A 72,089-nucleotide genomic window follows, 5' to 3' on the forward strand; every position below is an offset into this window, starting at 1 on the left:
GGAGAGGTAAAGAAGGGAAAGCCCCAATACAAGAGAGGGATGGACCCAGCTCAGGATTTGTTCAGTTGGTAGGCCTATCCAACCTATTGTCTCAACACCACTCTCCCATAATGTACAATGTTATTCTCACTCAATCAGCTAGGCCATCTAAGGTCGCTTCACTCTCTTTCTTCCCAAAACATCTCTGAACAAATGTACTGCTCTGATGCTATCAGTACTAGATAATATTGAGAATAGTATCATCACCTGCCTGCTGCCGTTAGGTCACGATCATAGATGTAATGACCAGGGATATAGGCTCCTCTAGTGGTGTATAACAGGTCTTGCAGCTATGCAATATGGTTGGCTTTCAATTCAGTTGAACCCGTGTGCCATCTCCTGGAAAGATGGGTGAAACTACATCTCCCTTCGTCATTTTAGAAAGCCAGAACAGTACCACATGTTTAAAAACTTTAAAAAGAGAAACACCTTTATTTAAGCTTGATGCCCTAGTTTTCCATTCACTACAGTATGTCTTACCAGGTCAAAAAAGGACTTCCATTTGCCTGTGATGGGGACTAGAATCATGACAATAACAAAGTTATTATTTTAAAAACAAAACCTAATTTTACCAAAAAAACATTTTTACTGTCTTTACCAAAAACAAGATCACTTCATTTAACTTAGGGGATCACAAATGCATGCAAAACTACCAGTAATAAAAAAGTTAATGGACTAATCATAACAGCTACACTAGACAGGCACTAGTGGCAGTTCTGCCTCTACTCCTAATTGAAATGACATTTTAAAATATATATTAAAATAAATTTAGCAGTAGAAAACTGACTACCATGAAACTCCTTTGACACAACAGTCTGACAGTGATGCAATAGTAACTACTGGTCCTCTATCAAACCCTGACGTCTATACAGATAACTGTTGTTTCTCCTATATTTCAGGCTTCCTCACTCCAGTGTTTATAGATACAGAATGTCATCACGATAGCCTTGTCCCAGATCTGTTGGTGCTGTATATCCCAGTCCCATGGTCCATGATATGACAATGACCGACTCAGTGGCCTTGTGATTAGAGTGTCCGCCCTGAGATTGGAAGGTTGATCCTCAGCTGAGTCATACCAAAGACTGTAAAAATGGGACCTGGTGCGTCCCCGCTTGGCACTCAGCATCAAGGAGATAGATTAGGGGTAAGGGCCTGCGATAGACTAGCGTCCTGTCCAGGAGGTGTACTTGTATATCAAGCTGCCTCACGCTACAGATGAGTAATGTACCCAGATGCACCTATGAGCTGTTCCAGCTTGCAGAAGTCAACGTTTGTGCAAGTCTACTTAATTACAGGAGTTGGCAAACCAGTACAAACTGATCTGGGACCAGGCTACCATAAGGGAGCTTGAGACACTCCAATAAAATTTTGAATGAAAAGTACCCCATGGAGTAGAGATATACTGAATTCCAAACCTACTGCCTAGCCATGCCTGTAGATCTGAACACAGACAGGTGGAAGCAATAGCTATTACCATACTGGTTATATTTATCTAATGCTCTCAGGAGTGCCTAGGCTGTAGGTGTTCTTTTGGATCAGAAATGGTCATCTTCACTGAAGATGCCAGAGGTGAACAAACACAACATGGTATGATATTATAGAGGAAGTATTAATTCACAAATGTTGTCAGAGAAGGTCAATGTTGAGAGGTCAACCATCCTGCTTCATCTGCTGCTTATGATGACCCCTTCTTTAAAAAAAAAAACACCAGACATATGAAATATGACAAGCTGGATCAACGTACTCAGGACATTTGATAACAAGGAATTAAAATAACACAAGAGTTAGGAAAGACAGACTCTCCAGAGTGAATGAATATAGAATAGGCCTACATACACAGTCCTGAACATTCACTGACAAGACTATAGGTCATTAACATAGAAATAGAATAATAGAATGGACATTAGTAATTATATTTCTATGGTCAGTATGCTCAAAACGGTAGCTATGAGAGGTTCTAGAGTTAAACAACATATGGACAGTGTAACAAATGACAAAGTTACATATATTTAGACAGCATTGAATCAAACCCATAACAAGGACTGGATGGATGTGTGGGGGGACACACAACAGAGAACAAGAAATGTGCCATGAACTCCCTAATGGTCTCTACATGAAGGTTGGATCAGATATCAGTTGGTCTATTAGTTGATGACCATTCCCTAACAAGGTAGGCCAGGAGCTAGCGAGCTACAAGCAGTAGCAACAGAACCAACTTTGAATGAATCTGATTAGTTCAAGACCACAAGGATGCATGTTCACCGTTGTCCTTAAAATAATTTAAATGTCCATAGTATGACCTGGTTGGCCAATGAACACTGAGGCTGCTTGTGGAAGAAGAGTGTCCTAGGTTACTGATCAGTATTCTGCCCTACCAAGCAAAAACGCAGTAACTGCTCATTTGGTCAAAAATGAGTTAATGTCATTTTTTGCTACATTAAATACATGCTTAATCGTGTGGACAAGTATCCTGCCTCTATTGTATTGTATTTTCGAGTAAATGGGGGTCATGTTAGTGGTAACTGCATAAAGTTACTGTGAAACCAAGATAAATAAAAGCCATAATTTATCAGTTCCACGCTATGAGCAGTTACTGACTTTATGCTTGGTAGGGCAGAATTGCCCAATGGTGAGCTTCCACAAACACTCAATGGTAAAAAAAATCTAAGCCAGGGGAGCATATTGGTTTGACCAAGCCAACCTTACATTGAGTGTCCATGGATCATTCACAGTCCAACAAATACTAGTCCAATTGAGGCTACAACATATCAGTTTGTGAATTCATTATTGCCATAGTAATATGACAGCTTGCCCAAACCCCTCCCACCCTAGGTCTTGTACCATGTAGGTAACAATACAAAAATTAGAATAAAACGAGTAGAAAATGATTCACTATCCCATCAACAGGATATGAGCTCAGTGTTGAGAACAACATAAGGTTTGGTGTCTTTGTCTTAGCCAGGTTTATCTGGGCTGAGGGACAACGCAGTACTGGTCTGCTCCAGTATGTGGCATCATTGAGCTGAGGACTGCTGACTGTGTGTTAGATGGGGGGGGGTTTCTCCGAGGGGTCAGAGGTTAGACAGCCAGACGGCTGTTCTGCTGCTGTAGGGGGCTCCAGGTGGCCGTGTGCCCAGGTGCATCCTGGGAGTAGGCTCCTCCTCTGCTCTCGCAGGAGAATGACTGGTTCTCCTCCTTGGGAAGGCTGGTCCTCGCTCCACACAGACGCCGGTGACGTAGCAGACGGTCCGTCCGTGAGAAGTTCTGAAACGAGGGTAGAGGGAGAGAAAACTCATAACCACAAATGACGGGAGTCTGTAATGTACTTACCTATTAACTCCAACCCTGAATCATGTTCAACAGGAAAACACTGTGGAGTGCTGCAGATAGAAATGTGATGAATAGAGCCGACATGATTCCTTATTCTACAAATCAAAACTATTTCTGTGTGTCAAGTGCCGAATACAAGAGTGTAAACTAAACAGTGAAATGCTTGCTTACGAGCCCTTCTCAACAATGGAGAGTTAAAAATGTTTAATGAAAAGAAAAATTGTAACAAGAGGAATGAAATACACAAGAATGGAGCCATTTACAGGGAGTACCAGATCAATGTGCAGGTGTACACGGTATCTGAGATACAGTAGATACAGTGCATTCGGAAAGTATTCAGACCCCTTGACCTTTTCCAAATTTTGTTACGTTACAGACTTATTGTAAAAATAGGTTAAATACATTTTTTCCTCATTAATCTACACACAATACCCCATAATAACAAAGCAGAAAAAGGTTTTTGCAAATTTATAAAATAAAAAAAACAGGAATACCTTATTTACATAAGTATTCAGACTCTTTGCTACGAGACTCAAAATCGAGCTCAGGTGCATCCCGTTTCCATTGATCATCCTTGAGATGTTTCTACAAATTGATTGGTGTCCACCTGTGGAAATTCAATTAATTGGACATGATTTGGAAAGGCACACACATGTCTATATAAGGTCCCACAGTTGACAGTGCATGTCAGAGCAAAAACAAAGCCATGATGTCAAAGAAATTGTCCGTAGAGCTCAGAGACAGGATTGTGTCGAGGCACAGATCTGGGGAAGGGTACCAAAACATTTCTGCAGCATTGAAGGTCCCCAAGAACACAGTGGCCTCCATCACCCTTAAAAGGAAGAAGTTTGAAACCACCAAGAATCTTCTTAGAGCTGGCCGCCCAGCCAAACTGGTCAGGGAGGTGACCAAGAACCCAATGATCACTCTGACAGAGCCCCAGAATTCCTCTGTGAAGATGGGAGAACCTTCCAGAAGGACAACCATCTCTGCAGCACTCCACCAATCAGGCCACTCCTCAGAAGCCACTCCTCAGTAAAAAGGCACATGACAGCCTGCTTGATGTTTGCCAAAAGGCACCTAAAGGACTCAGACCATGAGAAACAAGATGATCTGGTCTGGTGAAACCAAGATTGAACTCTTTGGCCTGAAAGCAAAGCATCATGTCTAGAGGAAACCAAGCACCAATCTTACGGTGAAGCAGGGTGGTGGCAGCATCATGCATTGGGGATGTTTTTCAGCGACAGGGACTGGGAGACTATTCAGGATCAAGGCAAAGATGAACAGAGCAAAGTACAGAGAGATCCTTGATGAAAACCTGCTCCAGAGTGCTCAGATCCTCACTGGGGCAAAGGTTCACCTTCCAACAGGACAACGACCCTAAGCACACAACCAAGACAACACAGGAGTGGCTTCGGGACAAGTCTCTGAGTGTCCCAGCCAGAGCCCGGACTTGAACATCTCTGGAGAGACCTGAAAATAGCTATGCAGCGACACTCCCCATCCAACCTGACAGCTTGAGAGAATCTGTAGAGAATGGAGAAATTCCCCAAATACAAGTGTGCCAAGCTTGTAGCATCATACCCAAGACGACTTGACGCTGTAATCACTGCCAAAGGTGCTTTACTGAGTAAAAGGTCTGAATACTTAAGTAAACGTGATATTTACGTTTTTAATTTTGAATAAATTAGCAACAATTTCTAAATACCTGGTTTTTCTTTGTCATTATGGGGTATTGTGTGTAGATTGAGGGGAAAAACAAATGAATCCATTTTAAATAAAGGTAAAACTTTTTTTTTTAAATGCACATGAAGGCAGGGTAAGTGACTAGGTACCAGGATAGATAATATTAAGAGTAAAAAAAATAACCGAGTGGTAGCAGCAAAATAAAAGTATAAGTGTATGTGTGAATGTGTGTGGGTTTTGTGTGAGTGTGTGTAGAGTCAGTGCAATATAGTCCGGGTAAACATTAATAAACTATTTAGCAGTCTTATGGCTTGAGGGTAGAAGTTGTCTCGGAGCCTGTTGGTCCGAGAGCCGATGCTCTGGTAGGGAGCTAGGCCCCACCTTCTGTAGCGCTTTGCGGTCGAGAGTGGTGCATTTGCCATACCAAGCGGTGATGCAGCCAGTCAAGATGCTCTTGATGGTGCAGCTGTAAAGCTTTGAGGATCCGAGGGCCCATGCCAAATCTTTTCAGCCTCCTGAGGGGCACGAGGCGCTGTCGTGTCCTCTTCACAATGGTGCGGGTGTGTGTGGACCATGTTAAGTCCATAGTGATGTGGACACCAAAGAAAATAAAGTTCTTGACCCACTCCACTAGAGTCCTATCAATGTGGACGGAGGCGTGCTCTCCCCTCTTTAGTCCACGATCAGCTCCTTGGTCTTACTGACATTGAGGTAAAGGTTGTTGTCATGGTGCCACACTGCCAACTCTCTGACCTCCTCCTTCTGTGATCAGGCCTACCACCGTCAGCAAACTTGATGATGGTGTTGGAGTCATGAGCGGCCACGCAATCGTGGGTGAACAAGGAGTACAGGAGGGGACTAAGCACACACCCTAGAGGGGCCCCTATGTTGAGGGTCAGCATGGCAGATGTATTGTTGCCTACCCTCACCATCTGGAGGCAGCCCGTCAGGAAGTCTAAGACCCAGTTACAGATGGAGATGTTCAATCCCAGCTGGGAGACGGCAGTGTGAAGTGCAGTTGAGATTGCTTCATCAGATCTATTTAGCATCATCTGTGTTTCTGTTGGGGAGGTAAGCAAATTGGAGTGGCTTCAGGGTGTCTGGAACGATGGTGCTTATGTGTCATGACCAGCCTTTCAAAGCACTTCATATTTACAGATGTGAGTGCTACGGGGAAGTACTCATTTAGACAGGTTACCTTGGAGTTTTTGTGAACATGGTCAATGGTGGTCAACTTAAAACATATTGGGATTACACTTCAGAAAGGTATGTTGGTTCTACATAACATATTTCTATTTGAACATTCCAAAACATTGTATCCTGTTATGCTGATACCAGGTATGTGTGTTAGGAATGGGGTAGTGTGTGCCCCAGGTGTGTGTGTGTGTGTGTGTGTGTGTGTGTGTGTGTGTGTGTGTGTGTGTGTATTAGGAATGGGGTAGTGTGTGTGTACCAGGTGTGTGTGTGCACAGTGTGCAGTGCAGATCTCTCTTACTTGATTGCAGCGATCACACTGGTAGGGCTTCTCTCCACTGTGAACTCTCTTGTGTCTGTCCAGATGATATCGCTGAATAAACCGCATGTCACACACGTCACACGCAAACGGCTTCTCCCCTAAACAACACAAAAACACTGTTCAAAACATAATGGTATGGATGACTTTGATGGATTTTTTTACTTAACAAAAATAGGTTTTTGGTTGTGAGTGAGAGTCGTGCATAATTTCTCTACTATGTGATTTTTTTCTGATGAATGTTATAACTGTTGCCACATTTGCTGAGTATTCCTGAGCAAGGAAGTGGAAAGGGAAAGTGATTTCAACCTGTATGAGTGAGGATGTGCCTCTTCAGGTGGTAGCTACTTCGGAATGCTCCATAGCAGTGCTCACAAATGAAGTTCTTCTGTACTAGTGAATCATGATCATCATCACCGTTAATATCCATCTCCACCTGCTGAGAAACCCAATGAGTGTTCAGAAGAGTACAACTTCTCATATTACACACACACTTCTGTCCTATAAGTGTATCCAACATTGTATATTCCATTTCCCCATCGCACACACTACTTACCTCCACTTTCTCTCTCAGTTTGTTGGGTGTTCCTGATTTTCTGTGCTTCTTCTTTGTCGATTGCATATTCTGGCTGGCCTGCATATCTTTCTCATCCAGCAGCCTGGGTGTGTGAAATGAGTGTCCATCTTTTCTGATTAACTATCGAGGAGAAAGAGGGGGGAAATAAATAAATTTTAAAAATGGGCGGGGGGGGGTGTTGTTGGTAATTCAAGTTTATAAAATACTTACCAAAATAGAGCTATGGCTTAGATATTAATTATATGTTTTAGATTGCTGATATATTTACAATAATTACATAAACATAATTTCTGATTAATTTGCCAAATGTAAACAACAACAGTGTTGTTCTCCATGCCAATGAACACAGAAGAACTTTTGTGTAGACTACGTCCTATGGGCCTATAACATTAGTGTGTCTCTGTTTCTCACCAGGGGTGGGCAGCTGACTCCCGAGGGCAGGACCATGTGGCTGTGGTGGGCCTGGTGGTTGTTGTGGTGGCCGTGGTGAGCCTCGTGAGACTGGTGCTGGTGGCTTTCAGGGTTGTTGTTGTCTCTCTGACCCTGGCCGTGCTGTGAGGTCAACTTCTTCTGACTGCCGGACATGTTGTTGGCCTGCATCAGGGCGATGCTGGACAGCACCGTCTCACAGCCCAGCAACCCAGCCTACAGGAACAACACAAACAGCAGTTCAGTTGGAGCGTAGAATGGTGGCCTAGGAGGGTCATCAACCCAGCCTGCAGGAACAACACAAACAGCAGGTCAGTTGGAGTGTAGTATGGTGGCCTAGGAGGGTCATCAACCCAGCCTGCAGGAACAACATAGGACAAAACACACAGAATCTCAGAGTCAGCATCAAGGTCCATGCCAGGGCTAGGGGCGCAGTCCCACGCATAAAGGCCCAACACACAAGGCAAAAATCCTGAGGGGACTGTAGATGGTCATTCACTGACTGTTCTCTCTTCTTTCTTTGCCTGGTGTATCAGGCTTCTAAGGGAAAACTGTGAGGAAGAGGGAACAGAGACTAAATAAATAGAAACAAAACAATGATGAAAGGAGAATTCAACTGACCCATTTCATGTGGTCTCGAACGGAGTTGTTGGGATGGTGTGTCATCGCCGGTGCGTGGTTTGAATGCGTGTGTGTGTTTGGGGGTAAAAGGGTGCGTCAAGGGGGGGTCACTCAGGATGAGGGGTGTGAGAAGAGGCCACACTCACCCAAATAATCAGGGGCCAAGGCCTGGAAATAGAGGGTTATTGTGAGGCCAAAATGATTGTATTTTGTTTATTTTTATTTGGACTATGACTACTGGTATTCATATTCAGGCCTATATATACTAGTTACAGTACAAGTTGGATTAATCATCAAGGGTGCTTTAATACAGTTGGCTTTATCAACTCAACAAAGGAAGTTTATATCAGGCTTGGAGAAAGCAGCCACGAAAGTTTGGTGTATGCCACCTCTTCCCATGGAAAACATAAAACACTGTTGCAATGGAGACAGAAATAAAGCGAGACAAGGACAAACACAGTTTTTAAAATGATCTTGTAGTTCATGAGGATGATCTGAGAAGGGGTGATGATTCATGTATGTGCAAGTTACTCAAGAGAACATTCAATATTGACCAAAGTATTATGCTAACAATATATCACATTTTTGGAGTCAAGTACAAAAACAAACAAGAAAGCCTAATTTAGCCTAGCCACACAGTTGATCATCTTCTATGTAAGTACTCTGGTCTTCATGCAAAGGGCCAGCTAAAGCTGCCTGGAAGTGAGGGTCTACCTAGCTTGCTAGCTTGTTAACGCTGCCTGGAAGTGAAGGTCTACCTAGCTAGCTTGTTAAAGCTGCCTGGAAGTGACGGTCTACCAAGCTAGTTAGCTTGTTAAAGCTGCCTGGAAGTGAGGGTTTACCTAGCTTGTTAATGCTGCCTGGAAGTGAGGGTCTACCTAGCTAGCTAGCTTGTTAATGCTGCCTGGAAGTGAAGGTCTACCTAGCTAGCTTGTTAAAACTGCCTGGAAGTGACGGTCTACCTAGCTAGCTTGTTAAAGCTGCCTGGAAGTGACGGTCTACCTAGCTAGCTTGTTAAAGCTGCCTGGAAGTGACGGTCTACCAAGCTAGTTAGTTTGTTAAAACTGCCTGGAAGTGAGGGTCTACCTAGCTTGTTAAAGCTGCCTGGAAGTGAGGGTCTACCGAGCTTGTTAAAGCTGCCTGGAAGTGAGGGTCTACCTAGCTTGTTAAAGCACAATGATAATGCAGTATGGGTCAAATGCATTGGATAGATAACCTGTTTTGATATTGCAAAACATTAAGGCCTGTAAAAGAAGCAGTAGTATTCCGTGCTCTAATTAGCTACAATGTCTGAATACTGAGAGAGAAAATATTTGCCAGCTCAACGTTAGCTAGTTACCTAATAAGCTAGCTAGCCATCTATCTAGCTAGCGAACTAGACATCACAGTCTGCCTGAGTTTTCGAGGCCAAATACCAAGACATGGGTAAGATGAGTGAAAATATTGTTCCCGCTAAATAGTTTGTGAATAATCGATCATGAAGTAACGTTTGAGTAAAGCAAGGGTCTGCTTAGGTGAAGCTAGTCAAGAAGAAGACTCACTGGTTGAGTCCCCACCCACACAGATAACACAACAACAGGCAGGGCGTGCGGGTTGAGCAAACTACACATTGTTAAAACTCTAATTTGCCTTACAATTCTGGGAAATAACTTAATCATATGCATTGTTAACTCTATGGTGGCTTTGTTGGGAAGTGCATTTTAGAATTGGTTTACCTTAAGATTTTGTTGAGTTTTGCAGATTAATATTTCTTGTCGGAGTTCCAATTTTTCTCAGTTTACAAACACAGGAAACGCTACCGGAAGTGTTCACCCGTAGAGCGCGTCCACGTGATTTGAGAACAACGACGCATAATGTTGGCCATGTTGGTAAGGGAAAGATAATGGGTAGTTTCACATATGGAACAATGACTCAGATATTTCCCCGGATGTATAAATATGAAGCATCCTTTTTTACACTACACCAAATATGGTGATGGAAAGGAAGCCCAGTGGCCAGCAGTGGGAGAAGATAGAGCAAGATGGATTTTGGCCGACGTTCTGCTAATTTTCTCATCGATTAAGCATTTGATTTCAATACAGTTTTCTATTTCCAAACTAAAATATGTTACGAATAGAGTGCACTAAGTTTGGTAGACTTTACTCTTTGCCAAAGTGTAAAACAATGGTGTTCTTAGGAAGGAGTGCAAAGACGAATTGAGATATTGCACAAGCGCACTTTACGGAATAGGCGTTCCCTAACATAAATATGCAAATAATGCTAGAACGCGCCAATAGGATCTCGCAAGCTTGTTCTAGATTCTGCCCACCTCCTTGCTTGTTCTGCCTACTATGATTAATTTTCTTCCCATTGGCAACGATAGACTCTAGTCTATCTGAAGTTAGTTATAAAAAATCTTTGGTAATTCTCCCATGAGTTTGATGTGTTCAGACCATTCAAATTTTTTTCAGTTCTAGACATTATTATGACCCAGTTCTCCCCAATTAAGATGCCACATAAAAACATTACTGTCATCACAGTAAACTACTTCATACACCAACCTTTGACAATCGTTTTGATAATCTGGACTGTTCTCCTTTCCCAGCAAGCTGAACCAGAAACATACAGTCACAAACTCAGGCTGTTCAATGGGAGAGCAGAAGACCTTGGTGAGATGAAAATGGGAAAATAAAAATCTTCTGTAGTGTGTACATTACTATCAATAAAATCTCACCTTCTCTATCAATTGAAATCACTCATGTTTCTTCATCTCCTCTACCAGAAACATGTGGGACAGACAGGGACAAATGATTAATTCCATTCCATTTAAAAATGTCTTTCATTGACATAGGTTTTATTAAAATCTTCAAATTAGAGATCTGAGATAAGGAGTCACCTTATTTAGAATTATTTACTGTATATTTACACTAGATAACAGACATATGGTGCTGTTTTAAAGCCTCAACGCCTCCATCTTGGCATTATTGTAAAAATATATATATTTTGGAAGCTATAGAAATGCATTTATTAACGTCTACATTGGTTTTGCCACATTTATTATATTACAGACACCTTAATGTATTATTTAAAATTGTATTATGTGAGCTAAACATAAAAATGAACATTTTACATTTTTTAGAATGTTACTGTCCCCATTGCAACAAAAAATACTTAAATACATGTAATGTTGTATTTCATTGAAATACTAAATAATTTCATTCATTCCTATGGAGGACTGCTCCTTCTGGAGAGTGCCAAAATGGGACAGTGGCTTCAAAGCCTCTAATTGGCAAATACATAGCATCAGCAATCCAGGGTTTATATTCATCATTGGGTTGTACCCAATACCCATGAATACACCAATAGGCTATCTGATTGTACAGTGTATGGACGAAAGCCCAGTCTACACGCTCTGCCAAGCCATGTGAGCCCACAGCTTTCCACATCAACCACAGCTTCAGATAGTCGATCACTGTATTAACTTGTCCCATGTATCCAGACTCATGTCATATACCTTATCCTGCTGGAACAGGCATGTTGCGTTCGTGCTGGAGCAAGGCTTCAACAGGTTCTGTGGAAAAGGGGAAGACATGAAGAGATTCTGAGGTTTCGCTCAAGGATGACGACAAATAACTGCATTTTTTTATTCGAAGAATGACCACAGAAGGGACAGTGGAAATATGTAAAAAGGATCATTGGTGTGAAGTACTACTTAGGTCGTGGGGTTCCTGTACTTTGCTATTTATATTCTTGACAACTTATACGTTTACTTCACTACAGTCCTAAAGAAATAAATGCACTTTTTACTCCATACATTTCCCCTGACACCCAAAGGTTCTTGTTATATTTTGTATACTTAGCAGGACAGGAAAATGGTCCAATTCACGCACAAGTATCAAGAGAATATCCTTGGTCATCCCTACTGCCTCTGGTCTGGTGGAGTCAGTAAGCATGCATGCTTCATTTGTAAATTATGTCTGAATGCTGGAATGTGGCCCCTGGCTTTCCAAAAAAGAAAAGAAAGAGAGAGAGAAAGACAGAGAGAAGGAGAGAATTAGATTTATTTACAGTGCATTCAGAAAGTATTCAAACCCCTTGAATTTTTCCACATTTTGTTACGTTACAGACTTATTATAAATTTGATTAAATTGTTCCCCCCCTCAATCTATACACAATACCCCATGACAAAGCAAAAACAGGTTTTTATAAATGGTTGCAAATTGATAAAAACAAAAAAACTGAAATATAATATTTGCATATGTATTCAGACCCTTTACTCAGTACTTTGTTGAAGCACCTTTGGCAGCAATTACAGCCTCGAGTCTTCTTGGGTATGATGCTACAAGCTTGGCACACCTGTATTTGTTTTTTTCCCCCATCCTTTTCTGCAGATCCTCTCAAGCTCTGTCAGGTTGGGTGGGAAGCGTCGCTGCACAGCCATTTTCAGGTGTCTCCAGAGATGTTCGATTGGGTTCAAGTCCGGGTTCTGGCTGGGCCACTCAAGGACATTCAGAGACTTGTCCTGAAGCCATACCTGCGTTGTCTTGGCTGTGTGCTTAGGGTCATTGTCCTGTTGGAAGGTGAACCTTCGCCGCAGTCTGAGATCCTGAGCACTCTGGAGCAGGTTCTCAAGGATCTCTGTACTTTGCTTCATTCATCTTTCCCTCAAACCTATCTAGTCTTCTAGTCCCTGCCGCTGAAAAACATCCCCACAGCATGATGCTGCCACCACTATGCTTCACCGTAGGGATGGTGCTAGGTTTCCGCCAGACTTGACTCTTGGCATTCAGGCCAAAGAGTTCAATCTTGGTTTCATCAGACCAGAGAATCTTGTTTCTCATGGTCTGAGAGTCTTTTAGGGGCATTTTGGGAAACTCCAAGCAGGCTGTCATGTGCCGTGTACTGAGCAGTGGCTTCCATCTGGCCACTACCATAAAGGCCTGATTGGTGGAGTGCTGCAGAGATGGTTGTCCTTCTGGAAGGTTCTCCCATCTTCACAGAGGAACTCTGGAGCTCTGTCAGAGTTACCATTGGGTTTTTGGTCACCTCCCTGACCAAGGCCCTTCTCCCCGATTGCTCAGTTTGGCCAAACGGCCAGCTCTACGAAGAGTCTTGGTTGTTCTAAACTTCTTCCATTTAGAAATGATGGAGGCCACTGTGTTGTTGGGGACCTTCAATGCTGCATAAATGTTTTGGTACCCTTCCCCAGATCTGTTCCTCGACACAATCCTGTCTGTGAGCTCTACGGACAATTTCTTTGATATCATGGCTTTGTTTTTGCTCTGACATGCACTGTCAACTGTGGTACGTTATATAGACAGGAGTGTGCCTTTCCAGATCATGCCCAATAATTGAATTTACCCCAGGTGGACTCCAATTAAGTTGTAGAAACATCTCAAGGATGATCAATGGAACCAGGTTCCACCTGAGCTCAATTTTGAGTCTCATAGCAAAGGGTCTCAAATCAAATCAAATCACATTTTATTTGTCACATACACATGGTTAGCAGATGTTAATGTGAGTGTAGTAAAATGCTTGTACTTATAGTTCCGACCATGCAGTAATATCTAACAAGTAATCTAACAATTTCACAACTACTACCTTATACACACAAGTGAAAAGGAATGAATAAGAATATGTACATACAAATATATGAATGTGTGATGGCTGAAAGGCATAGGCAAGATGCAGTAGATGGTATAGAGTACAGTATATACACATGCAATGAGTAATGTAGGGTATGTAAACATTATATAAAGTGGCATTGTTTAAAGTGACTAGTGATACATCTATTACATCCTAGAGATTTGAGTCAGTATGTTGGCAGCAGCCACGCAATGTTAGTGATGGCTGTTTAACAGTCTGATGGCCTTGAAATAGAAGCTGTTTTTCAGTCTCTCGGTCCCCGCTTTGATGCACCTGTACTTACCTCGCCTTCTGGATGATAGCGGGTGAACAGGCAGTGGCTCGGGTGGTTGTTATCCTTGATGATTTTCTTGGCCTTCCTGTGACATCGGATGGTGTAGGTTTCCTGGAGGGCAGGTAGTTTGCACCAGGTGATGCGTTGTACAGACCTCACTACCCTCTGGAGAGCCTTACGGTTATGGGCAGAGCAATTGCCGTACCAGGCGGTGATACAGCCCGACAGGATGCTCTCGATTGTGCATCTGTAAAAGTTTGTGAGTGTTTTAGATGACAAGCCACATTTTTATTTCAAATAACTTATGGATATTCAATTGCGTGTCACTCACTAGAAATTTGAGCAGAAATTTTACTTCCTTGACTTGGATCCTTTATTTGAACTTACAGAGACAGCTCTATCCATCCCGGGGGCTGCACCAAAATGCAGAAACCAGAGAAAAGGAAGAGGAAGCTGGGCCCTAGTCATACTCAGGCAGCGTGCATGTCATCCACCGAAAATAAAGTAGACATGCTTAAGGCGAGGATCTCCTTCCAGAGAGACATCAGGGACATACTAACATACTTGGTTTGACAGAGTCATGGCTCTCTCCGGATATATTGTCCCCTTCCATTCACAGGAAGAAAGAACTCTCCGGGAAGAAGAAGGGTTGAGGGGTTTGTTTCATGATAACAACTCATGGTGTGATTGTGGTAACGTACATGAACTCAAATCCTTTTGTTCTTCCAATCTGGAATACCTCACCATCAAATGCAAATCGTTTTACCTCTGGAGAGAAATTTCTTCTGTCATCGTCACATGCCGTGTGTATTAACCTCCCAAGCTGTCACAGCAATTGCCCTCAAATAACTACAATGCACTATGTGAATTGAAATGCATTCCAGGTGACTACCTCATGGAGCTGGTTGAGAGAATGTCAAGAGTGTGCAAAGCTGTCATCAAGGCAAAGAATCTCAAATATGAAATATATTTTGATTTGTTTTGTTACGCTCGTCGTCGGATGATAAATGACTGGACCAAGGTGTAGCGTGGTAGGCATACATTCTCTCTTTATTTGAAAACGTGACATCGGGAAAAAACAATGAACACAAACCGAACGTAAAGCTAGTCGTGCACAAAGTAAAGACAAGATCCCACAAAACCCAAAAGGAAACTGACAACCTATATCTGATTCCCAATCAGAGACAACGATAGACAGCTGCCTCCAATTGGGAATCAAACACACCAACATAGAAACAGAAAACCTAGAATGCCCACCCTAATCACACCCTGGCCTAACCAAATAGAGAAATAAAAAGGCTCTCTAAGGTCAGGGCGTGACAGTAAAACCTGACTCTATAGGGGAGGGTCCGGGTGGGCATCTATCCTTGGTGGGGGCTCTGGTTCGGGACGTAGCCCCCGCTCTGCACGCTGATCCCTCCGCTTCCGTGGAACTTCGGACCGTGAATCGTTGCCGGAGGAACCGGACCGTGGATCATCGCCGGGGGCTCTGAACTGCCTACTGCTGCTGGAGACTCCGGACGGCGGACCGCCACTGGAGGCTCCGGACTGGGGACCGTTGCTGCAGGCTCCGGACCGGGGACCGTCGCTGCAGGCTCCGTGCCATGGATCGTTGCTACAGGCTCCGTGCCATGTATCGTCACTACAGGCTCCGGAACATGGATCATCACTGGAGGCTCCGGGCCATGGATCGTCAATGGAGGCTCCGTGCCATGGATCATCACTGGAGGCTCCGGGTCATGGATCATCACTGGAGGCTCCGGGCCATGGATCATCACTGGAGGCTCCGGGCCATGGATCGTCAATGAAGGCTCCGTGCCATGGATCATCACTGGAGGCTCCGGGTCATGGATCATCACTGGAGGCTCCGGGCCATGGATAATCACTGGAGGCTCTGTGCCATGGATTATCACTGGAGGCTTCGTGCCATGGATCATCACTGGAGGCTTGGACCATGAATCATCACTGGAGGCTTTGTACGTGGAGCCGGAACAGGTCTCACCGGACTGAGGAGACTTACTGGAAGCCTGGTGCGTGGAGCTGCCACAATGCGTCCTGGCTGGATACCCACTTTAGCTCGGTGAGTGTGGAAAGCAGGCACAAGACGCACTGGGCTAAGAAGGCGCACTGGAGGCATAGTGCGTATAGCCGGCGCAGGATATACTGGGCCGTGGAGGCGCACTGGAGGTCTGGAGCATAGAGCTAGCACAATGCGTCCTGGCTGAATACCCCCTGTAGCACGGCAAGTGAGGGGAGCTGGCACAGGCTGCACTGGGTTGTGCTGGTGAACTGGGGATACCGTGCATAGAGATGGTGCAGGATATCCTGGGCCGAAATAACGCACCGGATACCAGGAGCGCTGAGCCGGCACAAGCCATCCTGGTTGATTGCCCACTCTAGCACAGCAACTGCGGGGAGCTTGCACAGAGCGCACAGGGCTGTGGATGCGCACTGAAGGCACGTTGCGCAGAACCGGAAAACGTGGCACTTGAACCGTGACCAACTCCTCATTGTATTTACAGGGAGTTGGTTCTCATTCACCCCTTAATTCCGTTCGTTCCGCTCGCTCTGCTCTCCAACCCGTGTGCCCCCCCCCCCCAAATGTTTTTGAGGCTGCCTCTCTTGCTTCCTTCCTTGCAGTGACGGTATCGCCGCCGCTGCTTCCGCCTGTTTCCACAGCAGGCTCTCATGCCCTGCCATTACCTCCTCCCATGTCCATGATGTCCTCCACTCCGGGGCACGCTGCTTGGTGCAGCGTGGTAGGCGTACATTCTCTCTTTATTTGAAAACGTAACACCGGGAAAAAACAATGAACACAAACCGAACGTAAAGCTAGTCGTGCACAAAGCAACAAACAAAGACAACGTCCCACAAAACCCAGAAGGAAACTGACAACCTATACAGTGGGGCAAAAAAGTATTTAGTCAGCCACCAATTGTGCAAGTTCTCCCACTTAAAAAGATGAGAGAGGCCTGTAATGTTCATCATAGGTACACTTCCACTATGACAGACAAAATGAGAAAAAAAATCCAGAAAATCACATTGTAGGATTTTTGATGAATTTATTTGCAAATTATGGTGGAAAATAAGTATTGATACTGAACTAGTGGGAAAAACAGCACTGCTAGCTAAGGCATTGTCATCAGGAGCAGTTTGCCCTCACTCCTCTCCTCTGGCACTGACAGTTCTCTGGCTTGTTCTGGGTTCAATACACAAGCTTTCTCTGGATTTTGGTCATCAAACACGATTACCTTTTCTTATCCATTTTTTATTTTGCTTTCCCACATTTCAAATTCAGTAGGGAGACGACTAACCTTGGCTGTGTGACATGATTACGTAGGGACCTCTTCACTAGCTGACCACCATTACCAAGACCTGTGTCAAGATTAGTTACTTACCCCACCGGCCCTCCCCATAACCTCCATGTGCAAATAAGAGAGCAGGTCTGGAATCAGTGTGGCAGGAAAGGATGAATAAGCAGAAGGATGACCGCACTTTTACACAATTGTCTTCCTGGGGGGTGGGAGAAATAAGGAGGCAACTTGATTTAATGCTCATCGCTTTTATTAAAATGTTTACAATGAGAACAGTGAAAAATGGAATAAATCATGCGAGAGGTACTGGATCCGGGTAAATAGGTGCCGAAACAAACAAAGTCAAATCTGAGGTGCCAGATCCTGTTCCGGCAGGCAATTAAGCACTGGGAAACTAACTATTCTTGCTTGTCTGTTTAGCAGGAAGGGTTTCTTCTGACTCAATGGTTTGTCTCCTCTTTCTGGTAAATTAATTTCCCCCTAGATAAACAACAAAATATAAATGTTAATAAACTGTGCATCATTTTTCAGCCTCCCCAAGAATGGTTTATGCAGTAAATATGGTCCAATAGAAGGGTAGCTACATCCCCCAGGTTAGACTTAAGAGGAGTAGACCTGCAGCTCTTTGATGCTTCATTGACAGTTTCTTGAGGAACGTCTCTTGCAGTTCATTGACTATCAGGAACTGCAGTAACTCCTCTGCAGCAGTGGCTCCTTTGTGGATCACATGGTCCAGAAGGTCCCGGGCCTTTTCTAATGCCTCAGTGAGGGCTTTGACCTGCAGGTACCTGCCGGGACACTAGTCTGAGAGAGTCTGAATGCTGCTGCACAAAGTTAGGGTCTGCACTCAGAGCATCGATCAGCTTGGGCTTTAGACAACACAGTAACTGCTGGGTACCACCTTAGTGTTCCTCTTCAGCCATGATAGGCTAGCTATCCCTCATACTGTACTTCTTCTGGAGCTGAGAAAATTATGCAATAATCTTTTGCTTTTATTACTCAACATGTGGATAAGAACAACTAAGGGGCAAATGTTTACTTTTTATCCATGAGAAAAGCATCTCTATTTATGGGCCTACAACTCCCCTCTCTCCTCCCATGAAAGTCCCAGCTAATACAAACAGGAACAGAGTTTAATTTCCAAATATATAATGCTGGGATAGACGAAACCGAGCCAAAAACGACATTTCCGCTCCACAATGTTTGTTTGTGTCTATTTGATCATAGTATCTTTATCTATGGGTTTCCAAATAGGCCCTTCTGTGTTGATTGAATCTCATGATTTAATTAATGTTACACAGAACACTGACTCATTGTGGGAAACAGTTCTCACATTCTGATTCCTGCTGCTGATGTCATCATGTTGTTTGAGATTTAGATGACTAGTTAAGGGACATGTCTACAGGCCCCTGCTTGCATTTAGCTACAGGTTACTGCCAAATAAAGGAAACAATAGGGCGTTGGGCCACCACGAGCTGCCAGAATGGCTTCAATGTACCATGTTATAGAATCCTCAAGTGTCTGGAACTCTATTGAAGGGATGCGACACAATTCTTCCACGAGAAATTGCATAATTTGGTGTTTTGTTCATGGTGAAGGAAAATGCTGTCTCAGGCACTGCTCCACAATCTCCCATAAGTGTTCAATTGGGTTGTTCTGGTGACTGAGACACACATTAAACTCACTATGCTCTTTTCCTAGCTAGCACATAACATTCTGAGAAACACATGTTTCTTAGAGCTTGGTGAGAACAATATTTTCCTGGCTCTCAGCACATTTAAGGAACTTGACAAAAAAAAGTTATTTTCTTGGTGTTTCATTACAGAACATTTCCCAAAAGTTCACACATGATTACATTTAATTTCAATTTTGGTAATGTTCTAGGAATGTTCTGCAAATGGTTTGACATTGGGAATATTCTCAAATATTTCAGAGAATGTCAAGAAACAACATTCTCCTGTGTGAATTTCAGTACTTCAGCATAATGTTACTTACAAGGTTCTCATGGTTCTATGTAAAGTAATGTTTTCAAATTGTTCTGAGAAAGGTAAGAAAACGTTCCATAAAAACCACAAGACTACTTTAGTAACGTTCAGAGAATGTTCTAAGAACGTTATTTAAAAACATTCCGTTCTCAGCTTCAACAAAAATCTCTCTATCCTTTCTTGTTAAGTGTGTTGGCTAGACTCACTAATTGGCCACACCTGATCTTAATGAGTGCTTATTTCCTTCGAAATGGGGTCTGTTATAGATTTAAAAAGAACAGCTTTGTACGAGTTAAAACAACATTGAATGCTAGCTACATCCTGGTGGTGCAATGCAATCCAATTCCATGGATAGAGAACAGAAGGTCATATTGTAGGTTCTAATCTCACTGCCACTGTGCGATATAAAATAGAAGTGTTTACACGATTAATGCCTAAGCAAATTCATTTCCATGTGTCTGTGCTTGGAGTTCAAAACAGTTAAGCTAGCAGTTTTTTAAAATTTACCTTACATTTACATTTACATTTAAGTCATTTAGCAGACGCTCTTATCCAGAGCGACTTACAAATTGGTGAATTCAACTTCTGACCTTCAAATAACCTAGAATTTCCATTCTCAGAACATTAATAAAACCTCCCAGGAAAACTTAGGGAACCAGAGTAAAACATTCTCAGAACCTCCCTGCTACCTAAAAATGTACGTTCCCAGAACAGGAACTTTAAGTTTTACTGGTTAAGGAACAACCATTTCCACAACTTCCAAAGAACCAAATCTACTAGCTGGATTGCAACCCTGCTTTCAAGGTCACTGAGATATCTTCTTCTAGCTAAGGTAGCCAAACTACTGGCCATTTTTAAACTTGCTTAATTAACTCAGGAACCACACCTGTTTGGAAGCACCTGCTTTCAATATACGTTGTATCCCTCAAATCAAGTGTTTCCTTTATTTTGGCAGTTACCTGTAGGCATACAGCTTGTTGTTGAGCGTAGAGCCAGCATGAAATACCTGGCAGATATGGAGTAGACTCATTGTAATAAATTAGTGAATGAATAGTCAGCCATTCTTAGCATGGATGCCATGTAATGAGGACAAGCCAAAAGAAGGTTTCACCTGTGGTTCCTCCAAAGACACACAGACTGTCCAAAGTAAAGCCAGAGAGAGTTTTATCCGGATCCACACAGGGTTTTGACTGTTACACAACTTTAAATGAAACCAAGTTTGTATTCTCTGAAATCCTGTCTGCCGTAGACATAGTTATCTGTCAGGTTACATTTATCTTTAGCGATACAGAGCCCTGCCCTACACACACAGTAGAATCATGTGGTTTGGATTAGACTGTAGTGATGTGACACTGATGAAGCCTAGACCCCGGTGCCACGTTATCTGAAGCTTAGCAGTCCTGTTTAACCACATGGTATTATGTCTTAAACATCTTAGAGGAACAACAAGGTACAGAGGATTTATTTTGGTATGGGTTTATTGACAGACCTTTTAAGCTGAAGAGGGATGAGAACATGGGTTTGATTGCGATAAGACATCTCAAGTCTTTTGATCACAGACACTCAGTGGCGTTTTTCTTGATTGTGAACGACTCACATCCTCAGCCTTTGACCTCATGAGAAGGTGGGCGGAGTCTGTGCTACTTCCAGGAATTGAGTGGGATTCTTCCCTTTATGTCATACTGTGTTGGAGGTGTAGGCTGTACGGTATGGACTCACCTTGTTTGCGTTTAGATTCACCCTCATGAACACAGGGTTGTCACTAGTTAACACAGCCACAAAGTCATAATTATGGCTAAATCATGCCCATTTCTACAATTTCTCTTCTTAAATTGTGATTTTAAACTTAACTCTAACCTTAACCACACTACCAAACTTATGCCTAACCCTAACCTTTCTTTAATACCAAAGCATTTTTTTTGGTGTGCTAATATAGACTTTGTGGCTGTGGAACCCGACTTTGTGGGTGTGATATCTAGTGTACACCGGAACACAGTGTTTTGGATGGGAGGGACTCTGACTGTACCTGCCAGGTGGAGGTAAATTCTGCATCGTTATTGGTTGGAGTCTCATGGTCTTCATTTGCCCCCTCCCATCTCTCCAAGCATATTACAGACTTCTATGCAGCAGTGCAAGACAGCAAACTGTTACTGAGGAACGGAGGAGAAGGCTTGAAGACTGAGAGAGAAGGCTTGAAGACTGAGAGAGAAGGCTTGAAGACTGAGAGAGAAGGCTTGAAGACTGAGAGAGAAGGCTTGAAGACTGAGAGAGAAGACAAAGAGACTGGGGAGAAGGCAAATAGACTGAGTGAAGTTGAAGTAGTAAGAGAGGACTCAAAGGTAAGTAATGTGCATAAGCTCTTTAGAATTCTTATGGGGTGAGATTATTTTTAAGAGCCTGTTATGTTTGTTTTCATGAGATGTGATGCAAAACAGCTTTTCTGTAAATCATGAACGAGAAAATAAACAGTAGTCTTTATAAGCTGATCTAAAAAAAATAAAGGCTTATCATGGTAATTATCAGTCTGGAAATAATGCTTTGAATGCTGGGAGTTAAATTGGGACTAATCATTTTAGCTGTTTGCTCTCTGTACTCAAGGCATTTACTATTAGTTATATTTTTATTGTATAGCCAATCATTGTCTGAGGTGATATTTTGACTTGGATCTATGCGCAGTGTTCGCTCAGTGGATAAAGCAGAAGAGAAAGTGTCAAGGCTACCAGTTGACTCTTGGCTACCAGTTGACTCTTGGCTACCAGTTGACTCTTGGCTACCAGTTGACTCTTGGCTACCAGTTGACTCTTGGTAAATGGGACTTGCCTGAATGCATGCACTAAACTAAAGAGCATATCTCTTTCTATACTGAACAAAAATATAAACGCAACAAAAGTGTTTAGGCCCATGTTTTATGAGCTAGATACATGCCAACCTGCTAAACGGGGGCTTTTTTGCTGATTTCAATATTATTCATAATAACTGTGAGATCCTCACGGTGGTGTGTGGAAGGAAGGTGTCTCCTATTTCTTCTTATAAAGGAATATATAACCTGTCTCGCCATACCTCTGTTCAAAAATGACAGTTTAAACCAATAGTTTCAGACAGTACTATGTTCCCTAACTCGAATCCTCATCATCCATATAGGTGTTGTTTTTGTCTGGTGGACCATGTGTAACCCTGAAATGAGAGTGCGTGTAATGACAGTTGGGCTGAGAGTGAGTGAGTGCGTGTAATGACAGTTAGGCTGAGTGAGTGCGTGTAATGACAGTTGGGCTGAGAGTGAGTGAGTGCGTGTAATGACAGTTGGGCTGAGAGTGAGTGAGCGCGTGTAATGACAGTTAGGCTGAGAGTGAGTGAGCGCGTGTAATGACAGTTAGGCTGAGAGTGAGTGAGCGCGTGTAATGACAGTTAGGCTGAGAGTGAGTGAGCGTGTGTAATGACAGTTAGGCTGAGAGTGAGTGAGCGCGTGTAATGACAGTTAGGCTGAGAGTGAGTGAGCGCGTGTAATGACAGTTAGGCTGAGAGTGAGTGAGTGAGCGCGTGTAATGACAGTTAGGCTGAGAGTGAGTGCATGCATCTGCTTGCCCTGAATTCCAGTCAGTCTGTGTGACGTACCAGGAAACAGGTGGGTAGTTCACAGAACTCTGACAGAGAGATGACTGGGGAAGGCCTGTGCCTGCTGGTAGTAGCTTGGGGGCTTCAACGTCATGATGTCTCAATGATAAGACAATGATGTCTCAATAATGGATTAGTAGCTGCTGTGTGCTGGCTACTGCCTTACTCAATGCTGATTCATCCATAGGAACCGCAAGTAATTAACACAATTGTAGCCTACTGTCATTCACTGCAGACATAGACGTATTGGTCATACAGTCTCCTCCCACATGCTGAGATACTGCTGTCATGAAGTAAACACATCTGAGTTTTTTTATTTCGAAGGATTTCTAATTCCATGATTGTCTATGGTGGAATTGTGAGGTTAATTTGACCGATTTTTAATTTATTTTTTAAATATATTTATTTATTATTTTTTATTTTATTTTTCACCCTCCAGCCAGCTAGAGCAGTTTTTCCCTGAGAACAGAGATGGCCATCGCTCCGTTCAGTCGCAGTCAGTGGGCCTCCCACTCCCTCAGAGTCACAGCTAAGGAGTTGTCCATAGTTGGCACCAGAGGCAGGAACAATGCCATTGCTGAGCGCTTCTCCAAGTAAGTTTCTCACTCTCTCCCATTTACCCTTACTGTGACTGTTACTCACTTCCTAACATCTTCTCTTCACATTTAAACTCACCCAGATGTATCTATTCTCTCTCTATTGTACATAACCCTGTATCAAGGTAGAAACAAACATACTCCTGATCACTGATGTCTTTTCCATCCTAGTATGCACTGCTGCCTGAAACTTTAGTAACAGATCACCATTCACTGCCATTCTGTCCTGTCCTCACCTGTCCTGTCCTCACCTGTCCTGTCCCTTCCTGTCCTGTCTGTGATTGCTGGATCGGTACAAGATCAGAACATTAAATGGCTTGAAACTGTATTTGATAACATTGCTGATTTTTACTAGCCTTAGTGCCAGTCTGCTTGTGCTATCATGCCAACTCATTGTCATTGAGAGGCAAGAGGACAAATGGATCATGGACCAGGCTAGATTTTTACCAGCTTGTCTAGCCAATTGTAGAAACAGCACTGACTATTACATGTCTGAGATTGGATTTGTCCCCCCTTCATACCTCTACTTTTCAACAGTTTGACATTTGTCTTCCCTTCCAGCTGTTGCTATTTTGTGTGGAATGATGTTTATCCATAACATCGCCACAAACCTGTTATTCCAGTTTCACTGATGTCGACACTTCTCATTTTAAATAGTGAAAATAAGTCAAATGAGATGAACTTCCTGTGAAATCTCTCCTTTATTCCCCCAAATTACCATCCAGCGTCTTAGTAGGCTATTTTATTGACTGAAACGTCCCTTTTACTATCTTATAATTGGTACATGGTCAGGGTCATTGACATGCGTAGTTTCATATTTTGATATTCGGAGAAGGTTTCAGTGTCTGACCACCAGGAGACAGCGTTGATCCATGTTTGTGTATAATTGGAATTAGAAGAGATCCCCACAAACGCCCAAGTAGTTTTAGTTCTAGAGGCTAAGACAGGGCTGTAAACGGACTACCTATAAACTGCTCTACCTCATGATGCAGGCCTATGCTCACAACCCCATCTATCCTCTTCCTAGATACCAACTGGCTGCAGAGGAGGGCAACTCGGAGAGGAAGAAAGCAGTAAGTATCCAGTCAGGGTTGGAAAGTGCAAATATCTAACAAAGCTATTTCTCTCTCACATGTACTTACTCATCCTCACTCTCTCTCTCTGAGACACACACACACACACACGGATGTTCACATGCTGTAGTTGGAGGCTAGACTAGAAAAGCCTTAATCCTTATATTGAGACTTTAATCTTAAAATAGATAATACCTCCACTGTCGTTTCACATCGATGCTCTTGTTCCTGGGTGGTCACTCACTTCACGGCCATGAAGGAAGACAATTTAATGCCTGATCCCACCTTGCCGATACATCCACTCTTCCCGGGGGTCAGTTGGCTCGGCCCGGGAATTGCACTTGAGGGGATATAAACAGACGGCAGGGATTTTTTTTCTATATTAAGCGACTTTTTCAATCCCAGGTAGGTGTCTGGCATAGATATACCATCATTTGGTGTACTGTACTGAAAGCAGTGCTTGAAGTGGGTTGAAATGGGTGCTGGCACTCATTCTGGGTGACAGTACTGTTTACATATATATTTAGGTGGGGAAGTGCTGCAATAATTTGAAGCCTATATTCTATAAGAGGTGCGGGTGCTCAAGCAGTAGAACATTTTAAGTGCCGGTATTTATAACCAGTGGGGGGAGGGGACAATTGAACTGGCAAACGCAAAGACTCAGTTTGCGTCTGGGACTCCTCATTATGATGTTGGGGTTTACACCTGGGTTGTGGTGTAGAACTCGCTATTGTCACTGTTAGCAGAGGCTCAAGGTATTTTCAAAGAATGTCAAATTAGGTAAATTCTTCAGTTTGGGGAGGGGGCATGCGGCAGGTCTCCTGTTTTCTCTTTTCCTGCATTGTTCCCTTTCCTCAACTGACCCTTTTCTGTTTGACAATGGTGCCCTCTTGGTGAAATGTAAATGACATGTTCGCATAATACAGTTGGATTATCAGTCAACATAAGTCCCATTATCAGCATTCCTCACTGAGGCTCCTTTTTCTCTCACTCCCCCTTCCCCTCTCTCTCACTTAATTCCGTACTGCATATTTAAATGGCTGTAAATTGTTATTTCAGCTTCACTTATCTTATTTTCATGGTTGTTATGTCAACACAGGACAAAGCTTAAGTTGGTTACTTGAAAGACAGCATTGAGATACTTTTCATGAGTAGGCCTATCTTGTGTTAAACATCCCTTAAATTATTTTAGTCATAATCCTAGTCATTTGATGAGCATGAGAAACTGTAGTCAGCTGTTTGGGTTAGCTAGGGAGAGGTCTTGTTGTTGGCAAGATGCTAGTCCAGTTGAATGCTAATGGTAGCTTTATTAGAATGCGGTTGGAGACTCTTACTCTTGTGTCCTGAAACTATTGGTGACTGGTATCTGTTTTCTGTCCAATTACCTGTTGGTCTCTATCTTATCTCCTTCACATGCTGCTAATAGTATTACCCTCATTGCCCTTCTGGGTTGAATTCCACAATGTTTCTATTTTATTATTGGATTGTATTAGGCACAGAAACTGTACACCCTTTTGATTTATGCCATTGCTATGTTTCTGCTAGTCAGACTGTATGAACAAGTTGAGTAGCCCTGGTGAATATAATGGATATCTTAATAAAGTAAACTTTCTCTTTACGTCCTCCTCGAGGCTGCAGATCCGTTGCCCCCAACTCTCCGCAGTGGCAACCTGAGTGTGTTGACGAAGTGGTGGGAGCAGCCTGTCCAGTCCTCAGCCACGTCCTGCGCCCCGTTACCCCACACCACCCACACTCGCTGCTTACTCTCCTTAAACCCTAAAGCCAAGCATCAGATCCAGCCCCAGGCCACTCAGGCCCAGCCACCTCTCTCACCAGACCCCGACACCAGTCCCACAGCCGCTGAGGACCAGGCAGGACCTGGCATGGAGAGAAGACTGCAGCAGAGAGACCCAGAGAGGCAGGAGGCAGTAGCAGAAGTACCTTGTGTCCCCAGTGAGAAGCCCAACATCTCCCTCAACAACCTCAAGATGATGTTTGAGAAAGGAGAGAACCAGCAGAACAAAGTAAGTCCAAAGTCACTGATTACAAACTAGCATGTTTTCAACAAAGAAATGAATAGGAAATATTTTTTCGTATAATATTTTCAGACACCTTTTTTATTCTTTACATGACTTGACGTTATATTTCAAATCTCCCGTCACATAAATAGTGGGAATGGCTATTGGCTGAATGGAAACATTTTTCTATTGTTTAGGTATTAGGAGAGTGTTGTGTGGATCCGGTGGTGTGATTACACATGCTGCTCTGATGGTGACTTATGCGATGGGTTTGATAAAGAAAAGCCCCATGTGTTTTAATCTGAGGTCAGAGGACTGCCTGAAGCTGAAGTATTGTGGTTCATAAGACAACTGGTCTGTGTGTCCTCCATTGTTCCTGTTCTAGAAGGGAAGGTGTTGTGTTCTCCAAGGGTCCGAGCCCTCCTGGGGTTAGTCATGCTCCCTGTCACATGCACCGCTATGACTGTCCTCATCTCACTACAGAACACTCCCCGAGATGGGCTAGCTATAAACATGTCCTCAGGCAGATTAATGGGGTTCTTCAAAACAACCACTGTCCTATCCTCCTCATGCTCCCTCTGGGGTTAACAGCCATGTTGATATAAAGGCAACATGTGACAATTTTTGGTGCTTTAGTATATTTTAGCAATTATTCTGAACAAAAATATAAATTATTTTTTATATTTTACTGAGTTAGTTCATTTAAGGAAATCGGTCAATTTAAATAAATTAGGCCACAATCTATGGATTTCACGTGACTAGGAATACAGATGCCTGAAAAAAAAGTTAATCAGGCTGTTGATTGTGAAATGTTGTCCCACTCCTCTTCAGAGGCTGTGCAAAGTTGCTGGATACACGTTGATCCAGAGCATCCCAAATACTGTCTGGTGAGTATTCAGGCCATGGAAGAACTGTGACATTTTCATCTTCCAGGAATTGTGTACAGATCCTTGCGACATGGGGGCGTGCATTATCATGCTGTAATGTGAGGTGATGGCGGCGGATGAATGGCAAGACAATTGGTCTCAGGATCTCGTGCATTCAAACTGACATGGATTAAAATTAAAATTGCGTTCATTGTCCATAGTTTATACCTGCCCATACCATAACCCCACCGCCACCATGGGGCGCTCTGTTCACAATGTTGACATCAGCAACCGCTGGCCCACACAACGCCATACACGTGGGTCTGCGGTTGTGAGGCCAGTTGGACGTACTGCCAAATTCTTTAAAACAATGTTGGAGGTGGTTTATTGTGGAACGTTCAATTCTCTGGCAAAAGCTCTGGTGGACATTCCTGCAGTCAGCATGCTAATTGCACGCTCCCTCAACTTGAGACATCTGTTGCATTGTGTTGTGGGACTAAACTTGTGGGACTAAACACATTTTAGTGGCCCTTTATTGTCCCCAGCACAAGGTGCACCTGTGTAATGATCATGCTGTTTAATCAGCTTCTTGATATGCCACGCCTGTCAGGTGGATGGATTATCTTGGCAAAGGAGAATTGCTCACTAACAAGGACGTGCAGAAATTTGTGAGAAATAAGCTTTTTGTGCAACTGGAACATATCTTGGATCTTTTATTTCAGCTCATGAAATGTGGGATCAACACTTTTTACATGTTGCATTTTCTTTTTGTTCAGTTTCGATGAGCTCATTTAAAAGCAAAGGATATTTTTCACCCTTTCTACTCTAGAGTCTAGACTAACAGTCTTTATTTTGTTTGTTTTTCCTGGTTTGTACAAATGTTAGGCCAGAATGTCAATGTAACATTCCAATAAGGTAGGGTTTTAGTTGACCATTGATTTTAAGATTCAGATTTTTTTCTTTTTTTAAAACCCACAGCACTGGCTCTGATAACTAGCTTACTACTCGGCCTTTGAACATGGAAGCCCGCCTGGACATCAGATCAGAGGAGTGTTTTTGTAGCAGCTTAACAAGTTGCCTCACCTGCCATGCCCCAGCTGGCTGAACCCTCCTTCACTTCTTAAGCACATGAGCAGCTCTTTCTTGTTCTCTCAGCTGACAGCCAGGAAGTGACCTGGCTGCCCCTTCCCTCGACCCACACCCAGCCCTGTGCCTGACCTGCTCCCTGACCTGTAGCTCAGCCCCTGCCCCTCTCCTTGAGAGGTGGTGATGTCATGGGGCAGGCACATTACTGCAGTAGAGAAGAAACTGAGCCTCCTCTGATGAATCCCTCCCTGGCTTATCAAAGCAAGGCCTTCTCCTTCTGCCCCTCCTCCTTCTCTCTTCTCCTGCTCCTCTCGCTGGAGGAGACGGCCATGAGGGAGAGGCACTGTGAAATTAATTGACCCAACTTCACCCCCCCCGGTCACCCCCCTCTCTCCTTTCCAGACCCACTCCCCTCCATATGCCCCCCTCTCTGTGAGACTGTGACGAGGCAGAAAGGAAGGACGAAGGAGAGGCACCAGTCCAGTGGAGCCACAGTGTAATGAACAGAATCGAGTTAGCTGCTGTTGATGTTCCAAGCTCCTCCAGGACAGATATGAGCGCGCCAGCTTAACTCCTTTCCTCTTCCTTGTGTTCCACTCTGCTTCTCCCTGTAGCTCCTAGTGTTGCTTTGCAAGAGGTAAATATGTTTTTTGTTCTTTGTTTGGTCTCAACCTTGGATCTCCATAAGCTCACTTGTAGTGCTGCGGCTCTGAAACAGTCTCCGCCTAATATTTGGTTTGCTTTCTTTGCTTGTTTAATGTTTTGACTAGATTCTAGCTAGCGCATTACGCTATGAGTCCTTTGATGGGAGGGTTAGCCTATACACTGACTGCACTATGGTTGGTGAATTATGCTTACTGTCAGAGAATTGGCTTATCAAGGACTTTTTCATGTTTTTGTCAATGGTGGTTCTGGGCTATATGTAGCCTAAAACTCACTGATTTTTGAATGGACCTTTTTTGTTATTGCTCTGATGCCCAGCCAGCCAGCTGGCGGTAGGATTCAGGGAGGAGCCTCGATTTGTATCATCTGTCTCTGGGGGTTTTAATTGTCAGTGGGATTAGTGTCAGGTCTTTGTCTGTCTGGCTTGCTGATCAGTTCCTCCCTCTCTGAGCTCAGCTGCCTCCTGGCCTATTGTTTATTTACAGCCTCCCCCATATTGTTGAGGCACCGCCCGTGACCATGATCTGGAGAGGGTATCGGCTGAGTCTTGGTTTGGTTTGGGAGGGGGCCCTCTGGCTGGGTTAGAGAGGGGTCTCGCCGCCTGTGGTCCGTCTGGGCCAGCTGGGGTCTGGCTCCCCCTAGAGCCTAGATTAATCCACTCTGGAGGATGGAGCAGCACGTTCAACCCCTTTCTGCCAATGCAGATCTAAAAACCAGACTGCCACAAACGCACAACCCTAGAAAGACTTTTCCTTCGGAACAGCACTACTCTGTCTCCTCTTTGTATTTCAGGGTTTTATACCCCACTGTCTGTATTATTAAGGCTGTGCCCATTGTAGTCCCAACCTCACAAGGCTCTGTGACACCCTGTTGCTTCTCTTAGCTCTGACACTGATCACACTCTGGCTAAAAGGCTCTGCGTGGTCAATCCAATGTCTGCAGTCACCGTACAGCATTTACTGCGATGCAGCCTCTGCAGAAGTCAGAGCATTCATACTACTTGTGCTTCATGGAGCAGAGCTGTCATGAAGGAAGTTGTCAAGGACATGCGTTTGCTTGCACAGGACCTCCCGCCCCCACCTAATGTCAACCAATCATGTCAATGCGGAGATATATGGAGCCCTCTGTATTGTTACAAAATTTGGGAGGCGCACAGTGATGCGGTACAGCCTGAGGGAGGCAAGGCAGACACCCCTATCTGCCCCAGGCGCTATCTCACTGAGCTCATAAGGGGATTAGAGTATAGAGGGATTGGATGCAGAGGCAGACAGCCAAGAAGGGGGAGCTGGACAACAAGCCAGGCTGCTACTGGAACTGACTGACAGGCTGCCATACCACTTCTCTTCTCCACTCCTGTTTTCCTCTTCTGTCAGAGCACAGGGCTCAGAACTGTCTGATGGATGGCCCTAGTTCTCTCCTACTGTGTGTTTATGCTAGCCTAGAGCTAAGTATGTGAGCATCATACGGTTCTGTATGCAAACCACGATACAGGTGCTGCTGGCATTAGTCCGTATGTTCAGAGCCTGCTGAGTCTACAATGTAAAGGCTACCATAGTGGAATCATGCTGTCCTGATAGTGTGGCTTGGCTCTGTGTTTCCAGGTGTCCAGAGCGCCTGTGAGGATCGGAGGCATCACTGATAACATGGACCAGCTACTTGGAGGTACTGTTACACTGAAGGGACACACACGGAATAGGACACCAGAGTTAAAATCAAATGCATTCTTCTCCATGAGTATATTGTTTCACTAGGCCACACAAAACATATGTAAGTTGTTTCCTTCCTGTAGCTGTTTCAGTGGTATAGACTGTATGGAGAGGGCTGGGGCTCACTCCTTGTGTTATGATCAGCCAGATGCCCCAGTGATTACAGGAAGAATGATAGTTACAGGAAGACTGCTTTTTCTTTGCATTCCCCTGTGAACCTGTTCCCATCACAGCCTGACAAACACCATGGCTACATCCTAAATAGTATCTTATTCCTTAAAAGTGCACTACTTCTGAACAAAGCCTATGGGGCTGTAGTCAAAAGTAGTGCACTATATAGGGGGACATTTGGGATGCTCCCCATGACCCACAGTCTGCATTGTGCTGACTCTATAGCCTGTACTTTCCTTTCTATAGCTTATGCGCAATGTGTATGTGTGTAACCTGCGCTTCTCTCCGTCTGTCTCCTAGATGCAGGGAGTATGGAGTCCATGCCCCTGAGGGACAGGATGGCCATGTACCAGGCTGCTGTGTCTAAAACCGAGGTGTTATCCTCCTCAGTCAGCGTGAGTTCCTGTCCTTTACACTGCCATGGAAGACTAACTACCATGTGCAACCATAGACTTCTCAAATCTGACTGAACTTGAGCCCAAAGTAATAACTTTTGGACCACAGGAAGAATGGCTTCTGCTTTGGCAAAAGCATCATGTGGATCCGAAATAAACCAAACCAAACTTCAGGCCCATCCCGGCCAGAACCTGTCATGTGCAGGTTACTTATCCCAACTGTAAAACAGGTCCCTGTCTTTCTCTCTCTGACAGAGTGATCAGTTGGACTCAGGCCTCATCTGCAGCAACAAACAGAAGGAGAATGTACCCCCAGGCAGTGGGGACATGGTGAGAAACTGTGCTCTTTGTCTGTGTGTCTATGTCTGAAAACATTCGTAAATCATGATCTCCTCTCCTCTCAGGGTTCGGACTCTGAGCCCAACAGTAGGAAAGCCTCTTCCACAGAGAGCAATGGTAACTATTTTGGTCCACCACTACATTTCACCAAATCTATATTCTTGTTCGTCATCATTTATGTCTCCTCCACTGAGTGTACGAAGCATTAAGGACACCGACTCTTTCCATGACATACACTGTCTAGGTGAATCCAGGTGAAAGCTTGGATCCCTTTTGATGTTCCTTGTTAAATCAATCAGTATCATGGTCTCCAACAGGTTGGTTGTGACCTATGAGCAGCTTGCAGGCCACCTATGAGCAGCTCGCAGGCCACCTATGAGCAGCTCGCAGGCCACCTATGAGCAGCTCGCAGGCCACCTGTGAGCAGCTCGCCAAACAATTCTTAAAGTACATGCAATATTCACCTTTTCCACCACAAACTGTCATAAATCTTTGAAGTATCAGACACCGCAAGCTCCCAGCTACTATCAAACGAATAGAAGATTGACATTATCCCACCCCTGGTTAGCCACTATTGGCTTAAAAAGCCAAACCGAACACTATCTGTTTCAATATTAAGTTTCAGCAATATTGCCCCTGTCTGGATGTGTGGTGCTGGTGTTCATCACTCCATGTGTAGCCAGTAACTTTGGGTCGATCGCAAACGAATGGCTCTTGGTAATTGTCAGGAAGCGAGTTGCATATGTGAGAGGCGTTCATTTGGCTGCCTAATTTGCATCACTTTTACTGAAGATGGTAATTCGCAGTGCAGGAACAGTATAAGGAGAGCCTGATTCTGATCTACCTGCATTCAATTTGAACCACCCCTCCCCAAATAAAATTATGTTCAGGCCATAATATTCAGGTAAAAATATATTTGAATTAACACTTCACGATCTGACTTAATGAACTGTTTTAAGCTTTAAATTATTGATTTAAAAAAAAATGGTTTTAGGTCCATTTCTAAGCATTACTGAACAGAGCCATTTGGGATCCAGAGCTAAATGATCTGGCTCACAGAAAAGACTCGGAATGGCCATCACTAGTAGCCAGTTGATGTGATAACTGTCTTGTGGGTTATCAAAGTACTATCCCCAAAACCTTGTCAATTATGTTAACTGGAAAGTAGGCTTACCTGGCAGAAGTATATCATTAGGATCTATTTGCAAACTTTGCCATGACATGAGCAGCAGTAGTATAGAACCATCGATATACCGGCACATTAGACAGCACAGTAGATGCCAATTAAAGGGCCAGATGTGCAATTAAGTGTAGGTAAAGCTGAGGAGACAGGTTAAAGAAGGATGTTAAGCCTTGAGACAATTGAGACATGGATTGTGTATGTGTGACATTGAGGGGGAATTGGAAAGACAAAAGTTAAGTGCCTTTGAACAGGCATGGTCGGTGCCAGGCACCGGTTTGAGTATGTCAAGAACAGCAACTCTGATGGGTTTCTCACACTCAAACAGTTTCCTGTGTTTCAAGAATGGTCCATCACCTAAAGGACATCCAGCCAACTTGACACAACTGTGGGAAGCATTGGAGTCAATGTGTGCAAGCTTCTAAGTGGAATGCTTTCAACACCTTGTAGAGTCCATGTCCAGACAAATTAAAGTTGAGGGGGTGGGCAGATGCACGCCAGCAACTCAATATTAGGAATGTGTTTGGGGTACTCTGTGTGTTAGGTCAGTATATTCACAACAGCTCCCTCTGTTGTTGCTGATATTAGTCTCATGTCACAGCAGGCTCCAGTATCGGCACCTCCTCTGTATCCTCAACCCAGAACGATCAAGCCCAGCCCAAGAACCCCAGGGTGAGTTCAACAGTACCTTTTCTGCATTTTTCTCAGAGAAACCATTCCCTCTCCTAACTAACCTGCCTTGAATGCCTCTATTTTGTGTGTGCACAGAGCTTCTGCTTGCCTGCACAGGAGAGCTGTGTGTCGTGTCAGAAGACCGTCTACCCTCTGGAGAGACTGGTGGCCAACCAACAGGTCTACCACAACACCTGCTTCAGATGCTCCCACTGCAACACCAAACTCAGGTAAGTGGATTGGACAGATGCCATGCAGCAAGGAATTGTTTGTTTATTGTTTAAACATCTGTGAACCTCATTGTTAGTGGACCTTATATTGTTGTTAGGTTCACAGTCTTGTTCCTCTTGAGTTTTCAAGGATGAGGGTTAATGCTGCTTGATTATAAAAAGGATGGTCTTTCTCAATGTGTTTTGTCTCCCTCTGCTGGACAGCCTGGGAACCTACGCCTCTCTGCACAGCCTTGTCTATTGCAAGCCTCACTTCTGTCAGCTGTTCAAGGCCAAGGGCAACTATGATGAGGGCTTCGGCCTGCGCCCTCACAAGGAGCTGTGGGAGACCAAAGGAGAGAGTGGGGCTGGGGAGGAACAGCGGATCCGAACAGACCACAGAGGTCACCTCCTTCTCCAAAGACAAGCTGAAGAAGTGTGCCTCAACCGGCACACTGTTGATCAGCCCAGCAGTAGAGGAGTCTCCACTGGCCAAGGTCAATGTGGTAACAGCCTCCCTAGAGACCCGTACCCAGATCTCCACAGAGAAGGACAAGCCAGTGGAGACACGTCGGCTGAAGATTTCCTGGCCTCCCCGCACCGAAGGAGATGGAGAGGGGGGTAACATGGGGTCCAGCCCCATCTCAGAAGGGAGCTCCGGTGGCAGACCATCCCGTGCCAAGTGGCCCCCAGAGGGTGACTCGACCTTCCCCGACCAGAGCCTAGAGTCCACCGAACGCTCCACCCTCTGCAGGAGCTCCTCCCTCAAAGAGCGCAGCCAGCCCTTCTCATTGGCCAGCCCCTCCCATGCTCCTGGTCCTGCTGCCAGTCAGACAGCCAATCCTGAGCCAGAACTGCTGGAGAGGATGAGCTCATTGGAGGACAGGGAGCCTGAGCTGGCCTCCAGTCCTGAGGAACAGATCATAGAGGTCCGGGAACAGTCTGACAGCCTGTCACCTGACTACCACACACCTTCTGACGACAGCTATGTTAATGACCAAACCAGCACTGAGGAGGGTAGAGAAACACCTCTAAAAGAGAATCACCACGAATCACTAGAGTCAAAAGAAGAACAGGGAGCGAAGGAGGACTGGGATGAAGAAGAGAAGGAGGGAGAAGATGGGGAAGGGTTGCCTTCTCAAAACTGCCACACTGCCTCGTCAGAGATCATCTTGCCCCCCTCATCTCCGGAGGTGGAGCCTGGACCCAAGACCAACCACATGTCTCAGGATGTGGGCTTCTGGGATGGCAAGGAGGCCGTGTCTGTAGAGGAGATGATTAAGAGGAACCGCTACTATGAGGAAGATGAGGACGAAGAGGACTGAAAGAGACTGGTTTATTAAGTCAGGAACATTATTAGACATAATCATCAGGCTGTTGACTGAACTTCCGCCCCTCCTTTTTGTTTTCGTTTGAAATGTAGATTTTCTCTCCATTTCCCTTTAACCTAAAGAACGGTGTCTGGCTGCGTTTGGTGTGATGTCAGTTTCTTTCTTTTCTACTACTCATTGTATAAATTTATCTATGTACATTTGACCTTGGCTCTGGGTTTGTCCGGAAGATGGTACAAACCAAACAAATGCTGATAATATGAACTGAACCCAGTGAATGAGACACCATTTTTGTCTGTATTTGAAAATACAGTAGTTTTATGAATGTTTTTAAGGTGATATGTTTTATCAGAACAGCAGGATAGCTGTAAGGACTGGAAGGGTTTCCACCACATTACGTATTCTGCTGGTTATCATTGTTCAAATTTGAATAAAGAAATTGTTATACAAAATATTCAGTAACCTCTAGTCTCATTATACACATGTAGATCGAAAAATGGAAAAAACACCTTTTGATACATGTATTACAGTGCGTGGGGAAAGTATTCAGACCCTTTGACTTGCAGCGATTACAGCATTGTCTTTCGTATGTGTTACAATACATCTCCCTCACTAACTTTAAGCATCAGCTATCTGAGCAGCTCACCAATCGCTGCTGCTGTAAACAGCCCATCCAACTACCTACCTCATCCCACTATTGTTTTTATTGACTTTTTTTGCTCTTTTGCACACCAGTATTTCTACTTGCACATCATCTGCACATCTCACTCCAGTGTTGATCTGCTAAATTGTAATTACTTCGCTACTATGGCCTATTTATTGCCTTACCTCGTTACTCCATTTGCACACACTGTATATGGATTTTTTTCTATTGTTATTGACTACTTTTGTTTATTCCATGTGTAACTCTGGTGTTAGTTTCTTTTTTTTTTGTCGCACTGCTTTGCTTTATCTTGGCCAGGTTGCAGTTGTAAATGAGAACTTGTTATCAACTGGCCTACCTGGTGAAATAACATTTTAAAAGCTTGGCACACCTGCATTTGGGGAGTTTCTCACATTCTTCTCTGCAGATCCTCTCAAGCTCAGTCAGGTTGGATGGGGAGCGTCGCTGCAGAGATATTTTCAGGTCTCTCCTGAGATGTTGGACTGGGTTCAGGCTGGGACACTCAAAGACATTGAGACTTGTCCCGACACCACTGCTGCATTGTCATGGCTGTTTGCTTAAGGTCATTGTCCTCTTGGAAGGTGAACCTTCCAAGAGCGACGCTCACTAGTACGGAGCGACGCTCCCCATCCAACCTGACTGAGCTTGAGGTTTTCATCAAGGATCTCTCTGTACTTTAATCCATTCATCTTTCCCTTGATCCTGACTTGTGTCCCAGTCCCTGCCACTGAAAAACATCCCCACAGCATGATGCTGCCACCGTACTTCGCTGTAGGGATGGTGCCAGGTTTCCTCCAGACGTGACGCTTGGCATTCAGGTCAAAGAGTTCAAACTTGGTTTCATCAGACCAGAGAATCTTGTTTCTCATGGTCAAGAGTCTTTAGGTGTCTTTTGGAAAACTCCAACGAGCTCTCATGTGCCTTTTACTGAGGAGTGACTTCCATCTGGCCTCTCTACCATAAAGGCCTGATTGGTGGAGTGCTGCAAAGATGGTTGAACTTCTGGAAGGGTTTCCCATCTCCACAGTGGAACTCTGCAGCTCTGTCAGTGACCATTTGGTTCTTGGGTCACTTCCCCTCCCCCTCCCCACATTTCTCAGTTTGGCAGAGCGGCCTGCTCCAGGATGAGTCTTGGTGGTTCCAAACATTTTCCACTTAAGAATGGAGGCCACTGTGTTCTTGGACCGTCAATGTGTAACAAAGCTGTCATGACTACTTTGAAGAACCTCAAATATAAAATAGATATTGATTTGTTAAACACTTTTGTTTACTACATAATTCCATATGTGTCATTTCATAGTTTTGATGTCTTCACTATTATTCTACCATGTAGAAAATAGTTAAAATAAAGAAAAACCCTTGAATGAGGGTCCAAACTTTTGACTGGTAGTGTGTGTGTATGTATGTGTGTGTGTATAAAGTTTGGACACTCATTCAATATATATGATTATTTCCAACCCTTGATAAGGGGCCATCCATGTGATATGGAGAATATAATTTTTATTCCCACCAACCCAGCTCTAGCCTGGTCCCAGATCTGTGTGTAAATGTCTTGCATGACGCTGACCATAGGAGTTGGCCATACAGCAAAAACAGATCTGGGACCAGGCTAGCTCAGCTCCAGTAGGCAGGTTAGTGAGTGCTCACAGGAGGGCACTACTCACTCACTAATACAGAGAAACAGAAGCCTAGTGCTCACAGGAGGGCACTACTCACTCACTAGTACGGAGAAACAGAAGCCTCGTGCTCACAGGAGGGCACTACTCACTCACTAGTACGGAGAAACAGAAGCCTCGTGCTCACAGGAGGGCACTACTCACTCACTAATAAGGAGAAACAGAAGCCTTGTGCTCAGGAGAAACAGAAGCCTTGTGCTCACAGGAGGGCACTACTCACTCACTAGTACGGAGAAACAGAAGCCTTGTGCTCACAGGAGGGCACTACTCACTCACTAGTACGGAGAAACAGAAGCCTAGTGCTTACAGGAGGGCACTACTCACTCACTAATACGGAGAAACAGAAGCCTAGTGCTCACAGGAGGGCACTACTCACTCACTAGTACGGAGAAACAGAAGCCTTGTGCTCACAGGAGGGCACTACTCACTCACTAGTACGGAGAAACAGAAGCCTTGTGCTCACAGGAGGGCACTACTCACTCACTAGTACGGAGAAACAGAAGCCTTGTGCTCACAGGAGGGCACTACTCACTCACTAGTACGGAGAAACAGAAGCCTAGTGCTCACAGGAGGGCACTACTCACTCACTAATACGGAGAAACAGAAGCCTAGTGCTCACAGGAGGGCACTACTCACTCACTAGTACGGAGAAACAGAAGCCCAGTGCTCACAGGAGGGCACTACTCAATAGTACGGAAAAACAGAAGCCTAGTGCTCACAGGAGGGCACTACTCACTCACTAGTACGGAGAAACAGAAGCCCAGTGCTCACAGGAGGGCACTACTCACTCACTAGTACGGAGAAACAGAAGCCCAGTGCTCACAGGAGGGCAATACTCACTCACTAGTACGGAGAAACAGAAGCCTCGTGCTCACAGGAGGGCACTACTCACTCACTAGTACGGAGAAACAGAAGCCTAGTGCTCACAGGAGGGCACTACTCACTCACTAGTACGGAGAAACAGAAGCCTAGTGCTCACAGGAGGGCACTACTCACTCACTAGTACGGAGAAACTGAAGCCTAGTGCTCACAGGAGGGCACTACTCACTCACTAATACGGAGAAACAGAAGCCTAGTGCTCACAGGAGGGCACTACTCACTCACTAATACGGAGAAACAGAAGCCTAGTGCTCACAGGAGGGCACTACTCACTCACTAGTACGGAGAAACAGAAGCCTAGTGCCTATAACCGGAATTGCCAGCAGGCTCTCTGACTCAGCAGAACTGTTGGACATGCATTGCATTGCTATGTTTGGGGCTCCCTGACTCAGCAGAAATGTTGGACATGCATTGCATTGCTATGTTTGGGGCTCCCTGACTCAGCAGAAATGTTGGACATGCATTGCATTGCTATGTTTGGGGCTCCCTGACTCAGCAGAAATGTTGGACATGCATTGCATTGCTATGTTTGGGGCTCCCTGATTTAGCAGAAATGTTGGACCTGCAGGTTTATCCATTTCGAGGTTGCAGGTTGGTCAGTTTGATCCACTTAGAGGATGCATGTTGGTCAGGTTAATTCATTTAGAGGATATAGGTTGGTCAGGTTCATCCATTTAGAGCAGGCAGGTTGGTCAGGTTCATCCATTTAGAGCATGCAGGTTGGTCAGGTTCATCCATTTAGAGCAGGCAGGTTGGTCAGGTTCATCCATTTAGAGCAGGCAGGTTGGTCAGGTTCATCCATTTAGAGCATGCAGGTTGGTCAGGTTCATCCATTTAGAGCAGGCAGGTTGGTCAGGTTCATCCATTTAGAGCAGGCAGGTTGGTCAGGTTCATCCATTTAGAGCAGGCAGGTTGGTCAGGTTCATCCATTTAGAGCAGGCAGGTTGGTCAGGTTCATCCATTTAGAGCAGGCAGGTTGGTCAGGTTCATCCATTTAGAGCATGCAGGTTGGTCAGGTTCATCCATTTAGAGCATGCAGGTTGGTCAGGTTCATCCATTTAGAGGATGCAGGTTGGTCAGGTTCATCCATTTAGAGCATGCAGGTTGGTCAGGTTCATCCATTTAGAGCAGGCAGGTTGGTCAGGTTCATCCATTTAGAGCATGCAGGTTGGTCAGGTTCATCCATTTAGAGCAGGCAGGTTGGTCAGGTTCATCCATTTAGAGCATGCAGGTTGGTCAGGTTCATCCATTTAGAGGATGCAGGTTGGTCAGGTTCGTCCATTTAGAGGATGCAGGTTGGTCAGGTTCATCCATTTAGAGGATGCAGGTTGGTCAGGTTCGTCCATTTAGAGGATGCAGGTTGGTCAGGTTCATCCATTTAGAGCAGGCAGGTTGGTCAGGTTCGTCCATTTAGAGCATGCAGGTTGGTCAGGTTCATCCATTTAGAGCAGGCAGGTTGGTCAGGTTCATCCATTTAGAGCAGGCAGGTTGGTCAGGTTCATCCATTTAGAGGATGCAGGTTGGTCAGGTTTATCCATTTAGAGCATGCAGGTTGGTCAGGTTCATCCATTTAGAGGATGCAGGTTGGTCAGGTTCATCCATTTAAAGGATGCAGGTTGGTCAGGTTTATCCATTTAGAGCAGGCAGGTTGGTCAGGTTCATCCATTTAGAGGATGCAGGTTGGTCAGGTTTATCCATTTAGAGGATGCAGGTTGGTCAGGTTCATCCATTTAGAGCATGCAGGTTGGTCAGGTTCATCCATTTAGAGCAGGCAGGTTGGTCAGGTTCATCCATTTAGAGCAGGCAGGTTGGTCAGGTTCATTCATTTAGAGCAGGCAGGTTGGTCAGGTTCATCCATTTAGAGCAGGCAGGTTGGTCAGGTTCATCCATTTAGAGCAGGCAGGTTGGTCAGGTTCATCCATTTAGAGCAGGCAGGTTGGTCAGGTTCATCCATTTAGAGCATGCAGGTTGGTCAGGTTCATCCATTTAGAGCAGGCAGGTTGGTCAGGTTCATCCATTTAGAGGATGCAGGTTGGTCAGGTTCATCCATTTAGAGCAGGCAGGTTGGTCAGGTTCATCCATTTAGAGCATGCAGGTTGGTCAGGTTCATCCATTTAGAGCAGGCCCAGGAAAAGGCTTGCCCGGGACCGTATGCGCCAGCGCCTTGATTCAATGCGTCCGGTGGAATCATGCTCAGATCACTTAAAGAATCTGCGATTAGTAAAGTTTTGAAAACGCGTAGTTGCTATACAAATTAAAAGCCCAATTAATACTCACCTTTTGTGTAATGATTTAACTTCCACCGCTTGTGAGACATTTATTTTGAAGGCACGCATAAATAACTGCACGAGGACAAACAGTGACTGACAGGCTGACACACACGTCACAGTTACAATTAGTAGCTATAGTAGAAAAATAACTAGTTTTTCAGAGAGACAAGAAGTAGACAATGAATGTAGGATGTTCCAGCAAGACTGGACATTGACATGTTCAATTATTGAGGTATCAGGGAAAGCTGTGTGCTTAGTGAGCAAAGAGAACATCACTGTCTTGAACGACTACAACGTGTCCCGACACTTCCAGACGACGCAGAGAAATATAGGAACATGTCTTCTGAGCAGAGGACAGGTGCATCGAAAGAGTTGCTTTCTCAGTTGCAGCAAAGACTTTTCACAAAACTGCATTTAGCAAACAACGGAATTGTGAGAACTAGCTAAGTACTGTCCCCCAAAATGGATAAACATAGCAAGCCACTCGCTGGGAGCAAATTCATTAAAGAATCTTTAATGTTTGATTAGATTTGATTTGACTCCGCAGCATAACTTTGCCCCGCAAGAAGGAGCTGTTTGAAAATGTTTCCCCTGTCATAGTGACACAGCATGTTGAGGACATTGCAGAGAACATAGAACAGTAGTTGAAAGAAAAGGTAAAGGATTTCACCTATTTTCACCTATTTCTTGGCCCTAGATGAGAGCAGTGATGCAGGTGACACGGCGCAGTTGTTGATATTCTTACGAGGCGTAACCCCAGATGTTGAAACTACAGAGGAGCTTCAGTGCAGTCAATGAAGAGCACAACCACAGAGAAATATTTATTGGAGGAGGTTAATAAGTGTGTGGCAAAGCTGGGACTGTGTTTTGAAAAGTTATCCTCTGTGACCACTGATGGTGCCAAAACTTGACAGGAAAAAACGCTGTTTTTTTGAAAAGGATACAAGATCAAGTAGCTGAGCTGAACCCAGATCAGAAAATAATTTTCCTGCGTTACATTATTCATCAGGAGGTGCTCTGGAAATGTGTTCTGGAAATGTGCTCTGGAAATGTGTTCTGGAAATGAGCTCTGGAAATGAGCCATGTTGTGGACACAGTCACTAAAGTGGTAAACTTCATAAGAGCAACATCTTTAAACCACAGACAGTTTGTCTCACTGTTGGAAGAGACAGAATCGGGTCATGCAGATCTCCCCTACCACACAAACATGAGATGGCTGAGTTTGGGGAAGGTGCAGATCTCCCCTACCACACAAACATGAGATGGCTGAGTTTGGGGAAGGTGCAGATCTCCCTTACCACACAAACATGAGATGGCTGAGTTTGGGGAAGGTGCAGATCTCCCTTACCACACAAACATGAGATGGCTGAGTTTGGGGAAGGTGCAGATCTCCCTTCCACACAAACATGAGATGGCTGAGTTTGGGGAAGGTGCAGATCTCCCCTACCACACAAACATGAGATGGCTGAGTTTGGGGAAGGTGCAGATCTCCCCTACCACACAAACATGAGATGGCTGAGTTTGGGGAAGGTGCAGATCTCCCCTACCACACAAACATGAGATGGCTGAGTTTGGGGAAGGTGCAGATCTCCCCTACCACACAAACATGAGATGGCTGAGTTTGGGGAAGGTGCAGATCTCCCCTACCACACAAACATGAGATGGCTGAGTTTGGGGAAGGTGCAGATCTCCCCTACCACACAAACATGAGATGGCTGAGTTTGGAGAAGGTGCAGATCCCCCTACCACACAAACATGAGATGGCTGAGTTTGGGGAAGGTGCAGATCTCCCCTACCACACAAACATGAGATGGCTGAGTTTGGAGAAGGTGCAGATCCCCCCTACCACACAAACATGAGATGGCTGAGTTTGGGGAAGGTGCAGATCTCCCCTACCACACAAACATGAGATGGCTGAGTTTGGGGAAGGTGCAGATCTCCCCTACCACACAAACATGAGATGGCTGAGTTTGGGGAAGGAGCAGATCTCCCCTACCACACAAACATGAGATGGCTGAGTTTGGGGAAGGTGCTTAAAGGGTGTGAGACTTGAAGTCGGAGATTGCTGAGTTTTTATGAAAGGAAAATATGTGGATTTCCCTCAACTGCAAGATAAAGAATGGTTGGCTGATCTTGCCTTGACCGTGGACATCATGGCCCTCATGAATGAACTGAAGTCCAACCTACAAGGGAAGGGCCTTTTTGAACATCAGATGTACATCCTTCTCAAAGCCTTCAAGGGAAAATGACTCCTACGAACCCATCAAGTAGAAGCCAACAATCTCATCAACCTTCCAACATTATTAGTCTGTTCCCTATCAGATGACCTGCGGGAGAAGTATACATCGCTGCTGAGTGCTTTGAACTGTGAGTTTTCTTGTCATTTTAGGATTCTAAAGTATTGGAAAAGGACATGCTGTTGGTTTCTTCTCCTTTCACCTTTAATGTGGATAACGCTCCCACTGACCTGCAACTTGAGCTTATCGATCTTCAGTCTGATGCAGTGATTGGAGAACTATTCAAAACAATGTCACTGACAAGGTTCTATGCATCTGGCAATGAACACAACTTTTCAAAGATTAGGAGTCATGCTCAGAAGATGTTTGTACTGTTTGGGTCAACCTATGTATGTGATCTGTAACAAGTCAAGGCACACGTCACAACTATACCTGACTTCACTGCTCTAGTCAATGCCCAGCAGAGGCTTGACTACTCACACTGATCGAGTAGTTTAAATGTACTGTTGAGCTCGCTCTCTTTCTTGTGTTTTTGTGCATACCCGTTATGTAGTTCATTCCCTTTTTAATAATGAAAATACCTACCAAAAGCAGAACATGGATGTGGTTTATTGGATGTAAACAAAAGTAAAATAAGTAGCATATCTGGACGTGATTTACAGTAGATATATCTGTCAAACATTTATACACATGATGTATAATCCTGTAGTATGATTCTGGCCCCGCGGTGGCAAAAATATATTCTAATGTGGCCCTCCATGGGAAATAATTGCCCAGGCCTGACTTAGAGGGTGCAGGTCCACCTTGACCTTCTCCTTGCTGCTCAGCATCCTCACAGCGGAGTAGAAACCACCTTCTCCTGGGATCACGGCGAAGAACAGCTGCCACTCAACACATAGCCACACGGGGGCTACTTTTTAAATTCACATTTACATTTGAGTCATTTAGCAGACACTCTATCCCCAATAACCGGGATTCAATCACAGGAGCATTGAAGACTACAGCTAGTGCACCTTTTTAAGGCATTTTTCTTGACGTTCAAGGAGAACGCTGCGGATGTCAGCGGAAGTGGAAAGAACCTTTTAAAAGTAATGTTCAATGGGATTGTCGACAGCACACCTTTAATTGAATCTCAGTGCATTCAACTAAGATAGGTAAAACAACCACATCACAATCATTGAAGAACACTTGCATAACCACAAGGGGGAGCCCAAAGTCATTCCCTACACCTACTGTAGCTCCAGAACCATCTCACTGACACTCACTGAAATCACATCACACATCAAATCATTACCCAATCACTCTAAAAGCACCTCTCTGTATGTACGCCTATTGAGTTTCTGGTTGTCGATGAATAATATATAAAAAAACGTCAGAACAGCCAGTTTGTTAATATTGCCTTTCTCGTGTAGCTATAACATTTCTAGTGACTCCAGTGTGTGTGTGTGTGTGTCATGGCTGTTGAAAGGAGCGGACCAAGGTGCAGCGTGGTGAGCGTATATGTTCTTTAACCTGTTGATGCTCTGGGGGCGCTATTTCATTTTTGGATGAAAAACGTTCCCGTTTTAAACAAGATATTTTGTCACAAAAAGATGCTCGACTATGCATATAATTGATAGCTTTCGAAAGAAAACACTCTGACGTGTCCAGAACTACCAAGATATTTTCTGTGCGTGCCCTAGAACGTGAGCTTCAGGCAAAACCAAGATGAGACGGCATCCAGGAAATGAGCAGGATTTTTGAGGCTCTGTTTTCCATTGTCTCCTTATATGGCTGTGAATGCGAGAGGAATGAGCCTGCCCTTTCTGTCGTTTCCCCAAGGTGTCTGCAGCATTGTGACGTATTTGTAGGCAGATCATTGGAAGATTGACCATAAGAGACCACATTTACCAGGTGTCCGCCCGGTGTCCTGCGCCGATTGGTCAGCTGCCAGTATTTTTCCATGGGATACAGAGAGGAAAGCAAGCTTCCACGAACTGCATATCAATGAAGAGATATGTGAAAAAACACCTTGAGGATTGATTCCAAACAACGTTTGCCATGTTTCGGTCGATATTATGTAGATAATTCGGAAAAGGTTTTACGTTGTAGGTGACTGAATTTTCGGTTCGTTTCGGTAGCCAGACGCAATGTAGAAAACGGAACGATTTCTCCTACACACAGACGCTGGAAAAACTGCGCATTTGGTATGTAACTGAGAGTCTCCTCATTGAAAACATCAGAAGCTCTTCAAAGGTAAATGATTTTATTTATTTGGTTATCTGGTTTTTGTGAAAATGTTGCGTGCTAAATGCTACTCAAAATGCTATGCTAGCTTTGCATACTCTTACACAAATTAGTCAATTTCTATGGTTCAAAAGCATATTTTGAAATTCTGAGATGACAGTGTTGTTAAGAAAAGGCTAAGCTTGAGAGTAGGCACATTATTTTCATTTTATTTGCGATTTTCAGAAATCGTTAACGTTGCGTTATGCTAATGAGCCTGAGGCTTTAGTCACGATCCCGGATCCGGGATGGGGAGTTTCAAGAAGTTAATTAAGAAAAGGCGCCAAACAAAACAATACACACTACGAAACAAAACCGTGAAGCGTAAGGCTAAGTGCCATAAAGAAAGTCAACTTCCCACAAAGACAGGTGGGAAAAAAAGGCTACCTAAGCATGGTTCCCAATCAGAGACAACGATAGACAGCTACCCCTGATTGAGAACCATTCCCTGCCAAAACATAGAAAATCATAGAAACAAAAAACATAGAATGCCCACCCGAACTCACGCCCTGACCAAACCAAAATAGAGACATAAAAGGATCTCTAAGGTCAGGGTGTGGCAGCTCAGGTGCGGGACGCTCCACCGCTGGCTCACCCCACTTTGGTGGCACCTCTGATGCAGGGACCCTCGCCACCGACCCCGGACCTGGGACCCTCGTAGCGGGCCCCAGACTGGAGAACGTCGTCGCTGGAGGCTCCGGACTGGGCATAATCATCGCTGGAGGCTCCGGACTGGAGACCTTCGTCGCTGGGGGCTCCGGACTGGGCATCATCGTCGCTGGAGGCTCCGGACTGGAGACCTTCGTTGCTGGGGGCTCCAGACTGGGCACTGTCGTCGCTGGGGGCTCCGGACTGGGCATCATCATCGCTGGAGGCTCCGGACTGGAGACCTTCGTCGCTGGGGGCTCCGGACTGGGCACTGTCGTCGCTGGGGGCTCCGGACTGGGCACCGTCGTCGCTGGAGGCTCCGGACTGGGCACTGTCATCGCTGGGGGCTCCGGACTGGCACCGTCGTCGCTGGAGGCTCCGGACTGGGCACTGTTGTCGCTGGAGGCTCCGGACTGGGCACCGTCGTCGTTGGAGGCTCCGGACTGGGCACTGTCGTCGCTGGGGGCTCCGGACTGGCACCGTCGTCGCTGGAGGCTCTGGACTGGAGACCTTCGTCGCTGGGAGCTCCGGACTGGAGACCGTCGTCGCTGGGGGCTCCGGACTGGGCACTGTCGTCGCTGGGGGCTCCGGACTGGGCACCGTCGTCGCTGGAGGCTCCGGACTGGGCACCGTCGTCGCTGGAGGCTCCGGACTGGGCACTGTCGTCGCTGGGGGCTCCGGACAGGCACCGTCGTCGCTGGAGGCTCCGGACTGGGCACTGTCGTTGCTGGGGGCTCCGGACTGGGCACCGTTGTCGCTGGAGGCTCCGGACTGGGCACTGTCGTCGCTGGGGGCTCCGGACTGGCACCGTCGTCGCTGGAGGCTCCGGACTGGAGACCTTCGTTGCTGGGAGCTCCGGATTGGAGACCATCGTCGCTGGAGGCTCCGGACTGGGCACCGTCGTCGCTGGAGGCTCCGGACTGGGCACTGTCGTCGCTGGGGGCTCCGGACTGGGCATCATCGTCGCTGGAGGCTCCGGACTGGAGACCTTCGTCGCTGGGGGCTCCGGACTGGGCACTGTCGTCGCTGGGGGCTCTGGACTGGGCACCGTCGTCGCTGGAGGCTCCGGACTGGGCACTGTCGTCGCTGGGGGCTCCTGACTGGCACCGTCGTCGCTGGAGGCTCCGGACTGGAGACCTTCGTCGCTGGGAGCTCCGGACTGGAGACCTTCGTCGCTGGGAGCTCCGGACTGGAGACCGTCGTCGCTGGGGGCTCCGGACTGGGCACTGTCGTCGCTGGGGGCTCCGGACTGGGCACCGTCGTCGCTGGAGGCTCCGGACTGGGCACTGTCGTCGCTGGGGGCTCCGGACTGGCACCGTCGTCGCTGGAGGCTCCGGACTGGAGACCTTCGTCGCTGGGAGCTCCGGACTGGGCACCGTTCGCCGCTGGAGGCTCCGGACTGGGCACCGTTCACCGCTGGAGGCTCCGGACTGGGCACCGTTCGCCGCTGGAGGCTCCGGACTGGGCACTCGCGTTGCTGGCTTCGTGCCATGGATCATCATTGGAGGCTTCTTGCCATGGATCATCACTGGAGGGAGGAGACGTATGGGCAGTCTGGTACGTTGAGCTGGCTCAGGGCTCACCAAGCTGGAGAGACATACAGTAGGCCCTGTCCTAGGCAGAGACACCGGATTCACTGAGCCGTGGAGGCGCACTGGGGGTATCGAGCCAGGAGCCTGCACAACCCGTCCTGGCTGGATGGTGACTTTGGCCTGGCACGTGCGGGGCGCAGGCACAGGACGCACTGGGCTGTGCAGACGCACTGGAGACAGAGTGCGCAGAGCCGGCGCAGGATATCCTGGGCCGTAGAGACGTCCTGGAGGTCCGGAGAGCAGGGCTGGCACACTCCGTTTTGGCTGGATGCTCACCCTAGCCCGGCAGATGCGGGGAGCTGGGATGTAGCGCACCGGGCTAAGAACACGTACTAGAGACACCATGCGCGCCACCGCATAACACGGTGCCTGACCAGTACGACGCCCAACACGGTGAGCACTGGGAGTTGGCTCAGGTCTCCAACCTGACTCTGCCACACTCCCCGTGTGCCACCCCCCCTCCCAATTTTTTTGGGGGTATGCCTCTCAGGCTTCCCTGCCAGCCGTGTTCGTCTCGTCGACTCCATCCTCCGGTAACCCTCTTCGCACTGCTCCACAGAATCCCAGGCGGGCTCTGGCACTCTCCATGGGTCGACTGACCACCTCTCTACCTCCTCCCAGGTTGTCTCATACCCCTGGCCATGCTGCTCCTCCTTACCATGTTGCTTGGTCCTTTGATGGTGGGAAGTTCTGTCATGGCTGTTGAAAGGAGCGGACCAAGGTGCAGCGTTGTGAGCGTACATGTTCTTTAATTAAGAAAAGACGCCGAACAAAACATTATACACTACAAAAAAAAAACGTGAAGCTTAAGGCTAAGTGCCATAAAGAAAAAGTCAACTTCCCACAAAGACAGGTGGGAAAAAAGGCTACCTAAGCATGGTTCTCAATCAGAGACAACGATAGACAGCTGCCCCTGATTGAGAACCATACCCGGCCAAAACATAGAAATAGAAAATCATAGAAACACAAAACATAGAATGTCCACCCCAACTCATGTCCTGACCAAACCAAAATAGAGACATAAAAGGATCTCTTAGGTCAGGGTGTGACAGTGTGTGTGTGTGTGTGTCTGGGGGCAAAATATCCTCATTGTGCTGCCTGTGTAAACGCAGCCGAAGTGAAAATTCTATGGAAATGAAGATTCGGCCCAGACGGCTGACTCGTCTCCCATTCAATCTCAATTCAGGCAAGTGTCACTATGTCCTCTTGTTCTACATCACATCTGTTGGTTTCAGGGAGGAACTGGTATGTCATTAATGGGAACAAGTGACATTGGAAACTGTTTTAACTTCCTCTATTGTAAACAAATCTCCATTATGTAATAATAACGATCTATTAATAATCTGAATTGAAAATGTGCACCATCTCATTGAGGTAATTTTCACCAAGTATGTAGTCTCGTGGGAACATGATGCCACAGCCCATGATATCACCCTCGAAACAGCAAGGACCAAAGGGTTTCCCAACCCCACTAACATGGACGATATTCCCATCATCTGAGAGAGAGGAGAGAGACATAGACAGAGAGAGAGAAGGGAGGAGAGACAGAGTGAGGATGAGGGAGAGGGAGAAAGAGAGCGAGAAGGGGAGAGAGAAAGAGAGAGAGAGAGATGAGATAGACACAGACAGAGAGAGGAAGGGAGGAGAGACAGAGAGCAAGGATGATTGAGAAAGAGAGAGAAGGGGAGAGAAAGAGAGAGAGAGAGAGAGATAGACACAGACAGAGAGAGGAAGGGAGGAGAGAGAGAGTGCGGATGAGGGAGAAAGAGAGAGAGAAGGGGAGAGAGAAAGGGAAGGGGAGAGGGGGAGAAAGAAGCTTTGTCAGTGAGGACTGTTGATAATAGATGGGATTTATGTTGATTGATTGAATGATTATCCAACTGTATTATGCTCAAATGTTATTTAAGTTTCGCTAAGAGTGCCCCATTGTCACCTTCCAATTGTTCTTCGCAAAAAACATGTCACTAGAAACACATGCAGTGGAATTTCACTTGAAAATGATTGATTGTCTAGGTAAACTGCTACGTTAACAGCTTGGTAAACCGCTAGGTAACCAGGTAGGTAAATATCTAGGTGAACAAGTAGGTGAACAGGTAGGTAAACAGCTAGGTAAACAGGTAGGTAAATATCTAGGTGAACAGCTAGATAAACAGTTAGGTAAACCGCTAGGTAAACAGGTAGGTACATAGCTAGGTGAACAGCTAGGTGAACAGGTAGGTAAACAGCTAGGTAAACAGCTAGGTAAACAGGTAGGTAGATATCTAGGTGAACAGCTAGGTGAACAGGTAGGTAAACAGCTAGGTAAACAGGTAGGTAAATATCTAGGTGAACAGCTAGATAAACAGTTAGGTAAACCGCTAGGTAAACAGGTAGGTACATAGCTAGGTGAACAGCTAGGTGAACAGGTAGGTAAACAGCTAGGTAAACAGCTAGGTAAACAGGTAGGTAGATATCTAGGTGAACAGCTAGGTGAACAGGTAGGTAAACAGGTAGGTAAACAGCTAGGTAAACAGCTAGGTGAACAGGTAGGTAAACAGGTAGGTAAACAGCTAGGTAAACAGGTAGGTAAATATCTAGGTGAACAGGTAGGTAAACAGCTTGGTAAACAGGTATGTAAATATCTAGGTGAACAGGTAGGTGAACAGGTAGGTAAACAGCTAGGTAAACAGCTAGGTAAACAGGTAGGTAGATATCTAGGTGAACAGGTAGGTAAACAGGTAGATAAATATCTAGGTGAACAGCTAGGTGAACAGCTAGGTAAACAGGTAGGTAAACAGCTAGGTAAACAGCTAGGTAAACAGGTAGGTAGATATCTAGGTGAACAGCTAGGTGAACAGGTAGGTAAACAGCTAGGTAAACAGCTAGGTAAACAGGTAGGTAGATATCTAGGTGAACAGCTAGGTGAACAGGTAGGTAAACAGCTAGGTAAACAGCTAGGTGAACAGTTAGGTAAACAGGTAGGTAAACAGCTAGGTAAACAGGTGGGTAAATATCTAGGTGAACAGGTAGGTAAACAGGTAGATAAATATCTAGGTGAACAGGTAGGTAAACAGCTAGGTAAACAGCTAGGTAAACAGGTAGATAGATATCTAGGTGAACAGCTAGGTGAACAGGTAGGTAAACAGCTAGGTAAACAGCTAGGTAAACAGCTAGGTAAACAGGTAGGTAGATATCTAGGTGAACAGCTAGGTAAACAGTTAGGTGAACAGCTAGTTGAACAGGTAGGTAAACAGCTAAGTAAACAGGTAGGTAAATATCTAGGTGAACAGGTAGGTAAACAGGTAGATAAATATCTAGGTGAACAGCTAGGTGAACAGCTAGGTAAACAGGTAGGTAAATATCTAGGTGAACAGGTAGGTAAACAGCTAGGTAAACAGGTAAGTAAATATCTAGGTGAACAGGTAGGTAAACAGGTAGATAAATATCTAGGTGAACAGCTAGGTGAACAGCTAGGTAAACAGGTAGGTAAATATCTAGGTGAACAGGTAGGTAAACAGCTAGGTAAACAGGTAGGTAAATATCTAGGTAAACAGCTAGGTAAACAGCTAGGTGAACAGCTAGGTGAACAGGTAGGTAAATATCTAGGTGAACAGCTAGGTAAACAGCTAGGTAAACAGGTAGGTAAAATATCTAGGTGAACAGCTAGGTGAACAGCTAGATAAACAGCAAGATAAATGTGTTGCACTTGATGCTCTAATATTTTCAAACTCTGGATTTAGTGCCTAGCTGTCCCATCTATTCAGAATGTTCCGGTCTATTTTGCACACTGTGTACAGCGATTAGCAAGGGGAAATGCTCTTGTAGCATCCCAATGTTATGGACATGATCACTTGGTCAAACAGGGCTCTACGACACGCATCTATACACATACATAACATTACTTCAGGATTCATTAAGTAAAACAAATTCAATCTCTGGTGAAAAACAACAAAACAATAAAAAATAAAGCAAGAGGGAGACAACAATAAAAAAAAGAATGAAAAAAACATTGCTAAAGGTAGCCTGCAGTGTGTGTGGCTAGGTTGCGGCAGACATGATCCTTTCCGGATCCTTGGTTGCTTGGTTGCTTGTAAATATTTTTGGAGTTGTCATGGGAGCCATCCCCGGTTTAAGACACTGTTTAAACAATCTCTATCTGAGTGTGTGTGTGTGTGTGTGTGTGTGTGTGTGTGTGTGTGTGTGTGTGTGTGTGTGTGTGTGTGTGTGTGTGTGTGTGTGTGTGTGTGTGTGTGTGTGTGTGTGTGTGTGAGTGTGTGGGACGGGGAGAGAGATGGAGACACTATCATTAGTGCTCCCATGAGGGCTTCTGTCACAACACACACAACACACTCCGCAAACACTGGTGCCACTAAGGGGAAGGAGAGGGGTGCAGTTAAAAATTGCAGTGTAGAGTGTGGATAGAGAGAAGGCAAGGCTCTCTGGCACCATAGACAACTGCTCGCCATGCCAGGTAACCTGGCTGAAACCTGGCCGAGACCTGGCTGGAAGGCAGCTGAGCACCGGAGGGATGGAGGAACACAGAGGCGAGAACAAGAGAACAGGGCTGATTGGCGTTCATAGTAAGAGAGTATGTCTGAAAAACACAGGGGCTTCCCTCAATCCCTCCCTGGCCAGGCCCAGGGAACTTTGACTCAACTGATTCCTCAACAACATCACCAGCTAGAATACGTGTATGGATCTTAACACCACAGCTACTGATCTAGAATACAGCAGGTCTTAAAATGTGACTATGGAGGTGGTAGATTAGGGTCTGGGCCACTTAGGCAAAGTAGTGTTGGTGGTAGGATAGGGTCTGGGCCACTTAGGCAAAGTAGTGTTGGTGGTTTGATAGGGCCTGTGGCCACTTAGGCAAAGTAGTGTTGGTGGTAGGATAGGGCCTGTGCCACTTTGGCAAAGTAGTGGTGGTGATAAGGTAGGGCCTGTAGCTGGTGATGATGGTGGTAGGGCAGGGTGTGACCAGTGACAGCCAGGTTAGGTATTGGTGGTGGTTGTAGGGCAGGTTTGGACCAGTGACAGCCAGGTTAGGTATTGGCACTGGTTTTAGGGCAGGTTTGGACCAGTAACAGCCAGGTTAGGTAGTGCTAGTTTTTGAAGGGCGGGGCCTCATGCTGCTGGTGAGTCACTGATGATGAGCTGTGATGGGGCCGTGCTCTGATAGCCCAGCGCCCGCCAAGCTGACAGGGTTAATGAGACTTGGTGAGCCGCTGTCTCACTGGCTGCTCCCAACAGGACACTGCAACACTAACACACAGCACGCATGCACACACAAAGACACACACAAACACTCACACCTAAACAGGGCGCTATGCCTCGGTCCGCTCTGAGCACAGAAGAGGGTCCATGGTCCGTTGGCACAGTCAGCACCATCACACTGTCGCAACACACGGAATGAAGGTCCTCACTGTCTGTGCCAATATCATAAAATAAACACTTGTGATTGATCCTAGTGATATGACACGCAGGCAGCTGGCAGCCACAGAACATAAAAACAGAGATGAGCTGATTCCCAAATGGCACCACTACTTTGAACCAGGGCCAATATGGTGCTGTGGTTTCACAGATGACTGAGGTGGCAAACCAAACCAGGCAGAACCTCTTCACAGTGTTTTGTCTTCGCCCTTCACTGTTTTTGCGTCTGCAAATAAAAGAAAAACAGCAAGAAACCGTTTCAAAATTCAGTAAGGCAAAATAACAGACACAAATTGAAAATCTGACTGAAAATCTGACTTTCCTATAGAGAGTCCGCTATGCACCATCGAGAACATCCTGACTGGTTGCATCACTGCCTGGTATGGCAACTACTCAGCCTCCGACCGCAAGGCACTACAGAGGGTAGTGCGTACGGCCCAGTCCATCACTGGGGCCAAGCTGCCTGCCATCCAGGACCTTTATATCAGGCGGTGTCAGAGGAAGGCCCTAAAAATTATCAAAGACTCCAGCCACCCTAGTTATAGACTGTTCTCTCTTCTACAACACGGCAAGCGGTACTGGAGAGCCAAGTTGAGGTCCAAAAGGCTTCTTAACAGCTTCTACCCCCAAGTCATACGACTCCTAAACAGCTAATCAAAGGGCTACCCAGACCCCTCTTTTATGCTGCTGCTACTCTCTGTTTATAATCTATGCATAGTCGCATTAACTCTACCTACATGTACATATTATCTCAATTACCTCAACTAACCGATGCCCCCGCACATTGACTCTGTACCAGTTTCCCCTGTATATAGTCTCGTTTGTTATTTGACTGCTTCTGTTTAACTATTTGTTACTTTTATTTTCTATTTTCTAAAATCTAAAATATATTTTGATTTGTTTAACACTTTTTTGGTTACTACATGATTCCATCCATATGTGTTATTTCATAGTTTTGAAGTCTTCCCTATTCTACAATGTAGAAAATAGTAAAAATAAAGAAAAACCCTTGAATGAGTTGGTTTGTCCAAACTTTGGACTGGTAATGTAGATACTTTGGATACTTTGTCAAGAGTGTGCATATTGTGAAGTCCTGAGTTATTGTGTTGCTGATTGTGTTTAAGGCTTGGATGGATGGATGGATGGAGAGGAGAGGAGAGCACTAAGAGATTCTAGGAGGCCTGTTCATCTGGGGTGCGTCCTTTGGGCCATGGTCAAAAATAGTGCACTATTTAGGGACTAGGGTGTCATTTGGGATGGACCCTAAGAAGTTCTAGGAGTCCTGTTGATGTAAAGTGAAGGAGCTGGACAGGAGCCTGTATGTGAACCCAAGCATGGGAAAGCAAACCTCAGACGTAGAGTGGAAAACCACATACATCATTTTTAAGATTAATGGGGAGCTGTGCTGGGGCGTGCAGATTCTTGTGGCGTCTACCACCCGCCAGCCAAACCAGAGGGGGAGTCCACATACAGAACCCAGTCGGACTGACTGGCGTGGTAACGTTATCGTGGTGCCCCAATCCATCCCTCGCTCTGCCTGGCTGTATCATCTCCAGCTTTACTCGGGTTGCATCCCAAATGGCACCCTATTCCCTTTACTGTGCACTACTTTGGACCAGGGCCCATTAGGGTTCTGGTCAAACATAGTGCACTAGGAAATAGGGTTCCAATTAGGATGCAGATTAGGAGAGATTGTCAGATAGTGAGGAAAATAAGCAGTAAGGTTGCATGCTATAAAGTGTACTACTTTTGATCAGAGCCCCAATGGCACCATATTCCCTATTTAGTGGACGGACGACTCTGGTCAAAAGTAGTGCACTAGACTGTATAGGGACTTGAGGATAGGATGCCACTTCAGACGTACTTTTAACTAGAACGCATGGCATGTGGCTGAGGCCCTGACTATAACCCCTTGACAAGGATGGGTTTAACAATAAGGTACGCCAGCCTGGCAAATGTCTAGATAACGCTCAGCATCCCCATAATACACTCCCTCTTGCTCTGATATAGTAGCAGACCTAGCAGTGCTTGATGGCTAATCTATAGTGATAGCTATAGTGATAGATAGCAGTGGGATGCTGGAGGCTTTGGGATGGCAGATGCCTGGAGACAGAGAGATAGCAGTGGGATGCTGGAGGCTTTGGGATGGCAGATGCCTGGAGACAGAGAGATAGCAGTGGGATGCTGGAGGCTTTGGGATGGCAGATGCCTGGAGACAGAGAGATAGCAGTGGGATGCTGGAGGCTTTGGGATGGCAGATGCCTGGAGACAGAGAGATAGCAGTGGGATGCTGGAGGCTTTGGGATGGCAGATGCCTGGAGACAGAGAGATAGCAGTGGGATGCTGGAGGCTTTGGGATGGCAGATGCCTGGAGACAGAGAGATAGCAGTGGTTGGTAACAGGGCCTGTCTTCACAAAGGGCCACACTGAGAAGTTAACGAACCGTAGCAAGATAACTACAACGGAATCCCCGATTGGCGAGAGCGAGAGAGAGAGTCCCCCTTTCTTCCTTAAGACATTTTGTTGTTTTCTTCTTTATCGGCCTGTGTGATCCTACTCTATCTGCCTTGGCCACCTCCAGCTCTACCTCCTTCTCCAGCTCCACCTCCTTCTCCAGCTCTACCTCCTTCTCCAGCTCTCCCTCCTTCTCCAGCTCTACCTCCTTCTCTAGCTCTACCTCCTTCTCCAGTTCAACCTCCTTCTCCAGCTCGACCTCCTCCTTCTCTACTCCCTCCTTCTCCAGCTGGACCTCCTCTCCAGCTGGTCTTCCTACTCCAGCTCGACCTCGCTCTACCTCCATTCTCCAGCTCTACCTCCAGCTCACCTCCTTCTCCAGCTCGACCTCCTTCTCCAGCTCTACCTCCATCACTAGCTCCACCTCCTTCTCCAGCTCGACCTCCTTCTCCAGCTCGACCTCCTTCTCCAGCTCGACCTTCTTCTCCAGCTCTACCTCCTTCTCCAGCTCTACCTCCTTCTCCAGCTCTACCTCCTTCTCCAGCTCTACCTCCTTCTCCAGCTCTACCTCCTTCTCCAGCTCTACCTCCTTCTCCAGCTCTACCTTCTTCTCCAGCTCCAGCCGAGAGAGATGGTGCCCAGAGATGCTTGGTTTGAAACTGCCTGTTTCAGAGAGATACACAGGAAACAGCTCTGATCCATCAATCCTCCAAACGTGAGTCAGTTCAAAACCCACATACTCAGAGAATGAGCTAACCGTTAAGGGAGGCAGAAAACAAATTTTAAAAAAGAGCCAGAAATGTGGGTGAAGAGCACATAGAAATGTTGATAAAGAGCACATAGAACTGTTGATGAAGAGCACATAGAACTATTGATGAAGCACACATAGAACGGTTGATGAAGAGCACATAGAACTGTTGATGAAGAGCACATAGAACTGTTGATGGAGAGCACATATACATGTTGATGAAGAGCACATATACATGTTGATGAAGAGCACATAGAACTGTTGATGAAGAGCACATAGAACTGTTGATGAAGCACACATAGAATGGTTGATGAAGAGCACATAGAACTGTTGATGAAGAGCACATAGAACTGTTGATGGAGAGCACATATACATGTTGATGACGAGCACATATACATGTTGATGAAGAGCACATAGAACTGTTGATGAAGAGCACATAGAACTGTTGATGAAGAGCACATATAACTGTTGATGGAGAGCATATAGACATGTTCTACACTAATCTGTCATCATGTTTAGTGTACCCCACTGGTTAGCCTTTATGTTTTATGTACTTCTATATTCCTGTTGATTTGAAAGTGTAATTGTAATGCTTTGCTATTAATCTTGTTGATTTTTAATTGGTGCCTGATCCTTATGTTTTTTTCTCTTCTTTGGATTTCTTCCCCTGAAGCAGACCATCATTTGTTGCCACATTGGTGCGCAGTACAGTACACACAGACAGGATACTTACATGGACTCAGACTCAGAGAGAGTTAATCACCAGATGTTTTTTGTTCTCTTTGCTCTACTCCACCTCCCCAAGTAGAGCCAACCAACCACAACCCAAAGAAGAGGAAGACAACTGCTTTTCATTTGTACTTGAGGAAACACATTTCTGCTGTTCCTCCTCTACGCCGCAAAACTGTCAATAAATGACCCCAAAGATGTAACAGGTCATTGTTGATTGTGGGAACGGTTCAGAAGTAGCCAATTCCATAGCTACATACTGTATGAGAACACCGAGGTCTGGGGGAACTCAGTCGGGGTCTCAACTTACTGTTGAGAGTTAGAATAGTATAATACTTCATTTCAAAACCGGTTGCAGCAGTTTTCCTCTTGTTATATGTCACTCACTGACAGTCACTCAATTAGTCCATGTTAGTAAAACAAAACTTTGATTGGTAAATGAGTCTAGTTAGTCTAGCCAACTATCTAAACTTGTAGTAATCATGGCTGAATTATCAGCATGCCCAGGGGCCCTGACCTGCAGGGGGCCACCATTGATTTTGTTAGAATTGCAGGTAATTTGCTGTAAAACTATTTTTTAAAACCTTTTGTTAATAAAATAAATGTTATATTAACAGATCCCTCTGTATTGATTAAATTCCACGTTTTATCCCCGGTGCTGAGTTTGTGTGTAGCGGCTAACTGTATAGCTAATATGAGAGGTGAATGAAGCTGCAGCAACCCTGTGATAAAGGCTGGGGTCAAATCCTACCCGCCCTGTCCCGACCTCACTAAAGGCTGGGGTCAAATCCTCCCCGTTCTGTCCCGACCTCTCTAAAACCTGGGGTCAAATCCTCCCCGTTCTGTCCCGACCTCACTAAAGGCTGGGGTCAAATCCTATCCGCCCTGTCCCGACCTCACTAAAGGCTGGGGTCAAATCCTCCCCGCCCTGTCCCGACCTCACTAAATCCTGGGGTCAAATCCTCCCCCGCCCTGTCCCGACCTCACTAAAACCTGGGGTCAAATCCTCCTCGCCCTGTCCCGACCTCACTAAACCTGGGGTCAAATCCTCCTCGCCCTGTCCCGACCTCACTAAACCTGGGGTCAAATCCTCCCCACCCTGTCCCGACCTCACTAAAGGCTGGGGTCAAATCCTCCCCGCCCTGTCCCGACCTCACTAAAGGCTGGGGTCAAATCCTCCTTGCCCAGTCCCGACCTCACTAAAACCTGGGGTCAAATACTACCTGCCCTGTCCCGACCTCACTAAAACCTGGGGTCAAATCCTCCCCGCCCTGTCCCGACCTCACTAAAGGCTGGGGTCAAATCCTCCCCCGCCCTGTCCCGACCTCACTAAAACCTGGGGTCAAATCCTCCTCGCCCTGTCCCAAAATCACTAAAACCTGGGGTCAAATCCTCCCCGCCCTGTCCCGACCTCACTAAAACCTGGGGTCAAATCCTCGCCGCCCTGTCCCGACCTCACTAAAACCTGGGGTCAAATCCTCCACCGCCCTGTCCCGAACTCACTAAAACCTGGGGTCAAATCCTCCACGCCCTGTCCCGACCTTACTAAAACCTGGGGTCAAATCCTCCACGCCCTGTCCCGACCTTACTAAAACCTGGGGTCAAATCCTCCACGCCCTGTCCCGACCTCACTAAACCTGGGGTCAAATCCTCCACCGCCCTGTCCTGACCTCACTAAAACCTGGGGTCAAATCCTCGCCGCCCTGTCCCGACCTCACTAAAACCTGGGGTCAAATCCTCGCCGCCCTGTCCCGACCTCACTAAAACCTGGGGTCAAATCCTCCCCGCCCTGTCCCGACCTCACTAAAACCTGGGGTCAAATCCTCCCCGCCCTGTCCCGAACTCACTAAAACCTGGGGTCAAATCCTCCCCGCCCTGTCCCGACCTCACTAAAACCTGGGGTCAAATTCTCCCCGCCCTGTCCCGACCTCACTAATACCTGGGGTCAAATCCTCCCCGCCCTGTCCCGACCTCACTAAAGGCGGGGTCAAATCCTCACCGCCCTGTCCCGACCTCACTAAAACCTGGGGTCAAATCCTCCCCGCTCTGTCCCGACCTCACTAAAGGCTGGGGTCAAATCCTACCCGCCTTGTCCCGACCTCACTAAAGGCTGGGGTCAAATCCTCCCCGCCCTTTCCCGACCTCACTAAAACCTGGGGTCAAATCCTCCCCGCCCTGTCCCGACCTAACTAAATCCTGGGGTCAAATCCTCCCCGCCCTGTCCCGACCTCACTAAAGGCTGGGGTCAAATCCTCCCCGCCCTGTCCCGACCTCACTAAAGGCTGGGGTCAAATCCTCCCCGCCCTGTCCCGACCTCACAAAAACCTGGGGTCAAATCCTCGCCGCCCTCTCCCGACCTCACAAAAACCTGGGGTCAAATCCTCGCCGCCCTCTCCCGACCTCACAAAAACCTGGGGTCAAATCCTCCCCGCCCTGTCCCGACCTCACTAAAACCTGGCGTCAAATCCTCCTCGCCCTGTCCCGACCTCGCTAAAACCTGGGGTCAAATCCTCCTCGCCCTGTCCCGACCTCACTAAACCTGGGGTCAAATCCTCCACGCCCTGTCCCGACCTCACTAAACCTGGGGTCAAATCCTCCCCGCCCTGTCCCGACCTCACTAAAGGCTGGGGTCAAATCCTCCTTGCCCTGTCCCGACCTCACTAAAGGCTGGGGTCAAATCCTCCTCGCCCTGTCCCGACCTCACTAAACCTGGGGTCAAATCCTCCCCGCCCTGTCCCGACCTCACTAAAGGCTGGGGTCAAATCCTCCCCCGCCCTGTCCCGACCTCACTAAAACCTGGGGTCAAATCCTTGCCGCCCTGTCCCGACCTCACTAAAACCTGGGGTCAAATCCTCCCCGCCCTGTCCCGACCTCACTAAAACCTGGGGTCAAATCCTCCACGCCCTGTCCCGACCTCACTAAAACCTGGGGTCAAATTCTCCCCGCCCTGTCCCGACCTCACTAATACCTGGGGTCAAATCCTCCCCGCCCTGTCCCGACCTCACTAAAGGCGGGGGTCAAATCCTCACCGCCCTGTCCCGACCTCACTAAAACCTGGGGTCAAATCCTCCCCGCTCTGTCCCGACCTCACTAAAGGCTGGGGTCAAATCCTACCCGCCTTGTCCCGACCTCACTAAAGGCTGGGGTCAAATCCTCCCCGCCCTTTCCCGACCTCACTAAAACCTGGGGTCAAATCCTCCCGCCTTGTCCCGACCTCACTAAATCCTGGGGTCAAATCCTCCCCGCCCTGTCCCGACCTCACTAAAGGCTGGGGTCAAATCCTCGGCGCCCTGTCCCGACCTCACTAAAACCTGGGGTCAAATCCTCCCCGCCCTGTCCCGACCTTACTAAAACCTGGGGTCAAATCCTCCACGCCCTGTCCCGACCTTACTAAAACCTGGGGTCAAATCCTCCCCGCCCTGTCCCGACCTCACTAAAACCTGGGGTCAAATTCTCCCCGCCCTGTCCCGACCTCACTAATACCTGGGGTCAAATCCTCCCCGCCCTGTCCCGACCTCACTAAAGGCGGGGGTCAAATCCTCACCGCCCTGTCCCGACCTCACTAAAACCTGGGGTCAAATCCTCCCCGCTCTGTCCCGACCTCACTAAAGGCTGGGGTCAAATCCTACCCGCCTTGTCCCGACCTCACTAAAGGCTGGGGTCAAATCCTCCCCGCCCTGTCCCGACCTCACTAAATCCTGGGGTCAAATCCTCCCCGCCCTGTCCCGACCTCACTAAAGGCTGGGGTCAAATCCTCCCCGCCCTGTCCCGACCTCACTAAAGGCTGGGGTCAAATCCTCCCCGCCCTGTCCCGACCTTACTAAAACCTGGGGTCAAATCCTCCTCGCCCTGTCCCGACCTCACTAAAACCTGGGGTCAAATACTCCTCGCCCTGTCCCGACCTCACTAAAACCTGGGGTCAAATCCTCCCCGCCCTGTCCCGACCTCACTAAAACCTGGGGTCAAATCCTCCCCCCTGTCCCGCCCTGTCCCGACCTCACTAAAACCTGGGGTCAAATCCTCCCGCCCTGTCCCGACCTCACTAAAACCTGGGGTCAAATCCTCCCCGCCCTGTCCCGACCTCACTAAAACCTGGGGTCAAATCCTCCCTCGCCCTGTCCCGACCTCACTAAAACCTGGGGTCAAATTCTCCCCGCCCTGTCCCAACCTCACTAAAACCTGGCGTCAAATCCTCCTCGCCCTGTCCCGACCTCACTAAAACCTGGGGTCAAATCCTCCTCGCCCTGTCCTGACCTAACTAAAACCTGGGGTCAAATCCTCCTCGCCCTGTCCCGACCTCACTAAAACCTGGGGTCAAATCCTCGCCGCCCTGACCCGACCTCACTAAAACCTGGGGTCAAATCCTCCCCGCCCTCTCCCAACCTCACTAAAACCTGGGGTCAAATCCTCGCCGCCCTGTCCCGACCTCACTAAAACCTGGGGTCAAATCCTCCACGCCCTGTCCCGACCTCACTAAAACCTGGGGTCAAATCCTCCCCGCCCTGTCCCGACCTCACTAAAACCTGGGGTCAAATCCTCCACGCCCTGTCCCGACCTCACTAAAACTTGGGGTCAAATCCTCCCCGCCCTGTCCCGACCTCACTAAAACCTGGGGTCAAATCCTCCCTCGCCCTGTCCCGACCTCACTAAAACCTGGGGTCAAATTCTCCCCGCCCTGTCCCAACCTCACTAAAACCTGGGGTCAAATCCTCGCCGCCCTGTCCCGACCTCACTAAAACCTGGGGTCAAATCCTCCCCGCCCTGTCCCGACCTCACAAAAACCTGGGGTCAAATCCTCGCCGCCCTGTCCCGAGCTCACAAAAACCTGGGGTCAAATCCTCCCCGCCCTGTCCCGACCTCACTAAAACCTGGGGTCAAATCCTCCCCGCCCTGTCCCTACCTCACTAAAACCTAGGTTCAAATCCTCGCCGCCCTGTCCTGACCTCACTAAAACCTGGGGTCAAATCCTCCCCGCCCTGTCCCGACCTCACAAAAACCTGGGGTCAAATTCTCCCCGCCCTGTCCCGACCTCACTAAACCTGGGGTCAAATCCTCGCCGCCCTGTCCTGACCTCACTAAAACCTGGGGTCAAATCCTCCCCGCCCTGTCCCGACCTCACAAAAACCTGGGGTCAAATTCCTCGCCGCCCTCTCCCGACCTCACAAAAACCTGGGGTCAAATCCTCCCCACCCTGTCCCGACCTCACTAAAACCTGGGGTCAAATCCTCCCCGCCCTGTCCCGACCTCACTAAAACCTGGCGTCAAATCCTCCTCGCCCTGTCCCGACCTCACTAAAACCTGGGGTCAAATCCTCCCCCGCCCTGTCCCGACCTCACTAAAACCTGGGGTCAAATCCTCCTCGCCCTGTCCCGACCTCACTAAAACCTGGGGTCAAATCCTCCCCGCCCTGCCCCGACCCCACTATAACCCGGACCCTGGTTACGACCCTGGAAGCAGCTACAACCTTTACTCAAAAGGACCACATTTCAGTGACCTTCTGAGATTACCCATACTTGCGTTCTAATTAGTATGCATTTTAAGTATGCAAAAAAAACGATGGGACATTTAGTATGTAGTGTGCTGTTGCCCTTTTCTGCAGTCAAAGACCCAAAGTGCCCTATTTGGCCTCATGGGTGGAATGTTATTCATATTTTTCATAATTTAATAATTCATAAAAACATAATTTTTTTAACAACGAAATTCCAGTGTTTCTATGTCTAACAGTTTTGCTATATTTCAGTCTTCTGTGACGTATCAAACGTGTAATGTTGGGATGGAAACTCAAAATGCAATACAATACAACTCTATATCTGACATCATACGTGTCTTCTTTATTTGTATGCCCATAACCATGTGTGTGAGCTGTGACCTTGAAGACTAGCAAGAATCACTCTGTGTGACCCTGATTTATCCCACAGGAGTAAAAGGTTAAATGCCAGGATGTCATACTCATTTTGGCTTTTCATCTAATAGAATTCGCTGCACACTATTGAGGAAGAGAATCGTCTTTCGAGACTCACGAGTGTTTGACAAGAGCTGATAATCAGCTGAGGGGACGTGCTGGAACAAAATGAACGAATGGCGGGAATCAACACAAATGCATTAGATCACGCATTCTCAGTAGGATGAGCCGAGAATTCTGATATTTGTTGCTTACTGCATTTGTTTTTACTAAACAGTACGTTCTAAATATAGTAGTATGTAGTATGATTAGTACACAATATGCAGTTGAAGTAAGTAGTAGGCAAGCCAGATGTAGGCCAGTGTCTACCGATCTCTACACAGGTGGGAAAGATATACCTTCTGGAGAGGCCACAGACAGCTGCTCCATCAGGTCAGGCGAGACAGAGAGAAAAGAAGCCAATGCTGGGGTTAGTCTGTCTGACAACCACACTGGGGCTGTAGGAGAGGGGAAGGTGAGGGAGGAGAGCGAGAGAGCAGAGGAGAGGAAGACACAGAGACAAGGAGGAATGCAGCTCCTTCTCCAAGCCTTCAGCCATGTCTACTCTCTTTCTTTACCTTTTCTCAACCACAAGCTCTGGGATTTCTCTGGCTGGCCTCATCTCTGGGATGATGACGCTTAGCTAGGATTGTTTGGGGTTTTGTTTTAGCAGAAGTATACAGTGTAGCTTATGGACCCTGGTCAAAAGTAGTGCACTATACAGGGAATATGGTGCCATTTGGGACACAGGGCAACAAGGCTCTGATCAATTCTTTGGTTGGGAACAGCAGAAAGCAGCATTGGGCTCATTTGATCTGTTCATCTAATATGGATTTTAAGTGATGGATTTACAGTCAAGTCACAGTGAAACCACAGATGTGTGTCTTAGTGGAGATGATGAATGATGTCTTTAATACCCCCCCAGTGTAACGCCCCTGGATCTCTACCATCTACTGTGGCATGTTGTTTTGTTTCTGACTGAGGGCTCTACATATTAGAGTATGTAGTTGAGCAATACTAAATCATCAACAATGGTTTATATGAATACCACCTGCACAAACAGTCCTCATCAACAACAGTCTGTATAAATAACATCTGCACAAACAGTCATCATCAACAACGGTCTGTATAAATACCATCTGCACAAACAGTCCTCATCAACAACGGTCTGTATAAATACCATCTGCACAAACAGTCATCATCAACAACGGTCTGTATAAATACCATCTGCACAAACAGTCATCATCAACAACGGTCTGTATAAATACCATCTGCACAAACAGTCCTCATCAACAACGGTCTGTATAAATGCCATCTGCACAAACAGTCATCATCAACAACGGTCTGTATAAATACCATCTGCACAAACAGTCATCATCAACAACGGTCTGTATAAATACCATCTGCACAAACAGTCCTCATCAACAACGGTCTGTATAAATACCATCTGCACAAACAGTCATCATCAACAACGGTCTGTATAAATACCATCTGCACAAACAGTCCTCATCAACAACGGTCTGTATAAATACCATCTGCACAAACAGTCATCATCAACAACGGTCTGTATAAATACCATCTGCACAAACAGTCCTCATCAACAACGGTCTGTATAAATACCATCTGCACAAACAGTCATCATCAACAACGGTTTGTTTAAATACCATCTGCACAAACAGTCATCATCAACAATGATCTCACTGGGTCTGGATATATCTGCCTAAAATTTTATTCTGTTAACCCAAGAACCCCAGTCTACTACTTAAACATGAACTTGGGACCACATTGCTCTGCAGAATCCATTAGTCTAAAACTAAACTGCTTCCAAAAACAAAAAACAGTAGCGTTGTGTCTGTCCATAGCAGATCCCTATCTGATCCTGAGGGGCTTTATCAGTGTCATTGGAGCTAGCCTGCATTTCCACACTGTGACAGAGTCAACAAGTTGGAGCTGCAGAGACGCTGGCCTTCCCTGGGGGATTTGTGGAAGCAGATACCCATCTTTCTCCTGAGTCCTGGACTATAAATATCACCACAGGGATTACTGCAGGAGAAGCCAGGTGAGCATGTGTGAGAGTGTGTGTGTGTGTGTGTGTGTGTGCCCACAACCCTCAGAGAGAGAGAGAGAGAGAGGAGGGAAGAGGGTAGTGGGGGTACAGGTTTGATTGTGTAAGCCCTTTCACCGTGTAAAAACCACTGTTGTGAAATGCCAGGGCAGAGAGATGGATATTAGAGATACACTACTTGATGAGAAAGAATAGAACAACAGCCTGTGTGTGTGTCCTGTCAATTCTATTATTACTACAGTAAACCAGATAGGGAGAGAGAGGCCTTGGCTTGGCTTTCACTCTCACCTCCTTTGTTCAGCCAGATAGAACCTGACCTTCGTAGAATCAACATGTTCATAGGCTCTGGTTCTGAAGTGCTGGATCAGGGAGCGTTCTCAGGCCAGTGAGGACACAGAGACACAGCTGCAGCCACAGGGCCCGGGCAGGCCGAAGGAAACAGGGTTCACACATGCACACACACACACACACACACACACACACACACACACACACACACACACACACACACACACACACACACACACACACACACACACACACACACACACACACACAGTGGGAGGGGGGGATGGAGGGGGGCTGAAACTAAGCCTGTGGGGACAGAAGGAAGAGGGCAGAGGAAAGGGTCGACAGGGAACGGCTGGGAGTGGAAGGCCAGCCAGCGAGATAACAGCCTACCACAATAGCTCATTTTCACACACACACACACACACACACACACACACACACACACACACACACACACACACACACACACACACACACACACACACACACACACACACACACACACACACACACACACACACACACACACACACACACACACACACCACTCAGGGCTGAATCTTTCTCTTTGTCCTGCACCTTAGCAACCAGTGTGTACTCCGGATGCAAGCTGAAGCTACCAAGCAGCACACATACATCTGAACTCTTATCTGCAGAGAGAGGAAGGAGAGCCAGAGTAGATGTAGCGCCAGGTCTGGGAAGGAGAGATCGTAGATTACATCTCCCCCAACAGACACACACACACACACACATACAGACTTTGTGCTTCTGTGTTTGCCTCTACCCGGTCCCTAGATTCATATGGTTGCTGATTTTTAGACCTCCCCAAGACAGAGTTGCTCTTCCTCCCGGGGAAGGCCTGCCCGCGCCAAGACCTATCCATCACGGTTGACAACTCCACAGCGTTCCCCTCCCAGAGTTCAAAGAAACTTGGCATGACGCTGGACAACACCCTGTCATTCTCTTTAAACATCAAAGTAGTGACTCACTCCAACAGGTTCATGCGCTACAACATCCGCAGAGTACAACCTTTTCTCCAAACGGCGCAGGTCCTAATCCATGCACTTGACATCTCCCGTCTGGAATACTGCAACTCTCTGTTGGCTGGGCTCCCCGCTTGTGCAATCAAACCCATGCAATTTATCCAATATGACATTGCCTTCCGGTGTACCCTTGAGCAAGGCACTTAAACCCCCACAACAACTGTTCCACGGGCAGTTGTTGTGTCTTTTGGAGGGGTTGGGATTAAGCAGAAAAACACATATGCTTTTTGTGAACTAACACTCGCACACTCACACCAGCACTCGCACTCACACTAACACTAACACTAACACTAACACCAGCACTCACACTAACACTAACACTAACACTAACAGTAACACTAACACTCACAGTAACACTAACACTCACACACTAACACTAACACTAACACTCACAGTAACACTAACACTAACACTAACACTCACAGTAACACTAACACTCACAGTCATACTAACACTAACACTAACACTCACAGTAACACTAACACTCACAGTAACACTAACACTCACAGTAACACTAACACTCACAGTAACACTAACACTCACAGTAACACTAACACTAACACTCACACTAACACTAACACTAACACTCACAGTAACACTAACACTAACACTCACAGTAACACTAACACTAACACTCACAGTAACAGTAACACTAACACTAACACTAACACTAACACTAACACTCACAGTAATACTAACACTAACACTCACAGTAACACTAACACTAACAGTAACACTAACACTAACACTCACAGTAACACTAACACTCACAGTAACACTAACACTAACACTCACACTAACACTAACACTAACACTCACAGTAACACTAACACTAACACTCACACTAACACTAACACTAACACTCACAGTAACACTAACACTAACACTCACAGTAACACTAACACTAACACTCACAGTAACACTAACACTAACACTCACAGTAATACTAACACTAACACTAACACTCACAGTAATACTAACACTAACACTAACACTCACAGTAACACTAACACTCGTATTAACACTAACACTAACACTAACACTCATATTAACACTAACACTCACAGTAACACTCACAGTAACACTAACACTCGTATTAACACTAACACTCACAGTAACACTAACACTCACACTCACACTAACACTCACACTCACAGTAACACTAACACTAACACTCGTATTAACACTAACACTAACACTAACACTAACATATTAACACTAACACTAATATTAACACTAACACTAACACTCATATTAACACTAACACTAACACTCGTATTAACACTAACACTAACACTCATATTAACACTAAGACTAACAATAACACTCGTATTAACACTAACACTAACACTAACACTTGTAATAACACTAACACTCATATTAACACTAACACTAACACTAACACTCATATTAACACTAACACTAACACTCGTATTAACACTAACACTAACACTCATATTAACACTAACACTAACACTAACACTCGTATTAACACTAACACTAACACTAACACTAACACTCGTATTAACACTAACACTAACACTAACACTCATATTAACACTAACACTAACACTCGTATTAACACTAACACTAACACTCATATTAACACTAACACTAACACTAACACTCGTATTAACACTAACACTAACACTAACACTCGTATTAACACTAACACTAACACTAACACTCATATTAACACTAACACTAACACTCGTATTAACACTAACACTAACACTAACACTCATATTAACACTAACACTAACACTAACACTCGTATTAACACTAACACTAACACTAACACTCATATTAACACTAACACTAACACTAACACTCGTATTAACACTAACACTAACACTAACACTCATATTAACACTAACACTCACACTCATATTAACACTAACACTAACACTCATATTAACACTAACACTAACACTCATATTAACACTAATACTAGCACTCATATTAACACTAACACTAACACTAACACTCATATTAACACTAACACTAACACTAACACTCATATTAACACTAACACTCGTATTAACACTAACACTCGTATTAACAATAACACTAACACTCGTATTAACACTAACACTCGTATTAACACTAACACCAACACTCGTATTAACACTAACACTCATATTAACACTAACACTAACACTCGTATTAACACTAACACTAACACTCGTATTAACACTAACACTAACACTCGTATTAACACTCGCACTTGACTTTTTCCTACTGGCACAGACTTTGCTGTTAGCTACAGGACTTTATTGAGGAAAAATGTTCTTACTATATGACTGAGATATGTGGTTGTCCCACCTACCAATCTTTAGATGAATGCTCTAAACACAAGTCACTCTGGATAAGAGTGTCTGCTAAAGGCCTAAATGTAAAATGTATTTCGCTTTAAATTTAATGATAAAATTACATCCCCAACCGTTCATCTGCCTACTGGCTGTACAGTAACTGTCCGGTGGAGCTCCCGGTTATAGGTAACCTGACCGTAATTTAACTGTCCGGTGGAGCCCCCGGTTATCAGGTAACCTGACCGTAATTTAACTGTCCGGTGGAACCCCCGGTTAGGTAACCTGACCGTAATTTAACTGTCCGGTGGAACCCCCGGTTAGGTAACCTGACCGTAATTTAACTGTCCGGTGGAACCCCTGGTTAGGTAAACTGACCGTAATTTAACTGTCCGGTGGAACCCCCGGTTAGGTAACCTGACCGTAATTTAACTGTCCGGTGGAACCCCCGGTTAGGTAACCTGACCGTAACCTGGAGCCCCCGTAGGTAACCTGACCGTTTTAACTGTCGGTGGAACCCCGGTTAGGTAACCTGACCGTAATTTAACTGTCCGGTGGAACCCCGGTTAGGTAACCTGACCGTAATTTAACTGTCCGGTGGAACCCCCGGTTAGGTAACCTGACCGTAATTTAACTGTCCGGTGGAACCCCCGGTTAGGTAACCTGACCGTAATTTAACTGTCCGGTGGAGCCCCCGGTTAGGTAACCTGACCGGTTTAACTGGAACCCCGGTTAGGTAACCTGACCGTAATTTAACTGTCCGGTGGAACCCCGGTTAGGTAACCTGACCGTAATTTAACTGTCCGGTGGAACCCCGGTTAGGTAACCTGACCGTAATTTAACTGTCCGGTGGAACCCCGGTTAGGTAACCTGACCGTAATTTAACTGTCCGGTGGAACCCCGGTTAGGTAACCTGACCGTAATTTAACTGTCCGGTGGAACCCCGGTTAGGTAACCTGACCGTAATTTAACTGTCCGGTGGAACCCCGGTTATAACCTGGTAACCTGGAACCCCCGGTTAGGTAACCTTTAACTGTCCGGTGGAACCCCGGTTAGGTAACCTGACCGTAATTTAACTGTCGGTGGAACCCCGGTTAGGTAACCTGACCGTAATTTAACTGTCCGGTGGAACCCCTGGTCAGGTAACCCCGGTTATTTAACTGTCCGGTGGAACCCCGGTTAGGTAACCTGACCGTAATTTAACTGTCGGTGGAACCCCGGTTAGGTAACCTGACCGTAATTTAACTGTCCGGTGGAACCCCTGGTTAGGTAACCTGACCGTAATTTAACTGTCGGTGGAACCCCTAGGTAACCTGGTTTAACTGTCCGTAACCTGACCTGACCGTAATTTAACTGTCCGGTGGAACCCCTAACCTGGTTAGGTAACCTGACCGTAATTTAACTGTCCGGTGGAACCCCGGTTAGGTAACCTGACCGTAATTTAACTGTCCGGTGGAGCCCCTGGTTAGGTAACCTGACCGTAATTTAACTGTCCGGTGGAACCCCCGGTTGGAACCCCCGGTTAGGTAACCTGACCGTAATTTAACTGTCCGGTGGAACCCCTGGTTAGGTAAACTGACCGGTCCGGTGGAACCCCCGGTCAGGTAACCTGACCGTAATTTAACTGTCCGGTGGAACCCCCGGTTAGGTAACCTGACCGTAATTTAACTGTCCGGTGGAACCCCCGGTTAGGTAACCTGACCGTAATTTAACTGTCCGGTGGAACCCCTGGTTAGGTAACCTGACCGTAATTTAACTGTCCGGTGGAACCCCTGGTCAGGTAACCTGACCGTAATTTAACTGTCCGGTGGAACCCCCGGTTAGGTAACCTGACCGTAATTTAACTGTCCGGTGGAACCCTCGGTTAGGTAACCTGACCGTAATTTAACTGTCAGGTGGAACCCCTGGTCAGGTAACCTGACCGTAATTTAACTGTCCGGTGGAACCCCTTGTCAGGTAACCTGACCGCCCGCTCTAAGACTTCTTGCAGGATTACACGTTAAGGTGTGTGTGTGCTTGTGTGTGTGTTGGGCGTCCACTCTGAGACATCAGGCAGGATCCTGTCTGTGTGAAGCAGCTGAGCCCAACAACATGTAACATCATGGTGAGTAAACAGTGATTAACCAGCCCTTCAATTATCTGCTTTATCGCCTCTGTTGGCTTTTGGAGGAGGAGGGAGGTCATAATGTCTCGGTAATGACACACAGATGCAGAGAGACTGAAGGGGACTGAGTCTGATGAGGAGGAAAGGTTAGAGGGTTCATTGTCACCAACAAAACGTCCTCCTTTTTCGGGAGCAAAGGGTAGCAGTCAGTCTGGTTGGCAGACCTGGGTTCAAATACTATTTGAAATAAGCTATTATTAATTGAGCTTGTCTGTTGCAATGGAACCAATAGAAAAGTACCAAAACTACAAACCCTGCTCACCGGGCAGGCTAAAACATTCAAAGTATTTATATTTTTAAAAAACATTTTATTGAACCCAGTTGGTCGGACCTAGTGGCCTTGCTCAACCCTTCCCTTCACAAGACAAGCTGAGTTTCAGTCTGCGGTCGCCGGCCGGTGAGTTCAGGACCTGAGAGTAATTAGTCTCTGTCTGCAGTGAGCCATGCCCATAGCCACAGAGAAATCAGAAAGAGCATGACATGACAGGGCAACTCCACACAGACCAGGCCTTGGGTTGCGGCTGTGGCTGGCGTTCATTACACCTCATGACTGATGTTCCTAAGTCAGACCGACACAGTCAATCCCAGCCCATTTCATCCTCTACAGGCAGTATGTGCAAATTAGTGATATGATTGTCAATACTTCCACTGATACTGCACCTATGTATATTATGGATACTTCCCAAATGGCACACTATTCCCTATATAGTGAACTACTTTTAGCCATAGTGGCAACCTGTATATTTTTTGCTTTGTTCCAGTCCACATTACTGTAAGACCAAGCTGTTGCTCCTTGTTTTGATCAGTTCCCGTACAGCAGTTATTTGTGTTGGGCTTCAAGGCTCACAGGTTATTATGGGAAGTCTAGCAGCTCCTGTTCTGTGCTAACATTAGATTGGAAACGCATGTGCATTCTTTGGAAAAAGAAATGAGGGGTTCGAATTAGACGTACTAAAATTTCTTTAATTGTTTTTTCCTCTTCATCAAGCACAATGTGTCCTACACCCACAACAAAGGTTTTGAATAATGAAGGAAGTACAGATGCCATATCTTAATTTGATCATCCTGTTGTTGCAGGAATTTTACTGCAAAGCAGGAAATGCTCATTTGTAGTGTTTTCAAGGTTTAAAAACACGTCTGAAGTTTGTAATTTCCACTTTAAAATGTCGGACTTTTGCCCTCCCGAAAAATGTATCAAACTTTACAAAAAATGTACATGAATTATAATTCACATTGCCTGCGCCTGTTGCTGCAGGATCATTTTCCTGCTGTGAGAATCTCACAAAATGAAGGGAACCTATTCTTCTCTGTAGTGCTGATAGGCAAAACAGTGGACAGAGAGTTATGAGGGCAATGGCCAGACCGAGATTTTGTGTCTGGAAATTACAGATTGAG

General features: G+C 46.1%; 2 protein-coding genes and 1 pseudogene across 4 annotated transcripts; 1 reads left to right on the forward strand and 2 right to left on the reverse strand.

Annotated features, from left to right (window-relative positions):
- Positions 1-442: 442 nt before the first annotated feature.
- LOC135504076 (zinc finger protein 740-like) lies at positions 443-10,002 on the reverse strand. Of its 3 annotated transcripts, none has more exons than XM_064922355.1 (7): positions 9,911-10,002; positions 8,196-8,363; positions 7,557-7,790; positions 7,125-7,265; positions 6,878-7,004; positions 6,551-6,669; positions 443-3,303 (listed from the first exon to the last, which is right to left on the reverse strand). In XM_064922355.1, exons 2-7 carry the CDS (start codon positions 8,238-8,240, stop codon positions 3,118-3,120), a joined length of 852 nt encoding a protein of 283 aa, XP_064778427.1. In that variant the 5' UTR covers positions 8,241-8,363; positions 9,911-10,002; the 3' UTR covers positions 443-3,117. The 3 variants fall into 3 exon arrangements, with proteins under 3 accessions (XP_064778427.1, XP_064778426.1, XP_064778428.1); XM_064922354.1 differs by having other exon boundaries at positions 6,878-7,007; XM_064922356.1 differs by lacking the exon at positions 8,196-8,363 and having other exon boundaries at positions 6,878-7,007.
- An 11,521-nt stretch (positions 10,003-21,523) lies between these two features.
- LOC135504050 (LIM domain and actin-binding protein 1-like) lies at positions 21,524-35,754 on the forward strand (annotated as a pseudogene).
- Positions 35,755-43,343: 7,589 nt separating this feature from the next.
- On the reverse strand, positions 43,344-55,750 carry LOC135559297 (serine/arginine repetitive matrix protein 1-like). The gene is made up of 4 exons (XM_064993489.1): positions 55,508-55,750; positions 45,808-47,910; positions 43,821-43,917; positions 43,344-43,351 (listed from the first exon to the last, which is right to left on the reverse strand). Exons 1-4 carry the CDS (start codon positions 55,748-55,750, stop codon positions 43,344-43,346), a joined length of 2,451 nt encoding a protein of 816 aa, XP_064849561.1.
- Positions 55,751-72,089: the final 16,339 nt, after the last annotated feature.

This window comes from Oncorhynchus masou, chromosome 18 (assembly GCF_036934945.1).
Source record: "Oncorhynchus masou masou isolate Uvic2021 chromosome 18, UVic_Omas_1.1, whole genome shotgun sequence".
NCBI lineage: Eukaryota > Metazoa > Chordata > Actinopteri > Salmoniformes > Salmonidae > Oncorhynchus > Oncorhynchus masou.

What these genes read in the sequence shown, in the direction of transcription:
- LOC135504076 (XM_064922354.1), bottom strand. Translation starts at nt 8,240, where the DNA reads ATGACACACCATCCCAACAACTCCGTTCGAGACCACATGAAATGG. An exon ending in GAGTCAGCTGCCCACCCCTG is followed by an intron (nt 7,266 to 7,556) that starts GTGAGAAACAGA and finishes TCTCCTCGATAG; the next exon opens with TTAATCAGAAAAGATGGACA. An exon ending in GCACATCCTCACTCATACAG is followed by an intron (nt 6,670 to 6,877) that starts GTTGAAATCACT and finishes TGTGTTGTTTAG; the next exon opens with GGGAGAAGCCGTTTGCGTGT.
- LOC135559297 (XM_064993489.1), bottom strand. Translation starts at nt 55,750, where the DNA reads ATGGAGGTAGAGCGAGGTCGAGCTGGAGTAGGAAGACCAGCTGGAGAG. An exon ending in AGGTGGCCAAGGCAGATAGA is followed by an intron (nt 47,911 to 55,507) that starts GTAGGATCACAC and finishes CGTACTGGTCAG; the next exon opens with GCACCGTGTTATGCGGTGGC. An exon ending in TATTTTGGTTTGGTCAGGGC is followed by an intron (nt 43,918 to 45,807) that starts GTGAGTTCGGGT and finishes GTTGAGTGGCAG; the next exon opens with CTGTTCTTCGCCGTGATCCC.